Source organism: Vipera berus (assembly GCF_964194415.1).
Source record: "Vipera berus genome assembly, chromosome: 1".
Taxonomy (NCBI): domain Eukaryota; kingdom Metazoa; phylum Chordata; class Lepidosauria; order Squamata; family Viperidae; genus Vipera; species Vipera berus.
Genome location: NC_138202.1, coordinates 97,823,933 through 97,896,021, shown reverse-complemented (window position 1 = coordinate 97,896,021; position 72,089 = coordinate 97,823,933). Strand labels below are relative to the sequence as shown.

Sequence of the window (72,089 nt, the reverse complement as noted above, 5' to 3'; positions counted from 1 at the left end):
GAGTGGAAAATGGCATTTAACTGCCCATTGGGCAGCTACCAATTTCGTGTGATGCCATTTGGACTCCAGGGGGCCCCCGCCGTGTTCATGCAACTAATAAATCAAGTGCTGCATGAACACTTGTATAGGGGGGTGCTCGTGTATCTTGACGACATCCTTATATATACGGAGACAATGGACCAGCACGTTGCCCTCGTACGGCAGGTTCTGCACGGCTGTATGTGAAACTGTCAAAATGTGAGTTTCACGCTTCTCGTCTGGACTACTTGGGCTATCGGGTCTCGGAGGCTGGGATTGCAATGGACCCAAAGAAAGTGGAGGCTATATTGCAGTGGCAAGCCCCGGGGACCAGATGACAGCTACAGAGCTTCCTGGGGTTTGCCAACTTTTACCGCCAATTTATACCATCTTTTGCTGCAGTAGCTCTTCCACTAACAGACTTACTTAAAACCAAGAAGTTAGCGGTGAAACCACGACCGGGGTTGCGTGTAGCGTGGACCATAGAATGTCAGCGGGTCTTCGAGACCCTGAAAGGTTTGTTCACCCGAGAACCCATACTTTTGCATCCCGACCCAGCAGCGCCATATGTCGTGCAAGCAGATGCTAGCGACGTGGCAGTCGGAGCTGTTCTATTGCAACACAACAGTAAAGGCGCATTGCAACCTTGTGCTTACGCGTCCAAAAAGCTATCGGCCACTGAACGCGCCTGGGCTATCTGGGAAAAGGAGGCCTACGCCGTTCGGTGGGCGTTGGAGACGTGGCGGCATCTCCTGGAGGGGGCAGAGACGCCCTTCGAAGTATGGACGGACCACAGGAACTTAGAAGCCCTACAATCCCCACGTAAGTTGGCCCCTAAGCATGTGCGGTGGGCCCTGTATTTCAGGCGGTTCAGGTTTACCCTGAATTACGTCCCAGGGGGGAAGAATTTCCTGGCGGATGCCCTCTCGCGGCTTCCGCAGTATGACAACCAGCGGGAGGAGGTGGTGCAAGCTCTTATCCCTCCTCTCGGCCCAGAGGTGGTACGGGCTGTACAAAACAAGGTTGTGGATGACCTTGTACAGCGGCTGAAAAAGGCTCTGGTGGGAGATAGCTGGTTACAGCAGCACCTGCGGCTCCTAACTCGACGGGATGACCTGGCATGGTATGGGAGTAAGATGTACGTGCCGCAAACCCTGCGAGAGACTGTGCTTTATAGGTGTCATGATGCCAAGCAGGCCGGACACCTCGGGTTCCTAAAAACCCTGCACCTTGCCAGACGTCAGTTCTGGTGGCCCGGAATGAGGCGGCAAGTCAAGGATTATGTCCAGCGTTGCCACACGTGTGCTATGGCCAAACCCCAGCCCGGGAAACCAGCAGGGCTTTTACAGACAGTGGCGGACCCTAGCCGGACATGGCAGGACACTGGGATGGATTTCATCGTGGACCTACCAGAGAGCCGGGGGTACACTGTTATCTGGACCGTGGTTGACCTGTTTTCCAAACAGGCCCATTTTGTCCCGTTGAGGGGCTTGCCTTCGGCCCGGCGTCTGGCCTGGCTGTTTATAACCCACGTGTACCGCTTACACGGGGTGCCTAGACGCATTATCTCGGACCGGGGAGTGCAGTTTACCGCCAGGTTTTGGCGTGAGTTCCTCCGGTTCATCGGGTCGTCCCAGGGATTAAGCTCGGGGTACCATCCCTGCACGAACGGTGCTGCTGAACGGGCCAACGCAGCAGTGGAGCAATATCTACGCAGTTACGTCTCGTACCAGCAGGCAGATTGGGCCGACCTACTGGCGTTTGCGGAAATTGCCCACAACAATGCTGTGCACAGTAGCACTGGTCTCCCACCGTACACAGTGGTGTCTGGCTACGATTTCCCTCCCGTTCCCGAGTGCGACCAGGGATCGCCCTCCCCCTGTCAACCCCAGGAGTGGATGCTGCAAATCAGGAAGGCATGGGCAGCAACCAAGGAGGCCCTGAACAAGCAAGCCAGTATCGTAAAGGCCCAAGCAGACAAGAAGCGTCAACCGTTCTACACCCCAGGGGTTGGGGATTGGGTGTACTTGTCCACAAAATACTTGCGGTTGCAAATACCTAGCAAGAAGCTGGGCCCTAAGTACATAGGCCCCTTCCAGGTCACCCACATCATCAACCCGGTCACGGTGCGCCTCCGGCTGCCTAAGTTCCTGGGCAAGGTGCATCCCGTGTTCCACGGGAGCTTGCTAAAACCAGCCCCCGTTCCTGTCCGGGGGGAGTCAGTAGGGCCGGGGCCTGTGGGTGATGGACAATATGAGATACAGGAGGTTCTAGACTCCAGGATGCGGAGAGGGCGGCTGCAATACCTAGTGCTTTGGAAGGGATACCCGGTTACTGAGGCATCCTGGGTGGCGGAATCGAATGTTGAGGCCCCTAGGTTAGTTAAGGCGTTCCACCAGAAGCACCCTGGTAAGCCCTCGGGAGGGAGTCGAAGGGAAACTGCTGCTCTCCTTGGTGCATGTATAACTTCTATGTCTTACCTTCCAGGAGGAGCCTTGGTAGGAGGGGCCGACTGTCGAGCCCCTCGGGCTCGACATACTCACCGGGAGAGGGATCCAGCCGCAGCCGCGCCCAACAGCTGCTCAGCGGCCGACAAAGACCCCGGGCGTCCACGCCGAGGCCGCGTCTGTCCGAACAGCTGCTCGGCGGCCAGAAGCGAGACGTGGAGGAGCCGCGCCTGCCCGAACGGCTGTTTGGCGGCCGGAAACAAGCCTCGCCGAATACGGGGAAGCCGCGCCAGCCCTAGCAGCTGTGCGGCAGCCAGAAGCGAGTCGTGGAGGAGCCGCGCCTGCCCGAACGGCTGTTTGGCAGCCGGAATCAAGCCTCGCCGAACACGGGGAAGCCGCGCCAGCCCTAGCAGCTGTGCGGCGGCCTGAAACGGGTCCCGGCAGGCAAGGGGAAGCCGCGCAAGCTCGATCAGCTGTGCGGCGGCCTGCAGCGGGTCCCGTCTGTCACGCAAGAGTCGCGCCGGCCCGGACAGTGGGGCAGCAACAGCGAGGGGCGGACCCCGGCCATCGCGCAAGAGTTACGCGGTCGGAGACAAGACCTACGGACGTTTCAGCCGGTTGCATACCGGCAGAGCTGCAGGGCGCCCTACAGCTGCGATCGGACGATGGGGCTTGCCAAGGGGCTGCGGGTGTGGCACAGAATACCGAGTTGGTGGAGGGGAGCACAATAGGGACTTTAGGGTACGGGAGAGGGGGATACTGGACTTACACCTTCCTTCACACTGTATGGACTTCGGCGTCAGGGGAAGAAGCAGGGCGTGGGGCGACAGGATAGGGGGGTGGGGTTTTACGCAGTTCAGGCGGATGCTGGTCTGCGTGGGGGAGGGTGGGGCTAACGGGTGGGGCTGTTAATCAATTATTAGCAACGTTTAAAAGAAGCGTTGGGACGAGTGGTTCCCAACGCTGACTTTACAATTGCTTGGAGATCCTGCTAGTAAAGGTACTCTCGCAGTCATCCGTACTACGTCGTGTTTTTTCTGCTTGCTTGCGTTTTCCCGGCGTAGACGAGGATTTGACATATTTTATACAATTGGATAGTTGATTATTCAATTATCACAAAAAAGTATACATCATTGAGATATTCCTATGTGCATTAAGTAGTTGGATAGTATGCACTTTTTATGGTTCCCAAAGTTCATTTGAGCTTAAAAAAATACTTAGAGGGAAGATAAATAAGTAACCACTGTGATTCATGGATGAAGCCTCTAATGAAAGAATCTAGATGACATCAGTGTTGAGAGGTCAGAGTAGTAAAGCTGGAAAAATCAGTGGGATGTCATCAAACAGTAGAAACTAAAATGTCAATTCATAAGGTCAAAGTGGACTAAAAGATCTGAAGATGGGTGGAGTACAGCCAGGAGAACTAGAAATGAACTTAGACAACAATCATCACTGGAGTGAAACCAAAAGGCATCTTGGTTCAAGAATAAAGGAACTGTAAGTAGATGTCAGAACTCAGAAGAAATTGACATTACAATGTTGGGTTTAGTTACCAATGTAACTATAAGAATATTCTCACTTCTATTTCCAAACCAAAACATCTTCAAATGCGATTTGGTGAGGGTATTGCAAATCTTCTATCCAAGATTCCCAGCTGTGCTTATGAGCACAAGAAAGCGTAATATATATGGCTGGCTGGAGCAACCTAGATCCTATTAACATTGGTATAATCAAAGTTCTCTAAACAACATGAAGAAATTGTTTGGAAATGTATAACTGGTCAAAATACAGTGCATTTTCCATATGTCCAGGAGTAGTGATGAAAAGCTTCTTGCCCCATTCTTCACAGAAGATCATCCAGACAGCCAGTGTTTCTTCAGTCTAAAACATTATAGTACAACAATATAATTAGTTTTACCCTGACAACCAAGCTCTAATTTGCTTTAGTAACAGGGTCAATATGGTATTGTTCTTCCAGCTTGATGTGGGACACATTAAAGAAAGCAATAGTTAGATTTTGTGTGGTTGGGGATGATATGTGATGGGTCTAGAACTAAGGAAAAAGATTATTTTTGACAGATAGGTTGACCTATGGGCTTATTGTAAGGGTCTTCAAACTTGGCCCTTTTATGACTTGTGGACTTCAACTCCCAGAATTCCTCAGCCAGAGTGCCTGGGTGAGGAATTCTGGGAGTTGAAGTCCACAAGTCATAAAAGGACCAAGTTTGAAGACCCCTGGCTTATTGGGTAGGCTATATAACTTGACCATGGTACAGGTAGAGCAGATATTGAATATTTTAACATTTCTCAAGGACTGGTAGCAGGTTGCAAAACACTCTTTAGAAAACGTTGCCTCAAGCTTTTTCCTTCTACCATTCTAAGGTAGTGAAGAATTGGTGGTTCACTTGAATACCTTGGACAATTTAGTAGTACTTTTGTAAGTCCTCTCTTATCTGGGAGCTGCAGGTTGTCACCTTGCCAAAGTCAACCTTACACAAAGATCTTCTGCCGCTCTTTATCCTTTCCTCCCAAATGGATTTTCTGTGCTAAGAAAAAGAATAAGAACATCGTGTGATGACAGGGGAGAGGAAAGAAAAGCATCTGAGCTTCATTTCCTTCCTTAAAATTCCTTGAATGAAGCAGGTTCAGAAAAACAATACTGTAAAAGCTTATTTGGAATTCAACAAAATGCTTTGTTATGTTACCAACCCAGTATCGTTGATGGAAGTTTTAATAATCTTAATGACTATGGGAGTTACTTTGACTAGTCAGGGTGAGTTGTTTCATACACATACTGTACACACTATACTGTGAATGATTCATTTAACATTTAACGGGTTGTGTTTTTCCCATGACAAAGGCTGATAGAAATTACAGATAAAAAGGGTTTGGCCCTTGCTCCTGTGTTTATGACAGAGAAATCTGATAATTTAAACATTCAGCTCCATTTGCATCGACTTCTTCATATGAACACTGTAGTCTTCTCTGTCTAGAGAAGACGGAGCTGTTGGCATCTGATAATATAAGCTTCCTAGCTGCCTATTTACACAATAGTTTATCAGACCGCTTAGCATCACAACCATCCTACCATTTACAGCTGCTTTGTATAAACATAATCCATACTGAAAAAAAGAAGAAAGGCAAACTGAGACCCAACTGAGCTAAATGGCAGATATTGGCAGATAGCAACAGGATTGGTTATTGTAGACATGTGTTCCATTTAGCCTACCAGCAAACCCACTCTCTTTGGATGGGATGGGAGATACTGGTTTATCACTGGTGCTGAATGAAGCCTGTTTCCTGTCTGAATGGTGTGGGTTGGACACGGTGGGAAGAAATGCCATCTTCTCCTTTGTCCAGGCAAGAAAATGCATTGGGCTAGTCTTGCAACAGGTTCAGCACAAATCTCTCTGTGGGCAATATACAATATTTATTTATTTATATTTAAAACATTTTTATTGCTGCCCATCTTGACTCAAACTGTGGGAAGCTCACAACCCAAAAATAAACAATAGAACCAACTGGCCCCACATTTGATTAGTGCAGAACCAATACTTTTTCCAAAAAGTGAAAGAACTTTAAAATGTGTCTTTCTTTCTTTCTTTCTTTCTTTTCTTTCTTTCTTTCTTTCTTTCTTTCTTTCTTTCTTTCTTTCTTTCTTTCTTTCTTTCTTTCTTTCTTTCTTTCTTTCTTTCTTTCTTTCTTTCTTTTTCTTTTTTTCTTCTTTCCTTTCTTTCCTTATATACAGTACATACACAGACCATATTTACAAATAACAGAATTATTTGTAATAGAGTGTTTTGAAAACAATTGCAACTGAAAAATCCAATTGATAACATAATTAAAAGATCTGATTTATTTGAACACATGCAGGAAACTACACACCAATCAGTCTAACATCAATACCTGGGAAGATCCTGGAAAAGATAATCGAAAAACAGATCTGCGAACAACTAGAAGCAAACAAAGTTATAACTGGTAGCCACCATGGGTTTGTTAAAAACAGATGCCAAACTAATCTTATTTCATTCTTTGATAAAGTGACCAAATTAGTAGACCAGCGAAACTCTGTGGACATAGTATACTTGGATTTCAGTAAGGCATTCGACAAAGTAGACCACACTCTACTGCTTGGTAAGCTAGAAAAAGGTGGAATAGACAACATCACCACCAGATGGATCTGTAGCTGGCTGACAAACTCAATGAGTAGTTCTCAATGGCACTACATCCACATGGAGAGAAGGAAGCAGTGGGGTACCACAAGGTTTCGTCTTAGGCCCAGTACTCTTCAATATCTTCATCAATGACTTAGATGAGGGAATAGAAGGGGAACTCATCAAATTTGCAGATGACACTAAACTGGCAGGAATAGCCAACTCCCCAGAAGACAAGCTCAGGATTCAAAAACATCTTGACAAACCTGAACAATGGGCCCTATCCAGCAAAATGAGTTTTAATGTGTTGAAAAGTTTTACATTTAGGCAGGAAAAATCAAAGATATAAGTACAGATTAGGTGAAACCTGGCCAAAAACAGCAACTGTGAGAGGGACCTTGGAGTCCTAGTGAACGATCACTTGACTATGAGCCAGCAATGTGCAGCAACAGCCAAAAAAGCTAATACAATCCTGGGTTGTATAAACAGAGACATAGAATCAAGATCACACAAAGTATTAGTACCACTTTATAAAAACCTAGTGAGATCACACCTGGAATACTGCAACCAATTTTGGTCACCATACCGCAAAAAAGATGTTGAGAGTTCGGAAAAAATTCAGAGAAGAGCAACGAAGATGATCAAAGGCCTGGAGACTAAAACATATGAAGAACAGCTGCAGGACTTGGGTTTGGCTAGTTTAAAGAAAAGAAGAAATAGGGGAGACATGATAGCAGTATTCCAGTATTTGAGGGGCTGCCACAAAGAAGAGGGGGTCACATTATTCACCAAAGCACCAGAGGGCAGGACAAGAAACAATGGTTGGAAACCAATCAAAGAGAGAAGCAACCTGGAATTAAAGAGAAAGTTCCTAACAGTGAGGACAATTAACCAGTAGAACAGCTTGTCTCCAGAAATCGTGGGCGCTCCATCACTGGAGGTTTTTAAGAAGAGACTGGACAGTCACTTGTCTGAGATGATATAGGTTCTCCTGCTTGAGCAGGGGGCTGGACTAGAAGACCTCCAAGGTCCCTTCCAGCTCTATTCTATTCTATTCTATTCTATTCTATTCTATTCTATTCTATTCTATTCTATTCTATTCTATTCTATTCTATTCTATTCTGATTTGATTTAAATCATGATTTAAATCACTAGTAAAAAGGCTTGATTTAAATCAACTTGATTTAAATTTTCAAAGAGCAGCTGTCATCTCTGTCCTGCAGTGGCTCCTCCTCTGACCTGCTGTTGACTCACCGACAGTCCCTCTCACTTTAATGGGTTGGCTGGTGATGTGGCAGTGACACAAAAAGGTGAGGAATGTGGTGGGAAGCAGGTGAGTGGATGCCCGCTAACAGGCGCTGCCATGATGGATCTGAAATGACAGTTGCTCTTTAAATGTAAAGACTCATTCTTGTTGGTAGCTAGAATCTTTTAATATTATTTTATTTAATTAAAACACTTAGAGCCTGGTATGGATGCATTTCTCTTCAAACAATCATACAGTTTGTAGTGTACATAGATTTGCAAAACAATGGCATAAAGGAATATTCCTAAACTTTATTTTATGATTTATCTCATGGTTACAGTGAAATTGTGTGAATGCCTCAATGCCGTGCATGTTATCTCAGCTTGCAGAGCTTGGATTCATTGAATGAGTTTACCAAAAATGTAAATATTGCAAAATATACAGCCTCATGCTACATAACTAAGTTACATTTCATGCTAAAAAACTAAATTATTAATGTACCTTAAACAGAAAGGTTATATTTAGATAGACTTTTACTTCAAAAGCATTTTATTAAAATAAATTTGATAAAAATAAAAAAAATCCAATCTGAACCAAAAAATCTGATTTAAATAAAATATTTATTTTTTTAAAAAAATGATTATTATCGTTCTATTCTATTCTATTCTATTCATATTAAATATAAAATGAACATTGTGTCACTCTAATAGGAAATGCTTGTTTTAATCAAGACATATTTATTATGTACAAATCTTCAGATGAAGCATTATTTCTACATGAAATCACATTGCAGAACTTGGAATTGTTATTTAAAATTTTACCAAAGCACTTGACTCACGAGAGGGTCAAGGACAGGTTTTTAGGTTAACAATCTCTCTTTTACCACATTAAAACAATATGATTATTTATTTTACTACTACTTATGGTCCTATTCAGGAAATTACACCCACAGGAAGAAATCAGCAGGAATCTGAAAAGTCAAACAGCAAATTCCTAAGATTCTGCTTACAGTGATAGCTTATTGTTCTTCCTATATCAAGTATGAAATTGTAAATGCTAGGTTGTAAATGCTAGGTTTTATAATGATATTTAGAAAGTTGGGTATTTGGAGCTGGTTGTGTTCTCCTTTCTTCAACCATAAACTGTTGCCATCTGTAGTACAGTAGTAAAAAATGTTGAAAAGTCACCATAAAGCTGTAGCTCTTGTCATTCACATAATGTTATGAAATAATAATGAAATAATGTTTTCTCACCCATGTCAATGGTGATTTCAACTCTTTTAAGTCTTAGTTCTTATAAAGTTAAAATAGTACCACCTACTAGCAAGAATATAATAGCAGCTGTGAGGAAAAATATAGAGAGCATCTGTGTGTACGTGCGTGTGCGCGCGCACACGTACACACACACACACACACACACACACAAATTAGGAGAAGTAACCTTGAGGGCAATAGGTACAGCACAGAATGCATATGAACAGCCAAAATGTATGGCTCAAGAAATATTTAAAAAAACATAAAGAAACAGCTAGAATCCTGAACAGAGAACATTTCACACATTTTCTTCCAGCCCCTTTTCTAAAACTTAAACTTTAAATGAAATTTAATTTTAAAAAGTGTAAAATAAACCGTAAAAGAAGCTTGAAATAATTCATTTCCTGAGCGTGCCATATGATACCTAAGGAGGCTGTCCAAGTTTTCCAGGATGAATGACTCTGCTGCTCACATGGGTGGAATCAAGTTGCAAAGGATTGTTCAACACTTTTTGGAAACTCCCTTCTTAACTACAGTCTGATTCACCAATAAGGATGGAATGCTTTTCCAAGTTCTTCCTGTACATCTTCACATAAGGCAGATAAATACAGGGTGCTTCTTTGTTTTGCACTGGCCAGTAATTAAACATGCACCCTTGGTTGGAATGGGATTAGATTCCCTGGTATGCTACTTAGAACAATCAGGATACAATCCAGACATTTTGAATCCCATTGCCTTCAATAATAGCATTACCACTGCTTTCTTTAACTTATACTGCATCCATATACCTAGAGCAGCGGCTCCCAACCTTTTCTATACCCCACACCCCTAGAACACTTCTGATATTTTCTCACACCCCTTACAAAGGTTCGAAATAATGACAACGAATTATGCATGTATACCAGGGGTGTCAAACTCAATTTCACTGAGGGCCGCATCAGCATTGCAGTTGCCCTCAGGGGGCCGGGCGGGTATGGTCAGGGTGGGTGTGGCCTACTGGGTAGGCGTGGCTAGAGTGCGTATGGCCTACTGGGTGGGCGTGGCCAGCTCTACATCGTTCGCATCAAGGGTGCCTATAGGGGCCTGGGCAGGAGTGGGACAGATCTGAGGGTCTCTGGCAGGAGGAGGGTCTCTGGGCCAGGGCCAAGGCAGCAGGGGCCGTTCCCTCACTGTTTCCAGGATGGCTTTGCGGGCCACATGAAACCACTTCGCGGGCCGGATCTGGCCCCCGGGCCTTGTGTTTGACATGTCTGATGTATACTATAAATGTGAAAACCCAAGTTTTCGCACCCCCTGGAATATCGTCTCGCACCCCCCAGTTGGGAACCCCTGACCTAGAGGTTTAATTCTGTTTTGAATGGGTTGTCTCCCAGAATAATATCAAGAAAAAGAAGAAGAAAAGTAAAGAAACACCACCCATAGTCAAGATAGCACTATTTGTATGGCGACAAACACTTTAAATTTTGTCTAAAAAAGAAAACCTCTGTCTATAATTAATCTGGGGATTTATTTATTTTATAGTATTCCGATAACACAGGTCAAAACAGCTTTCACTTCTGATTCACAGCATTCAATTTCCACAATTTTGTAGCAATCATCTCTATTTTCTAAAACTTTAACCCTAACAATTGAGAGACAACTATCTTCTGAAATGAAAAGAGAGAGTTACATTATCTTACATTTTGTGTTTGTTTTAGCCACAGGGTGATGTTTATTCCACTTGTTCCTGAACTGTGTTCACATTTCTCCCTCAAGCTATTTCATGATTGCAGTATAGGATTTCTGGAGGAGTCTGTTGACAGAGTATGTATGTATGCCATTTCCTAGCTGTAATTTAGACAACTGGGAATGCAGGGACTGGATCCCCTCAATAATATTCTAGTGATTTGTTTCCTCTAAGTTTCTTTGTATTTCCAAAACACAAAGCAGAGAATGTTCTGAATACGGTGTTCCCTGGCAATGAAGAATATGGGGCAATTTCCTGTGTGTCAAATAGACCAATACACTGAATATCAAGTTATTTCTGGCTATAGCATATAGATCATAGATGGCTTGATCACCTACCCCAGTGGTCCCTAATCTTTGTGGCTTGGTAGTCCGAAGTGGGGGGAGAGGGGAATTAGGCAGCACGCACACACGGAGCTTAATTTGCACAAGTGGTGGGCCTGCAAGCACATGCATGCGCACACAGCTCGACTTGTACAAGTGGAGATGTACGTGCATGTGCACACACGCTGGCTTGTCACTCGTGCAAGTCGAGCTGCGTGTGTGTGCACCAGCCCACTGCTCATGCAACCCATCGCCCAGTACGCTCACACAGAGAAGGCCTCCTCAGAGTACCGTCGGCTAGACCAGTGTTTTTCAACCTTTTTTGGGCAAAGGCACACTTGTTTCATGAAAAAAATCACGAGGCACTCCACCGTTTTCCGCACCGTTGGACCTCCCCACGGTCGCTACACGAACGGTCGTAAGTCGAGGATGGCCTGTGTTCTCAAGGGGTTGGACTAGAATAGATGACCTCCAAGGTCCCTTCCAAATTATTATTATTATTATTATTATTATTATTATTATTATTATTATTATTATTATTATTATTATTATTAGCCTCTTTATTTTATTTTATTTTGGGTCTTTTGTTTGTTTTTGCTGTGAAGGAAAAGGAAAGCTTGCATTTCTTTTTAATTTATCTTTCTGTATTTTTTTTTCTCTTCTTTTCTTTCTTCCTTCCTTCCTTCCCTCTCTTCCCTCCCTCTTTTCTTTCTTTATCTTCCTTCCTTCCTTTCTCTCTCCCACTTTCTTTCCCTCCCTCTCTCAATTTCTTGCTTTCTACTTGTTGTGGAAATTGGAAGCTACTTGCATTTCTTTTTAATTTTTCTTCCTGTTTTTTTTCTTCCTTCCTTTCTCCCTTCCTCTCTCTCTCTCTTTCTTTTCTATTCTCCTTTTTTTTCTCCCTCTTTTCCCCTTCCCCCTTTCTCCTTTTTTCCCTTCCTTTTTTCTTTCTTTCTCACCTTTACCATCAAAAGCACTTCACTCCAGAGGGGGGGGGAAACCCCAAAGGTTTTTAATTGCTTTGGTCCAAAGGACATTTTATTATGCAACGTATCAAAAGGACAGGTTAAAAAAAAATCAGCCGTGTAATTTTTCAGACGCAAGCGAAGCCTCCAAGAGCGAAGCGGTCAGATCCCTCTATTTTGGGCTGGGGCGAGGGGTCGCGGCGAGCAACCAGGCAGCCGACCAGGCGGGAGTCTCGCATCCTCAGCCGCGCAGGGAGTAAGGAGTAAGCGGCGCGTGCTGGGGAAGAAGAGCTTTTTCGAACGTTGCAGGCAACCAACCACGCGACAGCTCAGGCGAGCCGGGCTAGCCGCCCGTCCGTCCTCTTCCGATAAGCGAGCCGGTCGCCTCTCCCTAGCTTCTCTCTCTTCAGCAAGAGACCTTCCGAAGCCAGAGAAGGGGGCGGAGCTACGCTGCCGTGGAGCCCTGGTGCCTAGAGAGGTCGAGTCCACTTCTTTTCCCAGGCTTTTGCTTCCAGCGAAGTAGGGCCGTCAGCTTAGCCAAGGCTCCGGTGCCCAGCGCTCCCCGCCAGAGAGTCTTGCAGCGCCGCTCCGCCCGCGGCTGTTCCTCCTCCTCCTCCTCCTCTCACCGCTGTCTCCTAGGTCAGTGTTTTTTCAATTTTTCCCACGGCACACCAGGCAACATCTCGCGGCACACTAGTGGTTGAAAAACACTGGGCTAGACAATGTCGGCTAGCGACCCCCAGGGGGAGAGCCTTCTCTTTGGGAGCGCCAGCCCTATGGAACCAGCTCCCCCGAGCTTCGGATGGCCCCAGATCTCCAGTCCTTTCGCCGTGGCCTCAAAACACTCCTTTTCCACCTGGCTGACCTAGACTGACAGGGATTTTAATTATGTTTTTAAATTTTAACTCTAATTTTTAATTTATTTTAATTTTAATTTTTATTTATTCTACAGGGGCCTTTAATTTTAATTTTTATTTTAACTTCTGTATTTATTGTACGTTATTGTTGTTAGCCGCCCTGAGTCCTTCAGGAGATAGGGCGGCATATAAGTCCCAATAATAAATAAATAAATAAATAAACCCAGTGCAAATAGGCCATGGACCAGAAGCAGGCCATGGAGCAGTGGTTGGGGACTCCTGACCTACCCTATATGTCCATTTTCCCCCATTACAAAGCATATGTGAACAGATGTGAACAGAACTGTCAACTTGGTCTTGGGACAATTGAATGAAAATCCTTATTACATTATATAGATCACTAGATGACCTAATTCACACATTACATTAAGCCATGGTTTAATTAGCAAACTGTCTGTTGACTAAGCATTATTTGGCTGGGTTTGTGCATCACATGACTTCTCCCAATGTTTTTTCCTCACTCTAACCTATTGCCCTGGATCTCTTCCCTCTGAGCCCTAAACAGCCAGGTCCTCTTTAGTCTTTTGAGATCAGCCAAGGTCATCCAGGTGATGTCACCTACTAACACTGATAGGCCCTTAATTAAAGTTGTTTAACATCATTATGCATGGAAATACAGAACCAGAACATTTTGTACAAGTAATAATGCTAAGTAATGATGCTGATATCTAACAAGTGAACCATTAGTTTTCTCAGATACTGCTGGTAGAGAGAGCAATCCTGGAATTGTAGAAATGTCAATATCAGGGGGGGGGGGAATAGGGCAGCCATTAGCAATAATGATTTCAAAGAAAAAAGAATTAGACATCACGCATGCATTCTTTTGTGGATATATCATCCACACCTGTTTCATAGTTAATGTGTTGCTTTGTCAGCCATGTCTTTTGGTGCCTTCACTACTTGATGGTATGGTTGGACAGCATGATGTCATTTTTAGGCATTGCAGTACTTATTCTAAGGCATTTTGTGCGGGTTGACGTTGCCATGGCAACTCAAGTTGCGACTCTGGAAGTGTGAGGGGGTGGATACAGTTACTACTGTAGCAGTGACACTGACTTTAGGAAAATCTTACAGCGTTTTGTTATGATGAAGAAACAGATACGCTACCACAGAACCCTTGAAGATGAAGAGCTTCTAGAATTACCAATTCATAGGCATCATGCAGCTATGCTATCTCCCTAGCCTTTTTTGCTTTAACAAGAAAAGGCTCGCCTCTTCTATCATACAATCCTATGAAATCACAATGATTGCAGAAGAAAACTCTTGCCTTAAAAGCCACACACACACACACACACACACACACACACACAAAATCATAGGACACTATTAGACTCATAGACTTGTGATGTAAAAAATCATGAAGACGGCAGAAGAGAAGCATGGAACAGATTCACGTATGCTAAAATGTTCTCATTCTCCAAGAACAAATTTGCTGCCAGACAAGCTTATATAGTTATAATGGCACAATCTGCAATAAAAAAGATGGGTAGACTGGTTGAATGATAAGACTATCAAAATTAAAGGATTGGAGAGAAGAACATATGGGGAGAACCCCTTCTGTTAACTTTTAAAGGGAGAAGCAAACCCAAAACATCTGAATTAGGACTGAATATGCTCAGTGGAGAGGAAAAAGAAAGGCTATAGCTGACTGCATCATTGAACAGGAACACTGCATTATGTATTTTATTGCAAGTCCCAATTGTGTAAATGTAATACCTCCTGTTATTTTGCTATTCTTTAGAAAAGTTCTTTTGACATTCAGTATAGTAATCATTGCTGAAAGGTAAAGGTAAAGGTTCCCCCGCACATGCGTGCTAGTCGTTTCCAACTCTAGGGGCTGGTGCTCATCTCCGTTTCAAAGCCGAAGAGCCAGCGCTTGTCCGAGGACGTCTCCATGGTCATGTGGCCGGCTAGATGCCAAAGGCGCACGGAACGCTGTTACCTTCCCACCGTAGTGGTCCCTATTTTTCTACTTGCATTTTTACGTGCTTTCGAACTGCTAGGTTGGCAGAAGCTGGGACGAGTAACAGGCGCTCACTCTGTTATGCAGCACTCGGGATTTGACCCGCCAAACTGCCGACCATCTGATCGACAAGCTCAGCGTCCTAACCCACTGAGCTAAAATAGCAAAGAAGAATAGAAATATAGAGTAGCAGAGAGTGTTTTGAGATAAAGAAGCTTTAGGGCAAAAATAAATAAAATAAAATAGAAATTATACAACATATTTTCATCAATTTCAAAGTGATAAAGTAACAACAGTGGAACTTACAGGTTTACAGTTACATTCTTCACAATAGCATCTTCCTGTTTTATTTCTTGTTTCCTTAAAATCCTAAATGATTTTAAAACATTCTTTTACTTTGACAAAATCACATAATTTTGCAGAAAGTTCATTAACTAACAAAGAAGCACTGAATTAGGGAATCTACTTCACATCTCTGCAAAGGGCAAATAGTAACATGGAATGGGCAGATTACTTCATATGGACTTTTCCTATTAGCTCCTCTCTTTTGTATGGAACAATAATAAGTTTTTTTCCCCTCTACAGTCTTCAGGTCTCAGTGTTATTAGAAATCCCATGGCCAACATTCTTTTGAAATTCAAAGGGGACTGCAAAACTTTAAAATTCTGTGTAAAATAAAATTAAGAGAATATTGTATGAATATCCATTTTAGTAAGATTATTTACTATAATTTTAAGACACTTCGTTTTTTGTTTAAACTTAAGAGAGATGATTGTATTGTTATCTCTATACTATAAGACAGCCAAAGGTCATCTTATAAATCTTATAAATTCATTTGATATAGTTTTTGTCATTTTCAATTTGTTTTGTTATTCCTTTTCCCTTTTGTTAGTTTGTATTTTAATCTTTGATATTGAAATTTAATAAATGTATTATAAAAAAAATAAAAATTCTAGGCATGAACACAACTTAGAGGTCACGGATTATTTCAGGTTCAGCTTTTATCTGATGGCTTCTGGTTATTATCTGAAAGATTAATTCCTTTAGCCTCTCTCTTATATTAAATCTTAACAGGGACATTCAAATTACATGACAATGCATATGACTTGTCATGTACTTTTAATGTTCCCTATAAGGTATTAGATTATCAAATGCATCATCTCACTCCAGGTGACTCTTCTCATTGACATATGGCAACCAGGAAACAGCAGTCCATTTGAATATACACTGTTGTCTACTTAGTATTTCTGCATGGAGGTAACTAGGCAGAGTGGCTTTGACTGGTTATAAATTTATGGGGTTGTCATCTGAACACATATGGCAAAATTTTAATATTGAAGAGGAATTGGGGGCGTATATTGTTGGGAAAAAATAATTTATAAAGTTCATTATAAGTGTCACTTGGTAAATTGTAGTTAAACAGCAAAATGAGGATAATTCCATACAAGAAATGAGGCAACTAAGCATAATTTTATCAAAAATGGAATATGCAAGACTTCACAGTTCACTTCCCCCCCCCCACATTAAAGCATTCTTTTGTTTCTGTGTTATTACAAAGCTGGGCTAGGCACTGTCTCTCCCCCCCCCCTTTTTTTTTTCTTTTTTTTTTGGAGACTGGTGGGGCATGTTATTTGCCAGGAACAGTTGAACTGCAATCAGGCTGATTGCAAATTGAAATTTCTTTACATTGGAGATCAGCAATGAAGAAAGCCACTTTTATTAAGTGTCAGTTTTCCCATATACAATTTTTACTTTATATATTTCTTATAGTAGGCCTAGTATTTATCAACACAGAAATGGGGTATGCTGGAAACATTGTTACAGAGCACATACTTGGAGAAGGCTTCACATAAAAGACTATAAAACTTGGGTTTTGTAAGGATCCCTTAAATCAGAGATAGAAAGACTTTTGGTCTGTAGGAGTATTTTTTTTTAACCAGGGCACTGAGATTTACCAGAGATTGATGCAAAATATATTAAAGAACACGTAGTATTCCAAGATGTTTTTGTTTCAGCAATATGATTTGGGAGGGTAACTTTCTGTTGGTTTTATAATTACAAAAACAGTTGAGTCAGAAACCATTCGCTGGTCTACTGGTATTCAGAAAAACTCTAAAGACCACTGATTTGCCCCTACCCCAAAGCTTTGAAAAAGCTAATCTCTTTCCATTTACAGTCTATTCCTGGAGTCTAAAATGTGCAATTTTTAGTAGCAATGCCACATTGTTTCCTTACTTTCCTGCGTTCTTCTGGAACATGTTTCACTACCCAGTCTAGCCTAGGATCTCCTGATAGCTTCCCATCCAGATTACTAACCAGATCCGGCACTGCTTGCTTTTCGAGATCAGCCGAGCAATTAGGCGCTGCTAGCCGCATTTAACAACAGAGGTGTTAGGATCTGTCACAGGTAAACGCTGCTTGGGAACAGAAGCAGCGGCTGCCCTGCGAGGCAATGCCCCAAAAGCGGGGGGGGAACCGAGGGCTGGCTGGAGAGGGAAGCATAGGATTATCGATCCGAATTCCGCAAGGAACAAATACACGCAGAAGCAGACGTGGGTGACCCAACACCGGTCGGCACAGCCGGAGGGGGAATCACCGGGCGAAGGGGGACCCCGGTCGGCTCTCAGAACCCTTACATCCGGGTCCCGCCCGTTCCAAGCAGCCACTTATACACACAACTGCTGGCAGGGCGCGAGCGCGTACGCACGCGCACCCGCGCGGCAGTCCCCTCTCTCTCTCTCTCTCTCTCTCTCTCTCTCGCTTGCTCTTCCCCTTCCCTCGCAAGTTACAATCGTTCAAGCGGGCGGGCCCAACAAGAGCGTTATCCTCGTTCTTGACTCGTTTACTCTTCAGCCGCACGGTTCGGATTGGTTGGCTGGATCGAAGGCGGAACACCAAGCCTCGTCTTTGGAGGCGTATTGGGCAGCAGGCGCAAGCTCTCTCCGACGATTGGCCCAGAGGCGGGCAGGGGCTTGATGCGGGGGGGAGAAGCCATTGGCTGGAAAGTAGGTTAGTGGTGCGACGTTCAGCGGCCAGCCAGGCGGAAAGTAGGTCAGGTATAGGGGTTGCTTGTGCCGGCCGTCGTTTTTTTTCCTTCGGCTACGCTGGCGAGCCGCTTTGAGAGGAGGCCAGGCACCGAGATTTCCCCCACCCACCCACACTCCCGTCCTTCTAAGCACGGTGAGGACTCGGAGGTACCTGCAGTCGGGCTGGCAGGGAAAGAGGGTCGGGGCGGCGGCGTTGAAGGAGAGGCGAGGTGGTGGGTGCTGGTGGTGGAGGAGGAGATTTCCCCTTGGATGCCCGTGCGCGACGGAGGGGATTCGGAACGTCCGCCCGGCAGGTTGGGGAGGCAGGGAGGGAGACTTCTGCCGAGGTGGTTCCCGCGCCGGCTGCATTCCGCTTCGGTCTTCTGCTTGGACAGGTGGGCGGAGGAAGCGAGCGAGCGAGCGCTGGTTTGTAATGGGCACATTGTTGATGGTTTTAGCGGGTGGGTGCCAGCCTACGGACCGGAGAACCGAGGAGGGCGTGCGAAAGGGCTTCAAGTTTCAGGGTAAGCTTTCATGTGCGGCGAGCCTTTTTTGGGGGGGTGGGGGTGGGGGGGGACCTCCCAATGCCTCCGCTTCCCCTTCTTGGGAATGACCCGGGGTGGGGAGGAGAAGAGAGAGAGAGAGACGTTTCCTCCTTGGGGGTCTCCGGCGGCATTAACGGAAAGGTTTGGGGAGAGTGGAAGGAAGATCGATACTTGGGGTTTGAACGAATTGTCGTCCCCCCTTTTTCTCCTTCTGGGTTATATCGCGGGGCATTTGCTCAGGAGGGAGATGGAAGTGAAATTAGATGCTCTTCCTCTCGATTGGAGAGCAGGAAACGAAGCGTTTATTTCGATAGGGTTGTCCTTAAAAAACCCGGAGCCTCGGAGTGGCAAGTTCCGTGCCGTGGGTTTTGTTTTTGTTTTTGATGGGATTTCTTTCAAACAAACAAACACAAACAAATCCGGTCCCCGATGTACCTGAGATGGAAATTGACAGCGGGACTTGTCACTCTCCTCCGCCTCCCCCCTCCCCTCCTTCCCCAGTTTACTTACTTGCCCCCTTTCCCTCTTTTCTTTATTTTTGGAAACGGACTTGTTGAAAACTTTTCGGTTTTTTTTTTTAGGAAAGCTGTAACGACCTTTTCGCGTTAATGCTTCGGTGTGGAAATTACTGCAAATGTTATGAGTTTAATCATTCTTGGGCATGTTAGAGGCAAAACACGCGGAGAGTCGAGGAGAGAGAGAAAAGATTGAAGGGGCCCTGGGTTTCCCTAGGAAGGAAACCTGTTTACAACATTGAGAGTGAAGTCCTGCTGATTTTCATCTGGACATAACTTTCTTGTAATTGGACATATGAGTCACTTTTTTGGATTCTGGTGTTTTGTTTTTTCCTGTGAAAAGAAATCTCAGCTACGTGTTAACGGAGTCTTTTCTGGTTTAGATTTATGAGTAAATCTCATAATGTTATAATTTATAAAACGTTGTTCTGAAGTAGATATTTTAACAGTTTAATGAAGAATGCGTGTATGTTTTACATGTGGCTCTTGCTTTTAGCATGTGCCTATCACAATCACATGTTTAAAAACTTGACACAACTTATCACGCAATATTCCGTCCCTTCTTTAATGCAGATGTTGATGCAAATTATATATATTTCATGGTGTCACTGAGCATAAAGTTACCTCATTTTAGCCTCATGCTGAAATAAGGACTGAATGAACTTGGTTTAAAAAGTAAAGCCCCAAACATGCTGTTAAAATATTTTTTAAAAAACTTGAGGGCATTAAAATGCCTAGAATGGAAAAAAAATATTGCATTACTATTTAAGAAATTTCTATCATAACATTAGCCTAACAAATGTATTTTTATGTATTTGGAGGAATTCCATGAGGCTTACTTCCTTATTTAAGCATTGCGCTTGAAATTTATTGACATGAGCTTTTAAAGGTTAAGATAACATAATTTGAAGTCTGATCTTGGTGTCTAAATAGTTTGAACTTTGGAGTATTTGGTGCTCTCTTGAGTGTAGTTGCTTTGCAGGTGTTTCATACTCAACTAAGTAACATCATTAGTAGTTTGGACTTGTTTTTCCCCAGTGTTCTTAAGGACCAGTATCTCTTTTTAAAGTGAATACACAGAAACATCCATTTCCTCTTTGTTTGCCACGTGTGAGCCAGTAGTCTTCAATAGATACATAAAGATAAATCACTTTTACACACCATTCAATAATAAGCTAAGAAGGAAACGAAAAGACTAAAACACATCCTCTCCAGCAATCAGCCCCTACCTTAGATAAGCGGAGATTAACACTGGACAAACATCGACCAGCAAACAGTACACTAATCAAGAAATGCCAGGAAGAAAACCTTACCCCCTTGAATACTGGCAGGGCAAGCTATTGTATATAAATAGGGAGCAAACCCCACACTCACTAGCATTGTGGGACTAGAATATAATTCCAGCCCAAGAGGTTCTTTTGATTATTAATATACCATACCCAATAGCTTCACTTCTGGGGGCAAAATGTATAATATAAGAGCCTTGGTGGAGCAGTGGGCTAATGCCTCCTTAAGTAACACCAGCTGCCTGCAATTAGTGCAGGTTCGCATCCCACCAGGCTCAAGGTTGACTCAGCCTTCCATCCTTCCGAGGTAGGTAAAATGAGGACCCAGATTGTTGGGGGCAATTAAGCTGACTTTGTAATAATGCCGCTTGGGGGGTGTATGGAAGCCCTAATAAGCAGGCATATACATAGAATGAAGGCTACTGCTAAGCTTGTAAGCCGCCCTGAGTCTTCGGAGAAGGGCGGGATATAAATGGAATTAAAATAAAAGAAAAATAATAATGTGAGTTTTGGAAACAGACATCACAAAATATGTCCTTGTCTATCTTGCTCCCCAAGTTGCTCAAACAGAATTTTAGGAGGAGCCTCAAATGCAATTACACCTCAACATGTGGTTAGGAATTCAATTTTATTTATAAGCAAGGTCTTTTCTAAGCAGAAAAATCATATTATTGACAGATATGATATCCTGGGTCCACATAATGCAAGGAGCTTGGTGAGATTTCTTTTTAATGGAACTAATCATGCTGCAATTCAATTGTTATTAGTAAGTTGGTTGTTTTAGCTTTTGATGTATACCATACTAGGAAATCTTTGACCCATTGGGCCATTGTTTCAGAAATATTTCCTTGGCAGATTTCTCAATTATTTCAACAGTGGCAGAGGTTTTAATATATTGCCTTCACTAGAGAAGTTCTTTAAAAACCAGGGAAATGTTTAGAGATATATCTGCCTTAAAAATAGATCATATTGAACTGCATAGCACAGGCAACATCAGGAGTTGACCAGAGGAAATGTTCTGTAAAATTTGGCCAATTTCATTTCCGTAAGAGTCATGGGTTCCCGATTTTGGATGCATTCTATAAGTTGTCCCATGATGTACCATTTTGCTCAGTTAAAAGATAAACACAGCTTTAATATATAGTATAGTACTATATGCTAGCTATGAGACAAGAATGCTATTATTGTAGCTCTACACAATTAATTTCCCAGTGAATTTAACTGAAATTTAGTTTTGAATAAAAATGTACACAACTCTGTTGCAGACAATGACCCACAAAATATAGTTTTTAACATGCCAGGCACATGACAATTAGTGGGTGGCTATTTTTTAAAGAGAAACACCCACTCCCCCCCACATACATTTCAAAAGTATTGCAGTTGTAGGGCCAAGTGATTGGTCTCATTACTGTTCTCACTGACAATATCCAGTAAGCACTCAAGCTATCCACTTCCCACATAATAGGATCCTGAATATGCTTGTTCAGATTAAGAACATTTTCATAGCAACAAAATATTTTAATCTGAACGCTAAGAAAATATAATATTTCTGCAATTAAAACTCTGCTTTAAGACATTTCATCTAGATACTGAATCTCATATGATAATTTTTTATGCATAGGCTCCTGATAAAAACTCATCATTAGAAATGTACCTGTACTAAAATTAGTGTTAATTACTTGCAAGGAAGTGTGTTTAAGACTTATGTTCAAATAAAAGAAGATAACCTTGACATTATGACTAACATATTATTTGTTGTAGTTGTATTACTTCCAAAGAACAAATTTAATTATTCTGAGTACCTGCTCAAATTCTGGGTTTATAAGTTAGAATGAAATACAGCAAATAAATATAATTACTTAAATTATCAAACTTTTACCATAGCTAAAGTTTTACATTGCTTCATAAAATATTCATGATTTGGAATAAGGGTGATTGTTGAAATTATGCACTGAAGTAATCTAGGTTTAAGATTGTTTTGGTCAACTTTTTGTCAATTGTGTGAGAAAGATGGAAGTATGTTGAGCCCAAACTATGACAGCTAAGGATTTTTTAATGAAATACAAAGGTAGTTAGAATACAACTACTGTAATATGTTTCACTAGACATTCTCAGAACTGTTTTTGAGCAGTAACTGCAAGTCCAGAAGGATTCCCAAGGTGCCCACTAGTCACGAAAGGGGAAGTACAGCCCCATCCAAGACTACCAGTAGTAACATTCCAAACCCTGGGGGTCCAACAATAACAGTAACTTAATCATGTTAGGATAGAGCTGAGGTCTGCTCTGCTCCATCCAGATCCAAATATCCTTCAGACACTCGGTCAGTACATTGACAGGTTCATCTGTGCAGCTCAGGGTTGTAGTGTAGATCTAGGTCTCATCAGTATATTGATAATACAGAACTCCGCACTAGTGCAGGGGTCTCCAACCCCTGGTGCGTGGACCAGTACCGGGCCGCACAAACAAGCAAAGCCCCATCCGTGGGATGTAGGCAGCACACAAAACCACGCGCCCTCTGGCCCGCAGAAAAATCTCTCTCCACGGAACCGGTCCCTGGTGCCCAAAAGGTTGGGGACCTCTGCACTAGTGGATGATCTAGTGGATGATGAACAGGAGAGGGAAGAGACTTGAAGTGTTCCACATAACAGGCCACAGGTGGGATCTCTTCTCTACCCCCCACCAACTACTGAGGAACAATGTGATCCAGTGCCTGCCATTTCTAAGCTGTACAGCCAGGACAGAAGGATACTATGGTCAACAGTATTGAAAGCCTCTGCAAGATCAAGAAGTACTAAGAAGGATGCATCATCCTCATGCTGCTCTGCCAAAAGTCATCAAGTGTGAACAGAGCTGTCTCTGTACTGGATCCTGCCCTAAAATCAGACTAAAATGGTCCAGATAATCTGTTTCCTGCAAGAACCTCTGTAGCTGTCATCCAGCCAGCTTTTCTACTACCTTCCTCAAGAATGGAAGGTTGGAAACTAGCCAATAATTTTCCAACAGGGAAGGATCCAGTGATGACCTCTTGAAGAGGGGGTGTACCACTGTTTCCTTCAGGTGTGAGAGGAACATCCCCTCTCTCAAAGAGGTTGAAGCCACCATTGTTAGTCACCTCCCAGACTGCTTTAATAACCCAGGAGAGCCAGTGTCTAACAAACAGGTGGCTGAACAAACAGGGGGGAAAAACTTATCCGCTTTCTCAAATTCAGTCCAAATAACATCACAAGATTGTCCCTTGAACTTGCCTAGTCAGAATCTAACTCTGAGAGATTTTGTCTGCCAAGTTGCAGGAATATTCATTCATCAGCGTGGCTTTGCAGATGATTCTATGCATTCCCCACCCCCTGAACAGCTTACCCTAAACAAGGCCATTGGACACCTATCGGGAGATGCTACAGGGTGGAAGAATAGCAACTTTTCACTACCCTTATCACCGTGATGTAGGCTCCCACTTCTGTTTGGTTGGATATACACTTTGACTTTCTCAAACAGCACTTCAGGCATCACTTCTAGCATTTCATCTCCTGGAACTCCTCAGAAGACTCTTGGATTGATGGACAGAAAGAGGCTGCCTAGGAGCAGTCTGATCCAGGGTGTCAATCACATGCTTATGCTAGGCTGAACCCAAAGTCTCAGCCAAACTGCCTGATAAAACCCTAAGCTCCCTCTGGGACCCAAAATGGCCCATCAGTTGCCTGGGGTGGACCAATCTGTTAGGTCCTTTCAGATAACAGAAATGGCAGATTATATATAGTAGCGACTAAGGCTACAATTTTTTTGTGCCTACTTAGGTAAAAATCAGTTCTATTTCTGAATACAAGTATATCAGATTGCTGAGTGTGATGGGAAGTTTGTCTGAAAATAAATCTCTTTACTTGAATGTAGTTACATATTTTGAAAGTATTTCGTCTATTCTGCTAACAACCAGTAGGTTATGGGCTATTATATGAAGAGAATAGCAAAAATGTACTGCATTAGTGACCTTACCCTATTACACAATACTCTTTAGAAAACAGTATAAAGTAGCCCCTGGCATACTTCAGAGTTCTGCTTGGAACTAAAGAGAATACAATATATAAATGGACATATTTGAAAAGATTAAAAAAAACCTCTTCCACATTTACAAATGAGGAAAAGCTAATAACCTACTGAAGTAAATGGGGAAAAATCAGTAATTTCTCACACCCCCTGAGTCTGAATATCTGTAGTTACATACTTAGTATGATTAAACTGTCACTGACAGACATCTTTTTTTAAATTTATTTTTATTTATTTATTTATTTATTTATTTATTTATTTATTTATTTATTTATTTATTTATTTTTATTACATTTATATCCCGCCCTTCTCTGAAGACTCAGGGCGGCTTACAAGCTTAGCAGTAGCCTTCATTCTATGTATATGCCTGCTTGTTAGGGCTTTCACACACACCCCAAGCGGCATTATTACAAAGTCAGCTTAATTGCCCCCAACAATCTGGGTCCTCATGTATGTACAGAATTCCAAAAACTAGTTATTTCTCATTGTCAGGAATTCCAGCTGTGCTTCCTTCTTCAGTACTCATTTCTTAAAATATAATTGGATAGTGGCTGCCTACAGTGACTGCCTTTATATCTTGATTCATTGTAACAGAGAACCTTTAACTGTAGGAGCATTCATGTTGATCATGTATTAATTTGTTCGGGCCCTGAACAAGGAGTATATATCGGAGGTGGTGACCCTTTGAGAGCTGTATGCAACGAAATTTCATTTTGATGTATGCCGATTGGTGTACATTCAAAGTGACAATAAAGTTATCATCATCATCATCATCATAAATGTGTCAATAAAGCTTTTGCCATTACTTTTTCCTGTTTTTTTCTTCAGTTTAATGTTATGACACTCCATGCCATTTCAAAAAGGTGAGATAATATTCAAAGGATAATTTCTGGTTTATTTATATTACACACCTAGAGAAAAATATTTGCTGAATGAGCAGTTGTGTTTTATTGTTTTTATGACTCGACCATAGCCAAGGGGTTGGATTTTTGTTTTTTGTTTGTATTACAACAACAAGCCACTTCTCACAGTTCATCTTTTTTCACATACAAACTTAATACGTTTTAGGTGCTGTACGTAAACATTATAACCTTTTCAACCTCATGCTATTTGAGAAGCTTGGTATTAAGAATTTCAACAGCTGTAAGATGTTTCCAAGTCAGCTGTACAAGCTGGAACAACTTGTGATATTGGTTTGATGCCATGCTGTAGTGTTCTAGTTGATTTCTAGTAGGAACCATGCCATTACGCTTATCCTGAAGCAAGCAGTATTATCAATGAATGGCATTAACAATTATAAAGTTCTTGTAACTTCAGTCACAATTCAGTGAAGCTTATTCATAGACAAAACTTAAATACAATATACATCATACAATTCAGACTATCTACTTGGAAGAAAATCTTCAGATTTCAACTGGAGCTGACCTCAAGTGGATCTTAACGACTTTTTTTGAAGATTACTACAAGTCATATTATTCCCACTGAGGGTAATAGGAACAATGTTTATCTTGGCTTGCAATAATAGTAATAAGAAATTTAGTTTGAATTACTTAAAAGACATCACGTGACAAAGCTGCAGTGGAAGGCTTGCAAAATTCTGGCACAGGAAAATGATAATTATGTAGCTTAAAATGCAGCTTTGAGCTCTTTGAAGGAAAGATCAAACAAAGCACCGTATCTAATGTGGCAGAAAAATAAAGTACTTGCATAACTTTCTCTTCCATGTGCTTTTGGTTCAGAGACTATATTTTTCACAAATCCTCCAGGAATTACTTATTTAACATAAATAAAAACTTCTTTAAAGACAAACATTCGGTGATATCCATTTGATTTATTTTGCTGCAACGCTTAAATCCTGCCTTAGAGAAAGTAGATGTATGGAGTTTGCCCAATTATATTTTCACCACAATATCATGCACTAGTAAGGACTGAAAAAGGGAGACTGCTCCAAGGTTTTATTTATGCTCCAAAGTAAAATTAGGAATGTGTTTCGGTATAATAGTAATGGATAAAACAGATTTGTATGTATGTATGAATCCTACTGGGTTTAGAAAGATGATTTGGGAAGCTTTATTAAGTGGGCCTAATACGACTAGCACGCATGTGCGGGGGAACCTTTACCTTTAATATATTCTAAATTAAATTCTTTATTATTTATTAAAACATTTAAAACTGACAGCATTTTTTCATATATTGAAGTTAGTTTGTGTGTGCTGGAATGCTAAAATAGGGTTGAAATAGTAGAAATAATGATTCCTTATTTATATTTTTTGGAAGGACAAGCATTTGCTATGAGGCATGTATGAATTATTGTTGCCATTTGTTACAGATTATTTGCTATTTTATTGACTACTTGATAAGCATAATCTGTATGCAATTAATGTTGCTTTGCCTCTTAAAAATACCATTCTTGTTTTGCTTAAGCCAATAAAAATAAAGATGGTAAGGCCGTTGTTAATTGTAATGTTTGATCTAGTATATAACAGCTCCATAGCTACACATAGTACGCACTTTGGAAGTGTACATATATTACAGTTTGTTGTAGTATAGCTTTGGTTTTATCTCTCTTTTTCTTTTGTGAAGATTCCTGATAATCTGCGTTTATAAGAAATTCAACCCATAGAATGTGGATTATGTGTGAAATATGGAATGTTTGTGACGACTTGCTGAAGTAGAAAATGCACAGAACTCTTTCCCTGTGGGATTTATTTTGTTCTGGCAATGTAGTGACTTCTCTGCTGTAGTGTTATCTATTTGGTATTCTCATTGTGCTCTTTTCTTCAGCAAGGTATTTAGAAAGCAGCACGGGGAAGATATGAACTCTAAGGAAGAAATACGGTAGCTGTAGAAATTGTTGGATATTGAGGAAGCCTGCTGATTAGAGGTCAAGTCAGAGTTGATTGAGGATTATTAGAAAGGAGCAACAAATAAGGCAAATAAAAGAGCAGTTTAAACTGAGCTGAATTCATAAGCTTTGGAACATTTGGGGCAAAATAGTAGATCTATTTTAAAAATGAATCTGGCTAAGAGCCAAGTGGAGATTTTGCTGTTTTTATAAAGAAGCATGTAAATAGGGCAGTTAAAAACAAACAGAAAAAAGGCTAAGGAAGAAATTGCAGCAAACATGGCAGTGATACTTTCCCCCCCCCCTCAAAAAACTGTCTCAGGAATCTTAGTAGTGCTTGCAAAGTTTCTGACCAGTGGGGAAAAAAATATAAAAAATTGTGCTTGCTGTTAAGCCCTTAACATTATATATATTTATATGCATATAATTTTGTGTAGAGTGCCGGATCTGTGAATCCACTGTACAAATAATTCCTTTCTACTGTTTAAATTATCGCTATTCTAAGCTGTTTTTATGATTTTATGCCATAATTATTATGCATAGCTTACTAACTTGATAATGTGTGTACAGCAGAATAATGCCTTACACGGCTTTTGAAGATAGTAGCAATAATGATTTAACTGGCCATGCAAGTAACCTTATCTCTTGTTTGTTTCTATGTCATTAGATTGTATATTACAATATATAGCAGCTAACAGGTAGTCTTACTAGAGGTATAGGTTTGGGTAAATATCACAGTTTTAGATGGCTGTGTGGATGTCAATCATCCCATTTAGTCATCTAGCAAAGAAAGATTCCTGGCCATTTGTTTTTGCCAAGAGTATACTTTACTGAAGCTTAGGTGGTTACAGAAGTAGTGTAACCTGAATCTGAGGTTTTCCTGTGCAAACAATACAAAGTAAATTTTCCTATTTCCCCTTCCCCTAGTTATCTGTAAGTGTCCAATTAGGTGCTTGTATATTGTTTAGGAAACAGGTTCTCGGTTCCCAATTCTGCATATCGATAATTGACCTTGCCTGGCTGAAGTTTCTCACAAGGCACAGCTGGGCTTCCGTCCTCCCCTTCTTCCTTACATTTCAATCTTTCTCTCAACTCCCTCCTCCCCCCCCCTGCGCTAATGTCAGGCTGTCAGCTCATGAAGCTTGGTTAGGAGAGATGCAGCCATGACAGTGGAAGTTAGTTTTAGAGGAAGAAACTTCCCAAATCACTGTTTTATAGAGAGCTATGATGTGGGGCACCCTAACTTTTTTCTGTGTTTGGTCCCTTTAAATGTACAAGTTTCTTTGTCTGAAACAACTCTCAGCGGTGCCTCACATTGACCAACATTTTTAAAATTCTTCCCTAGATAATAAATACTCTCCATTATAATTAGTCATAATAGGAGATGGACAAAATTCTCTTAAATGTACAGAACAGGAAGTATTAGACTAGTATGCATACATGTAATGCATAATAACCAGGCAAAAGTATATTAAAGACATAGCTGAAGATTTTTTTAAAAAAATTGAATTTAGAAGGTTAATTATCTACAGTATAGAAATGGGCCACTCTGAACATGCATTTTCATTTGTACTGTTTATGTTTAAGGATTGTTTTTATTTAACATTGCAATGGAATGAATAAGAGGTAGTAATTTTTTTAAGAATAACTTGTAATAGGTTTATAAATACTTGGACAAAGGATTTCCCCAAAAAAATCCTATATAAAGAAAAGAATGTTTTCATGTATCTGCTTTTGTTAAAAACTTTCAAGAAAGAGAAATTAAAACAGGCTGACAGGTTGCTGGCTTTAATACAAGCCCAGATAAAAATATTGTCACATAAGGCTGCAATTCTGTGCCTGTCCACTCAAAAGCAAATTTCAATAAGTGGGTCTTTCTTCAAAATAAATGAGCAAAGTTTTGCAATCTTGTTTTCTCCCACACTTTTGACTCCTTTGGTAATTGTAACTTCCTACTATGCATGTCTCAAAATATGCTGTGGAAACTCTTTCAGGACAGAATTGAAAGCAGCATGAAGGACTGTTTCTTTGGATCAACAGATTTGGTACTGTAGAAGTCATGTACAGTAACAAAATGTTGAGCAATAGAACATTTGCAATTATATTATCACTATCAAATCTTGCATTAATTTTTAAACAGCCATATTTCAAATTAGGAGTACACAAAACTTTAAACCATTTGGAGGTCAAACGTCTGGCTCATACCACTTCCAAATGGGTGGAACTATTCAATGGCTTTGTGCTCAAACAGGTTTTTTGCAAACTTTTGTGCTTGAAAGAAATTTTTTTTACATGTCCTTTATTTCAGGAAGCTTTCTAGCAAATAAAATAGGCTACTGTTTTGATATTTACAAAGAGTCGTGATTGATAACTATAATACAGCATTTTTAAACATAATAAATGTTGGAATGTAGATAAACGGGGAAAGCCAAAGCAACTGGTACTCTCTAGAGATTTTGGATTATGTCTGGACAATTGGCCATCTTGTTTCTATACATATGTAAATTTTGAACATTTAGATCACACAGTCTCAAGTTAGACATTACTCATTGTATCTTGTCTGGTTTATTGTTAATATTCCAGAATTTGTTAGAGCTGCCCTTTAGGAAATGATTGGCCAATTGGACAGAGTTACTAGACTTCTAGATTTCTTTTTAACTTTGGTTATTAAAACCCAGCTCTTTAAAGAGAACTATGTACTGCTTCTTTCTACTTTCCTAAAAAATGCTGTGGAAAGTGTTCCAACTTTTGGAACCATTTTAGAGGACTACTATGGGATTGACCCTTTCCTGTCTAATTGGTGGTCATTTCTACTACTAGATTGTCCTAAAAGAGCTTTTTAATATGGCTATTGAGGCATTATCAAGCACAGGTAGATCTATAGAAGAATATCAAAATTATTGCCAGTAAATGATCTAGAAATATGTTTCTGATGCCTTGGAAATAAAAAATATTTTTCATCACAGGGTATGCAACAGTTTACTTACTGCAAGTCCATATTCCAATTATAATAATAGTGTATAAATGATCTGGAATGAAGGAAAAATCTTCATCCTTTTTAATCTTTAGTTTTGTTAAGTGTTTAAAAAAGAAACAGAGAATTTGCATGCTGTTTGGATTTTTATTTTTATTTTTTGCATTTGCTCATCCATCAAGTCAGATTGAGTGTAACATTTTGTTGATGAAATATTACCTAAAGAAAAAAATCTTGGTTGTTATGTATATGGTGCATATTCATTCATTATGGATACTCACCTTGATATTTTTGAATTTTAGGAACAAATGTTCAGAAGAGAAATTACAAAATAGATAAAGTATTTTCTACACTTTAGAAAATGCATTTATTAAATGGGGACAGTTGTTGCAGTATCTTTTCACAAATATGTAAATAAGAGCATTTTCATTGATATTCTTTAAACATTTTGTTGACTTTTCAGTCTTAGACCTTGTTCCACACTAATTTTTATGTGACAAAAGCTGACACAAGAGTATTTATCTTATCAATCACATGACATATATTTCACAGGACTGCATCCCATGAGATAGTCCTACTGTAACTATATTAACTATCTCAAAAGAAAGCTTATGAACAACCATGGAAGTTTCTTCATCAGGGCATGTCCATTAAAATAACTGCAAGGACCAGTAAAAAGAGGCTTTTCTCTGTTTATATGAAGAAATTAATTCAGCACTGATCAATTTCTATATGTGTGAAAAAGCAATCAAGTGGCATGTTTGCCATGCATTTAATCTATATCGGTAGCAATGCTACAAATCTGTAAATAACTGCTGTCTTAATTGAGCAGCAGAATTTCTTACCATGGGCAATCAACCAAAGATTTACTGATTGAAACAGAATAATCTGATTTTTTTTTAAAATAGAAAGTTCCAATGTGCCTTGCTTACTTAATGCTTACAGTCAAGCAGAAAAATAGCTTAATGTACTCATTAAAGTACATTGTGCATGTAAGAAATGTTTCTGATTTCACAAGTCCACCTTTTCTACACATTTTCTGAGTTCAGTTCTGACCCGCTCAAGTTTGACTCAGCCATCCATCCTTCTGACTTCTGAAGTTAGTAAAATGAGGACCCCCATATTGTTGGGGCAGTATGCTAACTCTGTAAACAGCTTAGAGAAGGCTGTAAAGCACTAGGAAGTGATACATAAGTCCAAGTGCTATTGCTAAATGTGCTAGCCTAAGGAAGAGGCAACAGCAATTATCCTACCAACTTCAGTATTGAGTTTGTATAGGTAAGGTAGAATGAAAACAAATCATCCAAATCATTGTGCAGTTCTGCACTATAACTATGAAAGTACATGTAGAACTGAACATTAAATAATAATGGCTTGGCATTTTGATATAAGCATGGGCTAGGATCATAATTTGGTTATTCTGAAATGAAGATGAGTATAGACTTCCTGCCTTGCATAAATTTCATGATTGTGTCCTTTGACCACACCGACATGCATTTAGACTTGTTGATATCTTTCCCAAAGTATGGTATATCGTTTTAACATACCAGCATTTAATGTGCCAGTATTTTGTTTCCAATTAAATGTGACAAGGAGTCAGAATATTCTGAAGGGTTTCAGTTACAGTTAAGTCTATTAGTTGAAGAGTATTGGCCATTGGAGGAATGCCCTTCATGAAAATATATTTGAATATAGAGGACTTAATCTGTCATTCCCAGTTTATTCACAGAACAATTCTTTCCTAGCGAACACAACTACTATAATTCAACAGTATTTGAAAATCTAACATTGGGATAATGCTGAACCATTGTATTTCCCCACAAGGAAGATGGAGATTTCCCCAGTTTTGTAAATTGGGAGAAGGGCTGTTTTCCTACTTCTGCTGGAAAATGTGGTTAAAAACCGGAGAATGGGTGGAAGATGCAAATAAAGAGCTGAAATCCAGATAGAAGAAGAGAGAAAAGCTGCTGTGGTTCTTTCTCTCAAAAGGAAAAGGAGAAAAAAAATAAGCTTAACACATTGTCTGAACTGAATTAGAAGTGTTAAACATATTTACCTTAGAATAAGAGTCCCTAAAATTAGAGTAAGACTTACTAAATCAAACTTACTACAGATTAAGCATACAAAAGTTTCTTGTGTTGCAGTCTAGCACAGAAGTCTGCAAAAACTTGTTTCCTTGTTGAAAACAGAAACAGCTCAGTGCTACAAAATTTCTCCCTCAGTTCTTACCAGTTATCTGGAGAAAACTGGGCTGAACAGCTATTCCCATTGCATTGCATATTTACCAGAATATATACTGTGGTCCAGTCCATGGACTTGTTACTGAGCATGTCTGTCTATCAATCAGTCACCTATCCATCATATGTCTATCCATTATTTGGGGGTTGGGGGATTCCAGAATTGGTTTCGGTGGAGATTGGTAGTTTTAGATGACAAACAAGTAAAACTAGACAGTACACAGGATTTTTGTATGTATTTTTAACCTTTAATTTTCCTTTGGAGAGAGGATTGTCTTAAATTCAAAACTTGTCTTCTTTTGGGATTAATAGAGCATGTAATCATACTTGGCCACTAAATAAGCACTATTGTCTGCTTCAGATATTTTTATTCTTCCAAATTTGGACTGAATGTAGGAGTTTGTGTTCTTCCCTTCTCGACTGAGTTTCTGAGCATGGGCTCAACTGAGTCCATAATTCTGTACTGCTGCACAAAGAAATAAAGATAATAATAATAATAATATTAATAATAATATTAATAATAATAATAATAATAATAATAATAATAATAATAATAATAATAATAATAATAACAATAATAATAGGACCCAGATTGTTGGGGGCAATTAAGCTGACTTTGTGACTTTGTAATAATGCCGCTTGGGGTGTGTGTGAAAGCCCTAATAAGCAGGCATATACATAGAATGAAGGTTACTGCTAAGCTTGTAAGCCGCCCTGAGTCTTCGGAGAAGGGCGGGATATAAATGGAATTAAAATAAATAAATTAAAATAACCAGAATGAAGCACAACATGAAGAGTCAGGAATATCAGTAAAATATTTTAAGTAAAAAAAAACTAATGACAATTCTTACGTGTTGAAATATAATTAATAAAATTCAAAATATTCTAAATAATGTATGCCAAAAGATAGAAAAGTAATGAAATGTCTACAGTGGAGGATTATAAAGTTAACTAAACCTGCAGAAATGGAGAAGCTGACCAGTTTGGTCAGGATGGAAAAAGATAAAGGCTTTTTTTGAATATCTGGAAACCCTATATGGGGATTTTGTTTAAAGAAAAAAAAAAGACTAAATTGATGGGTTTTGGATTTGGGGATTAAAAAGGGCCAAAGGGGATGAGGAAAAGAATAAGATGATAATTATCCAATAGAAAGGTGGCTGCCATAACTACCGTATATACTTGAGTATAAGCCGAATTTTTCAGCCCACTTTTTGGGCTGAAAAATTCCACTTCGGCTTATACTCCAGTCAACAAAAAAACTTACCGAGGACTTGTGCGCGGCCGAGGCTTTGGTGCTTCTGGGATCGCGCGCACCTCTCCCAAGCCACCGCCGTCCGGAGACCTGCCGAAGTTTGGGGAGGTTTGGGGAGGTGCGCGCGCACCTCCCCAAACCTCCCCAAACGTCGGCAGGTCTCCGGACCTCCGCGCCCTGCCTGCCTGCTTCTTTCCGCTGTGGAAAGAAGCAGACCTCCGCGCCCTGCCTGCCTGCTTCTTTCCGCTGCGGAAAGAAGCAGACCTCCACGCCCTGCCTGCCTGCTTCTTTCCGCTGCGGAAAGAAGCAGACCACCGCGCCCTGCCTGCCTGCTTCTTTCCGCAGCGGAAAGAAGCAGACCTCCGCGCCCTGCCTGCCTGCTTCTTTCCGCTGCGGAAAGAAGCAGACCTCCGCGCCCTGCCTGCCTGCTTCTTTCCGCAGCGGAAAGAAGCAGACCTCCGCGCCCTGCCTGCCCAAAAGAAGCGGAAAGAAGCAGGCAGGCAGGGCGCGGAGGTCTGCTTCTTTCCGCTGCGGAAAGAAGCAGGCAGGCAGGGCACGGAGGTCTGCTTCTTTCCGCAGCGGAAAGAAGCAGGCAGGCAGGGCTCGGAGGTCTGCTTCTTTCCGCAGCGGAAAGAAGCAGGCAGGCAGGGCGCGGAGGTCTGCTTCTTTCCGCAGCGGAAAGAAGCAGGCAGGCAGGGCGCGGAAGTCTGCTTCTTTCCGCAGCGGAAAGAAGCAGGCAGGCAGGGCGCGGAGGTCTGCTTCTTTCCGCAGCGGAAAGAAGCAGGCAGGCAGGGCGCGGAGGTCCGGAGACCTGCCGACGTTTGGGGAGGTTTGGGGAGGTGCGCCGTCTCCGGACGGCGGTGGCTTGGGAGAGGTGCGCGCGATCCCGGAAGCACCAAAGCCTCGGCCGCGCACAAGTCCTCGGTAAGTTTTTTTGTTGACTGGAGTATAAGCCGAAGCAGGCAGGCAGGGCGCGGAGGTCTGCTTCTTTCCGCTGCGGAAAGAAGCAGGCAGGCAGGGCGCGGAGGTCTGCTTCTTTCCGCTGCGGAAAGAAGCAGGCAGGCAGGGCGCGGAGGTCTGCTTCTTTCCGCAGCGGAAAGAAGCAGGCAGGCAGGGCGCGGAGGTCTGCTTCTTTCCGCAGCGGAAAGAAGCAGGCAGGCAGGGCGCGGAGGTCTGCTTCTTTCCGCTGCGGAAAGAAGCAGGCAGGCAGGGCGCGGAGGTCTGCTTCTTTCCGCTGCGGAAAGAAGCAGGCAGGCAGGGCGCGGAGGTCTGCTTCTTTCCGCAGCGGAAAGAAGCAGGCAGGCAGGGCGCGGAGGTCTGCTTCTTTCCGCTGCGGAAAGAAGCAGGCAGGCAGGGCGCGGAGGTCTGCTTCTTTCTGCAGCGGAAAGAAGCAGGCAGGCAGGGCGCAGAGTTCCGGAGACCTGCCGACGTTTGGAGAGGTTTGGGGAGGTGCGCGCGCACCTCCCCAAACCTCCCCAAACTTCGGCAGGTCTCCGGACGGCGGCGGCTTGGGAGAGGTGCGCGCGATCCTGGAAGCACCGAAGCCTCGGCCGCGTGCAAGTCCTCGGTAAGCTCCGGGCGGTCACTTGCTTCGCGTCTCCTGAGGGAAGGGGGGGCGACTGGAGCGGGCGTGTTTCCTCGCCTGCTGGGTGCCGCGATTTGCCCGGGGAACGCGCGGGCCCCGAATGGCAGCGTGGAGCGAGGAAGTGGACAGCCAGGGCTTCCCCGAGAGCCGCGGCCACACAGGGTATTCCTGTGTACAGTATTCAGGCTTGCAAAATGGCGGATCGAGCCTCTGCTGGCGGCAGAGGCTTGCAGAGCGCGGATCCAGCCTCCGCCGGCGGCGGAGGCTTGCAGAGCGCGGATCCAGCCTCCGCCGGCGGTGGAGGCTTGCAGAACGGCAGATCGGCTTATACTCGAGTCAACAACTTTTTCCAGTTTTTGGGGGTGAAATTGGGGGTCTCGGCTTATACTCGAGTCGGCTTATACTCAAGTATATACGGTATATGTTTTTATTTCTCTTTTCATTCTTTTTATCTTTCTTACTTTGGATACTTCAATAATTTTACCTTCTCGAAAATTTTTAAATAGATATGTGTTGGATTTAATGTAGGAAAAATGTTAAAATAAAGTTGACATTTACTAATTTTCTTCCAAATGTTTTTCTTGCATCCATCAATCTACCATCTATGGCTCGGTTTGTATATGTAAATCATAATATAATTTTTCTTCAAAGTTTCTATATGATATGGGTATTTTTTCAAAGAATGTGGAAATTACATAATGGTTTCTCGCCGTATACATGCTTGCTCAGGGTTTTACTCTCACTGTGGAAGAACGTATTTCTTTTCATTCTGCTTCGTGTCTTTCCTTTGGATTGAATTGTTTTAAAAACATCTATATTGTGGGTGGGGGGAATCAAGTTTCAAAAACAGGTTTGAAGTGAAAATAATAGCAGTCTGTTTATATAGTATTTCCCTAAACAATAGTAGTGGGATAGCTGTTATTCATGGTGGCCATATGCTATATACAGAAGCTAGGAGGGGGCCTAAGTAACAAAAATGGCATCTTGTTATCACAATGCAAATATTCTGCCTTTTTTGTATCTGATTCATAATGTTGTACACATATCCAGGAGGGATGAAGCTTACATTGCAAGGGTTGCTGCTGCTCTCATTTTAACAAAAGCCTTTGATTCTGTGAAGATTTCTGGCTACCCATTTCAATAGTAAATTGGAAATTAGTAGGAGAGACTTATTATCTTTCAGTCCTACTTGCTCTTTCCTATTCAGGTAGTCCTCAAGTAATAACCATTGCGATGGTGCTGAATGAGTGGTACCTATGATGAGTCCTTGAATTCTATCTGTCATACCTCCCTCACAGTCATGTGATTGCAGTCCGGGTGCTTGGCAACTGGCACCCACACAATTTATTTATTTATTTATTTATTTTTGGGACTTATATGCCGCCCTATCTCCCAAGGGACTCAGGGCGGCTTACAACAATAAAAACAACAATACAAAAATTAAAAAACAAATTAAATAACAGCCCCAAAATAAATTAACTACAATTAAAAATTAAAACATATTTAAAAACCCATCATCAATCCAGGTCAGCCTGATGGAAGAGAAAAGTTTTGAGGTCGCGGCGAAAGGACCGGAGGTCCGGGGCCATCCGAAGCTCAAGGGGAAGCTGGTTCCAAAGGGCTGGTGCTCCCACAGAGAAGGCCCTTCCCCTGGGGGTCGCCAGCCGACATTGTCTGGCCGACGGCACCCTGAGGAGGCCCTCTCTGTGTGAGCGCACTGGGCGATGGGAAGTCGTCCCCTGTAGCAGACAGTCCTGCAAATATCCCGGGCCTAAGCCATGTAGGGCTTTAAAGGTAAGTACCAGCACCTTAAATCCTGGAATCATGTGATCATCATTTGCAACGTTCCCAGCCAGCTTCCCACAAGCAAAGTCAATGAGAAAGCCAGAAGAAAAGTTGCAAATTGTTCCTGCTGCTTTTTTCTCCCCAAGGAGATTACAAGGATCTAGTAGTGATCTTCGTAATGACCTTCGCTCATTCCGCCGGGACCTGAAGACCTGGCTCTTTGAGCTTTCTGGCCTGGACTGAGAGTATTAACTGGGGTTTTAATTGTATTTTAATTGGGGTTTTTATTTCAAGGTTAATGTAATCATTTTAATTGTTTTTAATTTTTGTAATTTGCTGTATTGTTTTTAAAAAACCTTGTGAACCGCCCTGAGTCCTATGGGAGAAGGGCGGTATATAAGTCTAATAAAATAAATAAAAATAAAATAAATCCTTGCACAGTAGCATCCCCTCCCTAGCCTCTATACACTTGCATTGTGCTGCAACACACTCAGGTGCTGCCCAGGGCTTAATCTTCCAGCTGTTTCCCCATTGATTTTGCTTTTGGGAAGATAGCAGGAAGTTGCAAGTCACAGTGAAGTCTTTGGTTAACAGTCCACAATTTTCACTTAAAGTTGATGGCAAAAGGGACTGCCAGGATTGCTGTCACTAAGCGAAATGGTAATGTGACTTCATGCTTGATGACCATATCACTTAGCGACAGAAATTTTAGTCCCAATTACTGTGGTTATGCAAGAACTACCTTTACGATATGATATATGATAGTCCATCATGTATCTGGTCTCTGAACCTTTGCTCTGACCCAGAAATTTTTTTTCTTAACAATTTTCAACTTAGGCAATACTTTCAAGCGCATTGAAAACAAAAACCCATATTGTATACAGTATGTGCAGCTTTTCATCTTCGTGTCAGTGCGTACAGTGAAACCCTGCATATATTTTTCATTGCTGCTGAATTCCTTGTCCTGCAGACTATTGCTGGTACAGTATTTAACAAATACTGTTTTCGTGGTTAGTGGGCTTGAGAATTTGGTCTTGTTGGATGCCGATAATGAATGTTCTCGTAGGCAGGAGGAGAGGTCATTTCAACGTTGCCTGCTAGAAGGGGTCTTGGCAGGCTTTTCATGGTTGTGGTTCTGACCTTGATTTGCTCAGTGGGATGTTTATTTTATTTATTTAAAACGCTTATATAGCTGCCCGTTTTGAATTGAACCCTGGGCGGCTCCGGTTTTGATGCTTCTGGTGCTTATGATCTGATTTGCTGCATGATTCTGTGAAAAGAGGCAGTCTCTAAAGAGAAGCCCCAAATCAAGCCACTGGCTGCCTTCTATGTGAGGAAGGGAGGAGGAGGAAGACAGCATATATGTGTCTTGGCCCTTTATTTATCTATTTCTCTCTCAAAAACCGTAACATTTAAGATGAAGCAGTGAGGAGAGAATAGCAGTGTTCTTGTGTGAGAATGTCCTTGGAAGTATCTTGGCAACAAGGTTTGGTCACAACATGAAGAAAGTTAATGGTGTTTTTGCAGTCTGTTACAGCAGGCAAATGCTGCCTCATTTTCAGAGTATTTTTATAGTGCTTCAATAAACAAGAGGAGTAAATCTATTCACAGCATCTCAACTCATTACAGTACAATAAAACGGACAGCTGTTGCCTCCTCATTTAAAATAAATCACAGCAGAGATTATGAACAATTTATTGAGTTACAAATTACAGAAAGAATACCTGAAACTGGATTTTGAAAAATATATGGTTTTCACTTTGAGTGACAATAAAATAATTAAATATTGGTATAGTTTTTCCCTGCAGTGATGACTAGGAATTCTGGGAGTTGTAGGGAAAAAGATTCACATCTCTGATCATTTACGGTGTAGCTTTGGCCAAAGCTCAATACATTCAATGTATGTATGTCATTCAATGTATGTATGTCATCGCTTTAGCACAACGGTGGAAAGAAGGAACTTTGTAACTGTGAGAATGTGGTGTGTGGGAGAATTTATATGAAATCTTGGAATTGTAGCTAAGATCCATGATAAATACTTGAGTTTTGTAGGGAATTTTTAAGGGAAAATTAGATTATGTGAGTTGATATTCGAGTTAAATCTGTTGAATAATAAATATGATCCGTAGTTGAATAAGCTCTGCTGGACATTCTTACACAGTGGGGATGAAGGAGAGTAATTTTCATTGATGCAGTCTTTTTTCTGCAGCCAGCCCTACCCATGAACTCTATTTGAGAGTATATAGGTAATCCTTTTTTAGCATCAGTAATTGGGACCAGAATTTCTTTCGCTAAGTAATGTCTTTGTAAACATCAAGTGATCACATTGCTTAATGACTGCAATCCCAGCAGTCCTAGTTTGTGTCATTAACTGAATGCCACTCAATGATTAGGCAAGGACCTATCCCAATCCAAGCCATTTCTGGCTTGATCCCACCCAACCTCAAGACTCCTCCTCTTCAGCTCCTCCCACCTGCCTATCTCCCCCCATCTGTGCCCCTTTGGCTGCCATGCAGCTTGTTTGCTCTGCTACAGGTCTGGCCGTGTGTTCCACTCTCTGCTGCCCTACACTCCAGTGATTCTGCCAGCTGTGCCAGTCCTAGCTATTCTTGGCTTCTTCCTCCCATTGCTAACCTTCTTCCCATGAAGCCTTATCCTGATTGCGTGGAGCCTTCTTGCTAGGCTAGAAGCAGCAGGGCCAGTGGAGTGCAGGGTAGTTGGGCCAGCAAAGATGGCAGAGTGGCAGGACGGCCAAAAGAACAGAGATGGGAGGGAGAGATAAGTAGGTGGGGAGAATCGAAGTGCCTCTGTGGTCCTATGTGTGGGCAGGTTGCCAAGAATATGAATTTGGATCATAACCACCGGGATGCTGCAATTGCTGTAACTACCATTCGTTCAGTACTGTCATAATTTTTAACTGGTGCCGAATGAGGGGTCATTAACTCATGACTGCCTGTACTGAGCAACCTGATAGGACAATATGTTTAAGGGTCCTACAGGGAAAAAGGAAATAGGAATAAATTGTTCTTCCTGTTCATTCTTTGTAAATAATTAATTAAAAGATCTTCTCTGTTAGGCTTACTTAAGTAGATTGGAGCCCTTTTTTTCTTTCTTGGAACAAAAGATTTGGATCCAGTTTAGTATATATAATTAGTGTATTGGTGTATCAAGTAAACAAGTGGTAAAGCTTAAGTAAGAATGTCAGGCTTACAGGCTCAATTTGTATTTCTTGACAGCAATCATACTTATTTTAAAATCCAATATGATAAAATCTAATGAAGGGTTAGAATTAACTGCTGTTAAAATGTAGTATAAGTAGTGGAGAACAGTGTTGGCAGCAAGGCTAGATCATATTTTAATGGAATGTGGTTTAGATTTTGTATCAGTATGTAAATATGGAATGCAGTTAGTTAGCATTGCAGGGTTTTTTACAATATTCATATGAAGTTATTGAGCTGCCAGGGTGTGTATGCCTGTAAAATATGCATTATGCAAGGCATGGAATGTTAATCTCTTTAAAACTGATGCCCAAGGTTATCTCTAAAAATCATTCATGTAAGTGTTTTTGGCATTTAGAAGACCTCCCAGGTAGTAATGGGAAACATTTCATTTGGAAATTTTAGTAATCCCGCCTTTATCTTTTTAAAACCATTCTCAGCAAAACTGGAGGAAGAAAAACAGGGATTTCCTAGCAAAGATTTTGTATCTTCTGTTTATCGTTTATTTTTGTTGTGGAGTCACATTTCATTTGGGTGGCCTTATAAATCCACTAAATATACAAGTATATAGATATCTCATGTTTGTACAGATCTAAGATAACAAAAATAAATTGATCTGACGCTCTGTGCAATTTTGTTTCGCATTAAAATGAATTGCAGGCAGCATTTCATTTGTATATATATCAAACATATCGATTGATTATGAGGTATTAAGATACACCATACATATCATATCCACTAAACACACTAGAGCACAGGTCTGCAACCCGCGGCTCCGGAGCCGCATGCGGCTCTTTCAGCCGTCTCCTGCGGCTCCCAGTCCTCTGCCATGTGCAGTCCCCCCCCCAAAAAAAAAGTGGGACTAAAAAAGTTCAACCAATCAATTCAAATATGCAGGGTAGGTGCATATCTTGCCTTGTGTCCACTCTTCAGTCAAACCCTGTTCTGCACATGCGTGCATGTACGCGCATGCACACACATTTTTTGCGGCTCCCAGTTTTTCCTTTTGTGATGGAAACAGTTCCGAGTGGCTCTTTCACTGTTTCAGGTTGCTGACCCCTGCACTAGAGTGTGAGAAAAAAAACAAGCTCTTGAAACCATTCTTTAGGAAAAAAGTCATGGACCTGTTGCTTTCTCAGTAAGAGTATGAGCATATCTCTAATTGAATATATGCATCTACTTTACGAAACACTTGGGTATCTTGGATTATTTTGGATGGTCAGGAAGAAGGGAATTCCTTTGGCAGCCTGCCCAGAAGAGCAGTCTTTTCCTTGGTGCAGATTAAGGGTGGGAAGCAATAGAGAAGAAAACCTCTTTGTATTAATGGAAGACCTCAGCTCTGTTTATTACACCTTTAATTCCATGCAGGGAGTTATTTGATCTAACTCCAATACCAGCAGAAAGATCCTACAAATACCAGCCTAAAGTTGAGAAAGGTTCTCTTATGCCCAGGCTCTCCTCTGTAATGCAGAACAAAATCTCCTCCGTGAATAGGTTTTGTAAGCATGATCGTTCTCTTTCTTTTCTTTCTTTTTCTGGCTGTGGAAAGTGCCCAGCTAGAGATTAGTAGTGAGTTAGTAGATTTTATTAGCATAGTGTCAAGTCAGCAAAAGCAAGCAATATGTAAGCAACTCTAATTTAACATGGTTCTGTGAAACTCATATAAAGTGAGAGTCTTAATTGAGGTCTTGTTGTACTTTTGACCATACGGCTTGCTTTAATTTATGGAGAGAAATTCTGGTTGGTTTGTTTGTTTGTTTAAAGGTCAAAGACTATATCCAGTGATTTGGTGGTAGTAAATTGACAGCATGATATTTGTTTTCTTAGCACAGAGGCACCTTGAAAGTGTTGACGAGCAAGACTGGAGGAAATGAAAGGACAGTTAAGGTAACTGGGTTGTTTTGCCGTTGGCAACGGTAAAACAGCACAGTGATTGCAGAGTGATTCTAGGATTAAAGAGATCAAGCTTACAGGTAAGCAAAACCACAAACTTAACCACTGCTCTATCTTTTCTTCCACAGAAAGAGAATGTCTCTTTTTCAGACATTAGCTGAAACTTGATTAAAATTAATTGTATTGCCCCACTTTTTCTCCCTTTAAATTTATTTAGAAGTTTAAAAGTTATTTTTTCCCCTGTGTTGCTTTCTCTTACGAATCCAGTGTTGTTGTTTTGTCTTCTTTTATTTCTTAATTAGAGACATCAAATAATTACTCAGTGCATTCCAAGAGCTTCAGGCACACTTGTTAGGAATATGAGCTTGTTACGCTACTTCAACTGTGGTAAATTCATACCATAATCCTGTTACCCTAGCTTCAGTTTATCAACTAATACTTTTCTTTATATTTATATTTCAGTCAGATTTGACTCTTGGCAACTCCATAGACAAATCCACACCGTTTTCTTGGCAATATTTTTCATAAATCTTTTCTAGGATTCTTCCTAGGGTTAGAGAAAGGGATGGCCCAATGTCATCCAGCTGGCTTCCATGACTAAAGCAGGATTAGAACACACAATCACCGGGTTTCTAGTCTGGCACCTTTAACCTTAGTAATGGTAATGGTCTTAGTACATGGCATGGGTCCAGAGTACCTCGGGGATCACCTGCTGCCGGCGTCAACTTCCCTCCACCCCGTGCGTTCCCACAGAGAGGGCCTCCTCAGGGTGCCTCCGGTCAGAGAATGTCGGCTGGCGGCCCCCAGGGGGAGGGCCTTCTCTGTGGGCGCCCCGGCTTTATAGAATCAGTTGCCAGTCGAGCTCCGGATGGCACCTGACCTTCGCTCCTTCCGACGCGGTCTGAAGACCCATCTATTTGAACAAGCCGGCCTGGCCTGATGGGGGATGTGTTGGGGTTTTAATTCTTTTTAATTTTTGTATTCTGTATTTTTATATATGCCCTGTTCACCGCCCTGAGTCCTTCAGGAGAAGGGCGGTATACAAATATAATAAAATGAAATGAAACCTTAACACCACCCTGGATCGCATAATATGATAGAAATAACATCAACAAAAAATATATATCTTGTGACAGCTAAAATATTGCATAGAAAGAATAACACCAGCTCTTACCAGGTTCACCTGTTTGTTTGTTTTTTACAAAGTACATCAGTGTTCAGCATTTGTCCCAAGGGCATGAGAGTTTGACTTAAATGATATATATGTGTTTCTCAAGGTCAGTTATGAACTATGAATGGCCCCTGGGTCAGCCAACTATCTGTTGGCATTACAGTGTTAAAAATGACAGATCTATCATTAGCAGCTATAATCAAATGTCCGTAGTTAGAGCCTTTGGGACATAAATAATCTCTTGTTCGTGAGCTCCCCAAGAGCATATAGGGGAGCGTGATATAGCATGGGACTTCTTCTTAACTGTTCATTCTAGCACAGAATTTCCCCATTTTTTTCCTATGCTACCCCAAACCGCTTGTCAAAAAGTCCTTTTTAACCAGTGTAATTAAAACACTTTAAATCAATTTAAATGTTCCCGTGATTATTGGGTAATGGGTGTGTGTGTCATAACCCAAAGAAAAACCGCTTTTACCCAATTTTGGGTAATTTACCCAGGTTTGGGAAGCTTTGTTCTAGCAGGTGAAGAACGTTGCTTTCCTGTTTGATGCACAGTAATGCAAAGGGATGAAATAATAAATCAACTGAGCATTAGAGTACAAAAGACTATGTAACTATACAAACAACTGTCTTTTTTGTGATGTAATCCTTCAGTGTTTCCTTCTTAATAATTCTAGGCAATCCAATGGCTGACCAAAGGATGGACATTACCTCCACAATCAGTGATTTTATGTCACCTGGTCCCACTGATTTGATCTCTAGTTCTCTTAACTCTTCAGGAATGGATTGTAACAGGAAAAGGAAAGGAAGTTCTACCGATTACCAGTAAGTGTTTCCAACCCATATCACGCTTCAGGTGTGCCTTGGCTTCGTAATGCATTCTGTTTTGGCATTTGCACCTTACTTTCCGCAAAAATTAGTAGGTCTTCTTCAACTTGTATAAAGTGCCAGCATGGATCTATTAATCCAAAGTACACCAAAGTAAATATGCGGTCGTGTATAAGTAGTTTGCTTTGCAGACCTTGTATAAGAAGTCCCAATCTCAAATGTATTGAAGAACAAAAAAAATGATCTGAGACTTTATTTATAAAGTCTGATTCTTGGAGATTGTCTGGACAAGTCCCTGCGCTTTTCTGGGCAAGAAGTGGCATGGAACTCAAGATCATCTAGCTGGCTTTGTGCCTAATATGGGATTAGAAGTCTCCTGGTTTCTAGTCTGATGCCTCAACCACTAAACCAAACTTCAATGTTGAAAATAGTTAAAAATAAAATTAAAGGTATTGTCACTGTTCCAGTTGTACAGTTTTCACAGTTGGAACAAATGCAGCAAAAATAAAGTATTTTACATACATACATATAATACATAATATAACGTATATATATTTCATAATGTGTGTTTGTGTGTGTGCATATGAATACAGCTAGGATTTCTTAATAAATGTCTTTCTTCAGAGTGCAGTTTTTCAGCTAACAGTGGAAATTAAACTAAATGGACAGTATGCAGATAGACATTTTTATTAATAGTATAATGTACAATTTATCTCTTTTCAGACTCGATGGGTTTTCTTTTGAGTAAGTATAAAATTGTGTGGTGGGGGAATCTTATTATAGAATTGACTATTTAAAAGTACCTCAAATAAGAACAATGTGAAATAGATTCAGTGGCACTAAATTTTAAAATCCTGATACAATGCTTTTAAAAAGCAAATACTTGGGATCATGTACAACAGATAGGAAAAGTTTCAGTTTAAACAAATGTTGGTTGCAGTTGAATTGTTAGCTTTGTGCTCCTAATAGTTTCTAAATCATTACCTAGTTTAGAAAATGCTGGACCTGCAATTTGGGGATCACACACATCCCTGTAAGTTGTAATGTAACCTCCAGTGTTTCATTCACATTTGTTTTATAAATCTCTAAGAAATCTCTAGAAAATAAGTTTTTCTCTTTTTCTTATGTTCTGAATAGTTTTCTAAAGATTTAGGATTAAAAAAAGAGGTTAATAAATTATTTTGGATAGACACTGTTGATGGCAGAACATTTATGTATGTATTTCATTTCTGTTCTAGACTTCCTTTCAACAATTTAATCCCCATTCTGTTTTCCACAGACATGAATTTTTTAAAAAATATTGGTTTCTTTCCCCCCCTCCCCAATTTTCTAACACTTGGGCTAGACCGGGGGGTATGCAGACTTTACCAGATTGAATACTGTAGTTAGTCTTTAAATCCATATTCCAAATCGTACTTTGAACTGTTTGGAGGGAATATAATTTAATAAGGGATTTTAAAGAAACAGGTTTATAAAAACCATTTTTATGTTGTTGGAATCTTGGGGGTTGGTTAGTATTAATGAACTGAAAGGAATAAATAATTCAGCATTTCAAAACATTTTTTTATATTTCAGTAATATATTAACATGGCTATTATAATAAATGATAAAATATAAATCAACACCCATCAACACCCCACTCAACTAATAAAAAGACACACCCACCCAAGAACTACATAAATAATATCCATAGAATAGCCCAAAGCACACATTCTAGTGAGAGAGAAGTTCTCTGAGGATGGGTACCAGTGCAAGTCCAAAAGCTCAGAAGACTTAAGTCTCTAGTCCTGGTGACTGACCCATATTGGATCCTGCAAAAAGCTAACTTTACCTACAGTTGTTATTTGTGCTGCTTAACATTCCAGTGTCTGAATATTGACAAGAGAGAAAAATAAACACATATAGAACCTATTATTCAAACAAAAAAAAATCATATTGTATATTTCCCCTGGGACTAGAAAATTTAATAGGTAATCTTACATGAATTATGAAAATTATTTGCTTCCTGCAATATACAGTACAATATGCACCACATAATAGGTTTCCTGTTCTGATAATAATATAAAATCACACTAGGCATGCCAAAGCTATAGATAAGAGGGAAAATTTCCATTTCTTGGTCTTCCCTTCTTACTGAGGGAGTAGGGACAGGAAAACCTACCCGAATCTTTCTCATTTTCTTTCTGAGTTTTCCCATTTTTAGCCATGCCTTTGATATAAAGATGAGGGACGCGGTGGCTCAATGGGTTAGGACGCTGAGCTTGTCAATCAGAAGGTTGGCAGTTTGGTGGGTCGAATCCCGAGTGCCGCGTAACAGAGTGAGCGCCTGTTACTCGTCCCAGCTTCTGCCAAGCTAGCAGTTCGAAAGCACATAAAAATGCAAGTAGAAAAATAGGGACCACTACGGTGGGAAGGTAACAGCGTTCCGTGCGCCTTTGGTGTCTAGTCATGCCAGCCACATGACCACGGAGACGTCCTCGGACAAGCGCTGGCTCTTAGGCTTTGAAACAGAGATGAGCACCGGCCCCTAGAGTTGGAAACGACTGGCACGCATGTGCGGGGGAACCTTTACCTTTACCTTTACCTTGATATAAAGGCTTACTGAGTTTTGGACTGTCTGTTTCATCATTTGGACTGGACCAAGATGGTTACTTTGATTTTTTTGTTTCTTAAAGATGAACTATCAATGGAAAACTTAAATGTTGAAACACAGTTTTACAAATTAGAGAGTAGAAAGTACTACACATATAGAACATATAGTATTCATTCTTAATTGAATGAATGCTATATGTTTGTTTAGGCATTAATTCTGTTGAGCTAAATGAATGTGCTGCTGCAAATAGTAATGGAGTGTATGCCTCATTGTTTTATTTTTTGAGGGGAAATATAAACCCCTTTGCTTTGATTCATATATATACCATCCTTAACAACAATCCAGCACTGATTATTGTTGATGGCAGCAGAAGCAAGAAGTATTGCATTGCGTTGCATTGCTACAAAACAAAAGATGCTATCCAAATGGAGCCAAAACTAGAGATAACCCTGCTGTTTTTTGGTGGCAACCATCAATATTAATATTTATTTGATTTTCATTGATCTCTTCTGCTAAACGTGGTTTTCCATTCTTTTAGTTAATAAAAAGAATGCATCAGAGAATTAAACAGTATGGGCAGGTTTAGCTACTTTGGGAATAAAAAGCTATCCGTGGCATCGGTGTTGACAGGAGGGCAGAGGTCGACCTCGAGGTCTCTCGTTTGTGGAGTTCCTCAGGGGTCGGTCCTCTCGCCTCTCCTGTTCAACATCTATATGAAACCGCTGGGTGAGATCATTCGTGGTTTTGGAGTTGGGTATCATCAGTACGCTGATGATACCCAGCTTTTTCTTTCGACCCCAAACCACCCCAGTGATGCCCTCAACGTGATGTCCCGTTGCCTGGAGGCGGTTCGGGTCTGGATGGGGAGGAACAGACTTCAACTCAACCCCGACAAGACTGAGTGGCTTTGCATACCTTCATCCCGGGTCAATTCGGATATTCCATCTCTCTCTATGGGGGGTGAACTATTACCCCCCGTAGATAGGGCTCGCAACTTGGGAGTCCTCCTAGATTCACGGCTCACCTTGGAAGATCACATAGTGGCTGTGACTAGAGGGGCTTTCGCCCAGGTTCGCCTGGTGCGCCAGTTGCGGCCCTATCTAGGCCGGGATGACTTATGCACGGTCACTCATGCGCTCGTGACCTCTCGTCTGGACTACTGCAACGCTCTCTACATGGGGCTGCCCTTGAGGACCACCCGGAGGCTCCAACTGGTACAGAATGCAGCCGCGAGAGTTGTGTTGGGAGTCTCCCAATACTCCCATGTTACACCTCTGCTCCGTGAGCTGCATTGGTTACCAGTTGTCTTCCGGGTGAGATTCAAGGTACTAGTAATGGTGTTTAAAGCCCTACATGGCAGGGGTCCGGAGTACCTTAGGGAACACCTGCTGCCGGCATCAACCTCCCTTTGCCCTGTGCGTTCCCACAGAGAGGGCCTCCTCAGGGTGCCACCGATCAGAGAATGTCTATTGGTGGCCCCCAGGGGGAGATCCTTCTCTGTGGGCGCCCCGGAGCTATAGAATCAGTTACCGGTTGAGCTCCGGATGGCGCCCGATCTTCGCTCCTTTCGCCGCGATCTAAAAACATTCTTATTCGAACAAGCCGGCCTGGCCTGATGGGGGATTGGTGGGGTTTTTTATTGTTGTTTTTATTGGGGCTTTAATATTGTATTGACTGTTTTTAGTGGACATGTATTTAATCTTTTTGTAACTTTTGTAATTCTGTATTTTTATTCTTGCCCTGTTCACCGCCCTGAGTCCTTCGGGAGAAGGGCGGTATAGAAATATTATTAAATAAATAAATAAATAAATCTCAACAGTTTATTTCCCAATGCAATTTATATATTCACTGTATCATAACATTTGATTCCAATGATATGAATGTTTGTGTTTTACCAACATGGTATAAAAAGTTACAATTTTTACCTCATTTAGTGTCATGTTGATTTTTCTTTTCTTTTGATTTTATAGCGAAGGCATGGATACAGATAAGGATGATCAACATGGAAGGTATTTATTGGTTCATCGTTGACAAATTGATTGGATTTTGGAAAAGCTTTTTTTTTCCAATTTTTTTTCCAAAAATATAATGTTTTGATTATTCTGGAGATAAAAGGATGGTTTTGCTCCATATGGATTATAGTTAGGATCTCTGGGAATCTAGGAATGTTCAAAGGACCAGATTAATAGTACCGGAGTGTCAAATCCTAATAGAATACCCAATGAGAAAGAAATGGTAATGTTGGTGAGAGAATATACATAGTGATCCTTTTGAAATTGAAATAACCTCAGTGACATTGCATCTAGTGCCACGTATTCAGTGAGGCTTTGAGTAGTACTTTATTTGATGCTGTCTTTCTCCTGCTGCATTATAAATAGCGAGCTGCTATCAAATCTAACTTCTGTCACTTTGCTTTCCACTAGGTTGGAATATACAGACCAACAAGGCAGAATAAAAAATGCAAGGTATGGTAATAACAATCTTTATAGTTGTCAGTTGCGATAAATGCAGATTTTTTAGATGTATTCCTAAATGGAGTTTCATGCTTGTTTTTTTAATTACAAAGATTTTACATTTATCAGTACTAATTTATATTTTTAGGCAATATAAGAATATATTACTATATTTGAAAAAATACTTGTATTTACTTACTGGGCACAACAGTCTTCAGTCATCAGCTCTTAAAATAGCTTGCATTGGCAATCTGTTTTGTAGATAGCCCCCTTAATTGTGTCCAATAATTAGATAGCAGTTTTAAAAGAATGTTTGTAATCTGAAAAAAAAGAATTGAATTAACCATGGAAAATAAGTCATAGTTTAAAGTGCGATTTATAAAAATAATGGTGATTACAATTTGCCATGAATTCATTAATGTTCATCTTGCAGTATATAATATCTGCTCCTGATTAGTTGAGAATGCTGTGGAAATCTAGAGTTATTCAAGGCTTATTTTTCACTATGGGCAGCCCATAAATTAAATATTTATGTATAAAAAAACCTCCAAACATTCATAATCGTGTCCCGGAAATACTACAGATAAGAACTGAATTATAACATTGGGTACTGAGTATGTCATGATTTTTATTTCATGATTGCTTAGAGAGGCTCACAGTCAGATTGAAAAACGGCGTCGTGATAAGATGAACAGCTTTATTGATGAATTGGCTTCTTTAGTGCCAACGTGCAATGCTATGTCCAGAAAGCTAGATAAACTTACTGTTCTGAGAATGGCGGTTCAGCACATGAAGACTTTACGAGGTAAGTTTGAAATAAATGTGTAGATAGAATGATTCCATATATGAGTTTTAGGTACCGAGAATTTTTTTTTTTTGAGTCTTTTTGAATAATCAAACAACCTTGGATGAGGATTTCAGGAACACTTGGAAGCCTACAGTCAGGAGGGCCAGCATTAGCTTCCCCTCTTGTAAAAATCTACTGGGAGAATGGTGGCTTTCCCGAAGACAGCTAAAGAGTGTGTGACTGAGAAAATATTCTTAGCTGCCGTTTTCTTTGAGTTTCAGATTAGCTAGTAGTAGTTTCCTGTTGCTGAAAGGTACGGTACTAAATAAATATGACAGTTGATCATGGTGTTATTGAACACACCGATTTCAAACTAAAAATATTACAATGTAGCTTGGTGATTTATGAAAAATGTCAAATTTATTTTAGAGTTTCAAGCAGAGGGTACTGAAAATTGCTTTAAGTTACTGAGCATAGCTGCATACATGGGAGTTTAACACATGTTCCACATAATGTGATAAGATTGTTTACTTAAAATATTTTTCTTTTTCCTTAAGGTGCTACAAATCCATACACTGAAGCAAACTACAAGCCTACTTTTCTCTCAGATGATGAATTAAAGCATCTAATTCTTAGGGTATGTATAAGCTTCAGCTACATGAATGTGTCATAAAGGGTGATGAAAGAGAAGAGTTTTTTTGTTTTTTTTACCAGACACACTGACTGCAGTTTCTTTCAAAGTAACAAGTGGATGCTCTAAACAAAAACCTTGGTCCCCTTTTTATTGGTTGCCTTGTCAGGCCAAATTACTTAGAGTTGGTTTTCAAAGAACGTGGGGCGAGCAAATAATGGATGCAAAAAGCACCCTGTAATAGCACTGATGATGTTACCTAGTTTGGGTAATGAAATGTCTGCAAGAAAACAAGCAAGCTCAGAGAGCACCAAGGACCCCTCATTTTAACCTGATCTACAAATATTCTCCTTAACTGGATGCTAATACATCTTCTCTCTTCTATTCAATAATAAGCCATCTAACTACTTTGACGAGTAGTAGAATAGACACTGCACTTGCCCCAGTTCCAAAACACCTCTCTGGAACCTTTTTCAAAATGTTTGTCAACATTCTCCCTCTAAGCTGGTTTATTGGCTTCGAAGTTAGAATCCCACTTTACTGGAAAATCTACAGTGCTCTTGTTTTAGCATGTCAATATTAATACAGTTCGCTTTTTTTTTCATCATAAAAGGAGGTTTTTATTACAGCTGTGCAGAGCATCTGAAGAGGTTTTTGTAGAGTGCACATTAGCCATCCTCAAAGGTTAAGGCAGACAAACACACACAGATCATTTTTGAATCCTTGAATTGGCCTAACACTAATAATACATTGATTGTATTTTATAGATAGTCCTTGACCAGTTGCTTAGTGACTGTTCAAAGTTATAATAGACTTCTCCAGGACTACTATAAGCTTGATTCGAAGTTCTGATAGCCAGGCTCCCAACCAAGAGTCAAGTGATCGCATTTTGGCCATTTGGCAACCATCCCACATTTTTGGCTATTTGTAGCATCTGATAGTCATGTGACCGTGATTTACATTTTTTTTTACTGGAAACGGCATTCACCTCCAATTTCCAGCAAAAAACAGCCATTGTGGATAATAGATTTGCATAATGACTATGGTGATTAATTCAACAATTTCAGCAAAAAAGGTCATAAAATCAGGCTGTCACTGTGTTGATTCACTTAACGACCAGCATAATTTACAATCATAATTCCAGGCTCAATTACAGTCATAAATCCAGGATTACTTGCATTTTTGTTTTCATATGACCGTCATTGCTGTCTTTGCTTTCTAAAGCAGTAAGCACCTTTCAGTTTGTAATGGAAGCTTGGTCAGATCTTCCTAATAAGATATTCTTGAGATGATCTGTTGAACTATCATAATCTTCAGCCAGTCATCCCAACGACTTCGTTGACTGGTGTTGGTGGACCATGAAATACAACAAATATGGAAAAGGCTAGATTGGAAAAAGTTCAATAAATACATCAGCAGGTCCACAGTGCAGACTTTGGAAGTTTATTTGAAGTCACAGTTGCATTGTTGTGCTTTTGTTTTGTGATCCTGGCATATAAGGTCTTCCAGAACATGCAGAATGACAGTTTACAAAAGTAACATGAATTTAAATGACCTATTTCTAAAAAAAATACTTTTTTTCCTTTCTGTAAGCAGATCCTGTCAGCAGTCATAAAATTAAAATCAGGCATTTTGCCTTCTGTGCTTCTGTGGCTTTTCCAAACACACTACTCCTGGCAGCTTTTAATAATCTGCAAAGATTTACAACAGAAAGAGGAGGAAGAATGAATTGCCTAGTCTTTCTCTTATAAAGACAATAACAAAAATATTTCCCCATAGGAACCTTTAAAAAGACAGAAAAACTGTTTTTGCTGTTTTATTTTTAAATCAATATAGTTTAAGGTCACTGGATTATATATTTTTAATTAGATATTTAGCTGGGACATGGGATACTGATTTTTTTGTTTATAGCACTGCTGAGACAGTAAAAACGTACGCAAATCTGCTTTAGCATTTTATTATGTGTTAATCTTATTATCTTCGGAGAAAACAGTGTAATTCAGTTGCACTTAAAGTTATAATTAATTTCAAAAATATGTAAATAAGATATAACAATTGTTTTATATACTATTAGGCAGCAGATGGCTTTCTCTTCGTTGTGGGATGTGACAGAGGGAAGATACTATTTGTTTCAGAATCGGTCTTCAAAATCCTCAATTATAGTCAGGTATTTTTTTGCCTATTGCATGATTTGAAAGAAAAAAAATAGAAGATGAAAGAGAAATACAATATTTATAAATTGGGAGAAATGTTGAAAGTTATAGTTTAGCAACATCTGGAATATTACTCTAAATGTAATGGTGCATACAATCAAATATGTGCTTAAAGAATCATGACTATCTCCATTTTATGGTTGAAAAGACTTTTAACAAACTTAAGATTGGTCCTGAACTAGGATGTGAGATTCCTTTTGGTTGGTTATTAGTTGGTTGGCTTTTGGGGTTTGTTTTGTTTTGTCTTTGGTCAGCTGTCTTTTTCTTAATATATTTTCTTTTCTTTTCATCATTCTGGCCCTCAAAATTAAAAGAATAAAAATCAGATGAATAAATTAGCCTATTCTTGGTACAAATTATATTAAGCAATCATATTTTATTTTCCCACTACTTTGAATATCAAGAAACTTAGTGAAACCAATGCTTTTCTTTGCTGAAAGCATCGTAGCAGATTATAATGACTTTGCTAGTTGTATGTATTTTCTCTTCATAGAACGATCTGATTGGCCAGAGCCTGTTTGATTACCTGCATCCTAAAGATATTGCCAAAGTTAAGGAACAACTCTCTTCTTCAGATACTGCCCCACGGGAAAGGCTCATAGATGCAAAAAGTGAGTACTTGGGCAGTTTATCCAACTTTTATTTTTATTTTATTTTGGGATAGTACACAGTAAAAATACTTTATAACAGTAAATAGTTTTTTAAAAAAGTTGAGATTTTTTTCTAATTACAAAAGACTGTACATGGTCATTTAATATATCAGTATTATGTTATACTAGCTATAGCTTTGGAGAAAGCTAGGGAGTTCCAGAAAAAACATCTACTTCAGCTTCATTGACTATGCTAAAGCATTTGATTGTGTGGATCACAACAAACTGTGGCAAGTTCTTAAAGAGATGGGAGTACCAGACCATCATATTTGTTTCCTGAGAAACCTATATGCGGGTCAAGAAGCAACAGTGAGAACTGGACATGGAACCACTGATTGGTTCAAAATTGGGAAACGAGTCCGGCAAGGCTGTATACTGTCACCCTGCCTGTTTAACTTATATGCAGAGCACATCATGAGAAAGGCAGAGCTAGATGAATCAAAAGTTGGAATTAAGATTGCCGGGAGAAATATCAACAACCTAAGATATGAAGATGATACCACTCTAATGGCAGAAAGTGAAGAGGAATTAAAGAGCCTCTTGTTGCGGGTGAAGAAGGAGAGTACAAAAGTTGGGTTGAAACTTAACATTAAGAAAACCAAGATCATGGCATCCGTCCCTCTCAATTCCTGGCAAATAGATGGGGAAGAAATGGAGGTAGTGACAGATTTTATTTTCCTGGGCTCCAAGATCACTGCGGATGGGAACTGTAGCCAAGAAATTAAAAGACGCTTGCTCCTCGGGAGGAAAGCCATGGCAAATCTAGACAGCACACTAAAAAGCAGAGACATCACCCTGTCAACAAAAGTGTGTATAGTCAAGGCTATGGTCTTCCCAGTTGCAATGTATGGCAGTGAAAGTTGGACCATAAGAAAGGCTGAGCGCCAAAGAATTGAGGCCTTTGAACTATGGTGCTGGAGAAGACTCCTGCGAGTCCCTTGGACTGCAAGGTGATCAAACCGGTCAGTCCTAGAGGAGATCAACCCTGACTGCTCTTTAGAAGGCCAGATCCTGAAGTTGAAACTCAAATACTTTGGCCACCTAATGAGAAGGAAGGACTCACTGGAGAAGAGCCTAATGATGGGAAAGGTTGAGGGCAAGAGAAGAAGGAGATGACAGAGAATGAGGTGGCTGGATGGAGTCACTGAAGCAGTAGGCGTGAACCTAAATGGATTCCAGAAGATGGTGGAGGACAGGAAGGCCTAGAGGAACGTTGTCCATGGGGTCGCGATGGGTCGGACACGACTTCGCGACTAACAACAACAACAAGCTATAGCCTTAGAATGAATATTAGTTATCGGATGTGCAGTTGATCTGGCTGCAACCTCTATCACCCCACTGATCACCAGGATTGACTTGGCTGATCTGGCTGTCCCCTTCCTCTCTCACTGCTCCATGTGTGTCCCTCCCACTGTGCCCTTTGGTGAAAGATCCCAGCAATCTCAAATAAGAGGACTTATCCCACTTTTTCAGTCCAGGCTATTTGAGAGCTGTGCTGTCCTGCTAGAACCTTCAGACAAATTTAAGTCCATGTGTAGCAGAACCTAGAATAATAATTAGTTACGATTCTTCTTGGAACTTTTGTAAACTATAGTCCTATACTAATTCTGAAGTTTTCTGTTATTAATATTTATAACTAATTAATTGTTAATGAATTACATAAATTAATAAAGGTGGGATAAACAGTGGGGCTAGGACAAGGTTGTTGGGATTTGTTTTTGTTTCCCATTAAAATATAACACATAACTCAGACTAAACATAACCAGAGTTTGTAGACTTGAAAATGAAAGCTTGGATCAGACATACTCAACAGTTTGGAATTAATACTTTTTCTCTTCATGCAGCTGGACTTCCAGTCAAAACAGATATAACACCTGGGCCATCACGACTGTGTTCTGGAGCAAGACGATCATTTTTTTGTAGAATGAAATGCAACAGACCCTCAGTGAAAGTAGAAGACAAAGACTTTCCTTCCACCTGTTCTAAAAAGAAAGGTATTATGAAGCTCTAAGTGGCATTAGGTGATACAACATTTGTATACAAAGTAGGATAAAAAAGTTATTTTTTACAGACCCAGGCAACAAATCCAGCAAAATCTAAATTATTTGGTGTTATATAGATAAAGGCAATTAACTGTTGTGATTTATGCAAGCCTGTATATTGAATGAAGAAAAGCTATTGGGGAAAGCAGTTTTCCTTAGTGTCCTAGAAAAACATCTTTCAAATGGTATTTATTAAGACTAAAATACCAACTCAATCAAAATTTAAAAGCAGAATATAACTATAACTATAATGTTTATTTGAATGCAGGATAGGTTTTCCATGCTGATATGATTTAAAAACACCTTAGGTTTATGAATAGAACTTAAAATTATCTCAGTTTAAATGAATTCACATACTGAATTCAGTTATAACTTATAGCTTGTTTTCTTAAGTAAAATGTCAATTAAAACACAAAATGCAAAGCAGGTGAAATAAAAATAGGATTCCATTTAAAATATATAACTACAAAACCCATAACTACATCTTCATTATAGAGAATGATGAAGAGATTGGTCTTCAACAGTCATCTAAAAATATTGGTGTTGGTAGCTCACAAATCATGTAGGGAACACATTCCAAAGTGGAGGCAATATGCCGAGAATGCCTGTTAACAAATAATCATAATATGACACTCTGTGGTTCTGGACATGGTCAAGAAGTCCTCCCCATTCAATTTTAGCAATTGATTTGCTAGGGCAATCTGTCAACTATGATGGTTTATTCCTGGCTTCAGAACAATGTAGCATGTCTGTGGCCGCCGAATCAAGTGTAAGGGCAGTGCTGATTAAAGTTTATTTTGTTTGTATTTTTCTTTCTGGTGCCTTTGAGTTAGTGTTGGCTTTTGGGAACTGCCTGAACTAATTCTTGCGATTTCCTTAGCAAGAATTTTTGGAAGTGTTTTACCATTGCTCTCTTCCTAGAGACCCCATCTCTGTCTCCATTTACTGGTTTATAACACGCAGTTTCTCTTGATTCCAAGCTGTGAATGTATTTGTTTGCGTATTTATTTAACCTTATTTTGTTTTGTAGCAGATCGCAAAAGCTTTTGTACTATCCACAGCACAGGATATTTAAAAAGCTGGCCACCAACAAAAATGGGTCTAGATGAAGACAATGAGCCTGACAATGAAGGCTGTAACTTAAGTTGTCTTGTTGCAATCGGACGTTTACATCCTCATGTAGTTCCGCAACCGTTAAATGGAGAAATCAGGGTTAAACCCACAGAATATGTTTCGCGACATGCAATTGATGGCAAATTTGTATTTGTAGATCAGAGGTAAGAACAGCATTTAATTCTTCCTTTGAGGACAATAATTCTTATTCTTTTGAGATGACCATAGGTGGCTTGTTTGAAGCAACAATAATGTTTGTATGATGATGAACAAATTGCAAGATACTTCAGCACTTTGATATAATTGAACCGAGTATCCTAATTTGTTTACTCTTTGTAACATAAAATGCAAACTTGGAAAAAAAGATCCTTAAAAATATTGACAATTGGCTGAATGATGACCGTGGTAATGTCTGAATGGAAATACTGGCACAATGCACAATCTATCTTTGCTGTGCTGAAGTGAACTTTGAGCTACTTTCCCCTGCCCAACTCCCAATATAGTACAAGAAGCCAAAGTGAGGCTATCCTTTCACAGTGCAGCATCAGCTGACGCAGGCCTTATCACCAGAGTCATGAGAGGTCTCTGTCTAAGACAGGGGTCTTCAAACTCGGCCCTTTTATGACTTGTGGACTTCAACTCCCAGAATTCCTCAGCCAGCATGCCTGGCTGAGGAATTCTGGGAGTTGAAGTCCACGAGTCATAAAAGGGCCGAGTTTGAGGACCCTTGGTCTAAGAGATACAAGTATACAGTCCTCAATTAGATTGTAAAAATGCACTTAGTAGATTTTAAAAACAGTTCCTTTGATATCTGTTGCTCTATAATTTTCCTGCCTGAGCAGCAGGTTGGACAAGAAGACCTCCAAGGTCCCTTCAAACTCTTGTTATTCTATATGCTATTCTAATTATGTAGGAGGGAGTAAAAGGTTCTATTAATGAGTTTATTTACTTTTCCAAAGGGGAAAGTATAGGAAATTAATTAGAATGCAAGGGGCTGCTGAATTTATTGCATCAGCTATAATTAATTTTCAGCAGTTGTGTTAAGCCGAACAATAGCTGTATTAAGCCAATGCCAGATGTATTGCTGAGAGCACTGGAACTGGTATTTTGTAAAAAAAACAAACCAAATCAAAATAAAACAAAAAGCAAAATAAAAAATACTGTATGCCAGTATATGCAACCTAACTCTAGATTGGTAGGAGCTGAGATTATTTTGAAGAAAGGTATGTGTACAGTATATGTACTGGGAGGGAAGATAATTTAAAACCTCACCCTTATTTCAAAGGTCCCCAATAATTAATTACAACAGATTGTTACCAGACAGGCTGAAATTCTGAGTTCTTTCTCTGAGAACTTCACTTTCCAGTGCAGCCATAGGGAAAAAAGTAGAGAGGAAGATGCTTTGGATTGTCCCAACCAAAATCCAGAAATACAAAACACAGCTAATTTGTATTTATAACTGTTGCATTTCTCATGAGGAAGCTTTTAATGAGAATTTTTTTAATTAAACCAACGAAATTCCAGTGTTAAACCAATCCACAATAAATAAAAGTTTTATTGCGGTAAAGGGAGTAGAGAACAAAATAAACATTCTCATACCCAAGGAATTCCAGTTAAAATCAATGTAGTCAGTCTAGCTAAACCAGTTACTTGGACGTTGGCGTATATCCAGCATTCCCTGCTCAGAGAAAGCTTAAAAGATTATTGGTATTTTCTGCTTAGCTATTGCTACACAGACCTTTCTGCCATAATATCTTTTGAACTTTATTCAGCTTCATGGAATGTGGAGGGTAAATGGAAGCCACCCTTAGCTTGCTCTAATCAAGTAAAATGCTCTTAGGTCAAATCAGCAAATTAGAAAATCTCCCTAATGATTCCTTGTTGAATGATAAAGTTGCAGATTAGTTCTACCAGATTATAATAACATGGTTATGTGTGGGGAAATGAAAAAAACTATTTTGCATAGTCAGGTTCTTCAAGATGGGTAAAGGTAAAGGTTCCCCCGCACATGCGTGCTAGTCGTTTCCAACTCTAGGGGCCGGTGCTCATCTCTGTTTCAAAGCCTAAGAGCCAGCGCTTGTCCGAGGACGTCTCCGTGGTCATGTGGCCGGCATGACTAGATGCCAAAGGCGCATGGAACACTGTTACCTTCCCACCGTTAGTGGTCCCTATTTTTCTACTTGCATTTTTACATGCTTTCGAACTGCTAGGTTGGCAGAAGCTGGGATGAGTAACAGGCGCTCACTCTGTTACGCGGCACTTGTGATTCGACCCACCAAACTGCCGACCTTCTGATCGACAAGCTCAGCGTCCTAACCCACTGAGCCACCGCGTCCCCATTACAAAGTGCTCTGGGCAATGCTTTTTATCACGCTAGCATTATCACAGCTACAGTTGTATAAATGGGATATAGCTGTTTTATGTATTTGCTATGAATGACTTTTGGTTTATTGTCATAACATAATAAAGATACACCTTAGGATACATTTCTGAGTATAAAATACTAGTTAATGTTTAAAACTCTTTTAAATGTTGTCACAAAATTCTATTTAAAAATAGAATGTATGCTGCTTTCACTCTGAAATGACATAAGCATTGAATATATTCATTTTGGAGCCCTTCTCATAACTCATGTATTCTTGTATAAGAATTCCTTGTACTACATTGCATTCTTAAATTTATGTACACTGCAGAATTGGTGGGTGCACTCTAGGTTATTAATATTTTGAACTATATAAATCTTATGTGGTAAGAATTTCTCAAAAAAACTTAATATATCTACATTTACCATAGTGTTCATATGTTTCTATTTGGTGGTGGTATCCTATATTACCAAATAAGAATCTAATATTATGCAAGTTTAATGGAAGACAAATGTTTATTTAAAATGTATATAATTGTATAAGTAATCTCTTTTTTTTAGGATGACAGCAAGGTTTAAAATACTTGGTAACATTGATTGGAATTATATGAAATACAATTGCTAAAAATTGGTATCTAAAGTTTTAGTCATAAAATATTCTTGCCAAAAGAATATTTGCTTATAAAAATGTCCAATATAATGGTAACAAAGAAGACAGTATTACTAATAGCAAAATATAGCAGGCAAATTAAAGATGGGGAAACATATTTCAGGCATATGTACAAGACTGAAGACTATTAAGTATAGGAATATGCACATAAACGTATTTTATACACACACAAACACACTTTCACATTATGTTGCAGGGATTGTCTTGAGAATTTTAAATAATTTTTGTCAATAATCAAACCCCAATCTACAGTTATATATTTTAAGTTGTGTACATATTCCATCACATCTGTGTTAGGGCACATTATCTGTTTGTGTATGTGTTTATGTAGCTCAGTTTTTAACTGTTTTTTGTGTTCTCTAAAATGGTTCTCATTTTGAGCTATAAGCACCATCATTTATATTTGTTGCATGTGCTATTAATTATAGAGAAGAATTTGAGTTCTTTATAACTGAACTCCCAATTTGAGTTTTCCTTTCAAAAACAGTGTATTTGAATTTTTATATTCTAGTTGCAGTCTGATTTTCTTCAGGCGTAACTGTCATAATAATTTATGACTTTATGACAGGGTATTACATAACAAATTGAGTATATTAAAGAATTGTTGATTTCCTTATGGACTGTAGCATAACAATAATAGCCTAATTTATGAACATTGTCCAACAGATATTAATTTTTGAAGAAGTCACATCCCAATTTCTGTAGTTTAGTGTCTCTTAAAGATACAAGAAAACAGCAAATTGATTTTCTTTCTACTTTTATACTAATTTCTGCATAATTAATTAGAAACAGTGAAGCATTTCTCTATTTTAGGGCGACTGCAATTTTGGCATATTTACCACAGGAGCTTCTAGGTACATCATGTTATGAATATTTTCATCAAGATGATATAGGACATCTTGCAGAATGTCATCGGCAAGGTAAAATGTTATCTGTAAAGTAGCCAAATGGTTCAGATTTTTCCCCCCTGACTAGAAAAATGAGCTAAGAACCTTGGAAAAAATTAATATGACCATTGTACTTGTACCACACACAAGACAGTTGTACAAACCTGATCCTTTTTGTCTTTTTTTCAGTTTTACAGTCGAGAGAGAAAATTAGTACTAACTGTTACAAGTTTAAAGTCAAAGATGGATCTTTTATTACACTGAGGAGTTGTTGGTTCAGTTTCATGAACCCTTGGACCAAAGAAGTAGAATATATTGTCTCAACGAACACAGTGGTTTCGTACGTATTTTTCTTTTCTTGGTGAAAAAAAAATATAGTTCACTCTGCCTTCTATGTATCAAGTTTGCTAAATTTGATAAGAATCCACAACAATTTATATGTTGCACAGTAACGAAGCTGACAATAAAAATGAAGTATTTTGCTATGCTAAATAATTAGTCACATAAAATGATGCATTTATGTTTCTTCTGAATCCCCAGTGCTAATACGCTTGATAGTGGAGATACGTCTTTTCCACAACTAGCAGCTTCACCTCACAGCATGGATAGTGTACTCCAAGCAGGGGAAGGTAATTAGAAGACTGTAACAAACTTCTTTCGATTTGTTTTATTGAACTTAGTGCAATTTGAAATGCTTAATATGTATTTCAAGCCTGTAACTATGTCTTCCTTCCATATCACACTCAAGAACCTGAAGAAGTATCAAGGAGGGGAAAATTTAAAAAGCTAGGAAATGTCAAGAAAGTTGAGCAATGGGGGTGACAGCCCAAAGTGATCCCTAATCCAAAAATAAATATAACAAATTATGTGGAATATAAAGCGAAATATCAGGGTGGTGGATGTTTTCCACCAAAAGCCCCATGCTGTCCTTTTTCTTTAGCACATGATGAAATTAAATGCATGGTGGATAGAACCATTATTTTGGATCTATATTATGGATTTATATTCTAGTTATTTATTTATTTTATTTTATTTATTTTAATTCCATTTATATCCCGCCCTTCTCCGAAGACTCAGGGCGGCTTACAAGCTTAGCAGTAGCCTTCATTCTATGTATATGCCTGCTTATTAGGCCTTTATTACAAAGTCAGCTTAATTGCCCCCAACAATCTGGGTCCTCATTTTACCTATCTCGGAAGGATGGAAGGCTGAATCAACCTTGAGCCTGGTGGGATGCGAACCTGCACTAATTGCAGGCAGCTGGTGTTACTTAAGGCAGTGTTTTTCAACCACTGTTCCGCGGCACACTAGTGTGCCGCGAGATGTTGCCTGGTGTGCCGTGGGAAAAATTGAAAAGTAATTATAAAATACTTTCTTTGTGTTTATTTGATTCCTATTCAAGAGAATTACTTTATATATAGTCAATATAGGCACAGAGTTAAATTTTTTAACATTTTCTAATGGTGGAGTGCCTCGTGATTTTTTTCATGAAACAAGTGTGCCTTTGCCCAAAAAAGGTTGAAAAACACTGACTTAAGGAGGCATTAGCCCACTGCTCCACCAAGGCTATCTATCTTAACAATAGAGATACTGAAAGTTCTTCAACTTCAGTGATTTCCTCCTGTAAGAGGCTTGCAGTGCCCTATAAACCCATTGTGAAATGCAGTAAGCTTGGCTAGAAAAGCCCATTAAATGACTTTGTATCCCAGGGCAATCTTTTAAATCCCGTGCTGTAAGGTTACTTTATTTACAGGCACTTAACTTTGCATAAGTACACCAGGGGCTACCCACAAAAAGTGGTCGGTAGGATCACCTTTAAAAAAAAATAAAGATATCATTTTTTTGCCATTTAATGAAAATTGAATATCATTAACATAAGAATTGTAGCAGGAAATAGAAATTAGTTCTGTTCAACAGGTAGAAGGACTTTTATCCCTGGAAAAACATCATCTGAGTTTTAAAAGAGATTTCTCTTACAATGAAAGAGAAAATGCATAAAAATGCATTGAACAGCTCTCAAGAATCAGGATTAATAGGATCAGGCTTTCCGTAGGAATGCATGCCAGTGACCATGAAATATATTAAAATCACATTTTAGGCATAAAGCACACAGTACCTTACTCTTCATGTAATCTTAGAACAACTTTACTGCATTGAAATTAATGTTTAGTGAAATAAGATGAGATTGAAAGCAAAGGGAAAAAATATAATAGAATTAAAACAATTGCAAAGGGTATTTGAAGTATGGAGGTGCAAGTACAGGTAATCCTCATCTTACAATTTGTTTAGTGACCATTTGAAGTTACAATAGCATTGAAAAGAGTGATTTATGATTGTTTTTCACGTTTGCGACCATTGCTGCTTCCCTGTGGTCATGTGATTAAAATTCAAATGCTTTGCAACTGGCATTTATTTATGATGGTTGCAGTGTCCTGGGGTCATGTGATCATCTTTTGCAACCTGACAAACAAAGTCAATGTGGAAGCCAGATGCACTTAACAACTGTAGCAAGAAAGTTCATAAAATGGGGGAAAATTCACTTGACGTCTTGCTTAGCAATTGAAATTTTGAACTCAGTTGTGGCCATAAGTCGAAAACTACCTATATTCAGAATAAATGTGTACATTGCAGGCATACTGTATATTAGCTTGTGTGTCCTTTTTCTTTCCCTTTTTATTTAATTGCATTTTCCTTTTTTTTTGGAAAATCTTTTTAAGGTGGTCCAAAAAGGGCCCTTCCCACAGTTCCTGGTATTCCAGGTGGAACAAGAGCTGGTGCTGGTAAAATTGGAAGGATGATTGCTGAAGAAATAATGGAGATTCATAGGTAAGGAAAAGCTCATAGTTTAAAATTATTAAAATTATTAAATATTTTAGGATGGTTTATCTACAATAAATAAGCAGTAATTGAGGAAAAAGTTTAATAAATCCAATTTCTCAGTTTCCAAGATTATGATGAACAATAGTCAACATATTGCCTTCTAAATCAGAGGTCACCAAACTTTCGTCAGTTGGCCGACCGAAGGAAAAGGGAGGAAGAAGCATTTTACATACGTGCATGCACGTGTGCGCACAAGGGGCCGCAAGCATGCACTGAGTGGTTTTAGCACCCGCATGATACTCACTACCCCTGCCCCATTCCTGCATGGCGCAGCGCCTTGTTTCTGCACCCCATGGCATGGTGGTGTCTATTTTTGCACCTTGCAGTGCTGTGGTGGTCTGTTTTTGCAGTGCGGCAGTGCCCATTTTCATGCCCCAAGGCACGGAAGCAGTGTTCCATTTTCACACCCCAAGGCGCTGCCATGGCATCCTGTTTTTGTGCCCTGAGGCACAGCAGTGGCCCATTTTCATGCCCCGAGGCACAGTGACAGCCTCCTTTTGCACCCCGCAGCCGTGGCACTAGAGCAAGTGAGGAGGTGGCCAGCAGGCCACGGCCCACAACCAGGCTGCAGCCCACAGGTTGGGAATCCCTGTTCTAAATCATAGTAATCACAGAAAGGCAAAATAGACTGAACTTCTGGAAATGTAGCTTGTTTGCCAATTTTATTTTCCTTTTGCCATATCCAGGCATGTACAGTACATAGCAAATTAGAGCCATGTTTCTTAGGAGATAAAAATCAAAAACTTAATCCTAAAACCTGATAAGAATGCTATGACTGTCCCACCATGAACACAATGTGAGTCTAGAAACTGCAGTCTAGAAACTGAGTTTATGATTTACTGGAATATTTTCTAAATATAACGTACTAAAGAGAATTCTTTAATTGTGTGTAAACTCCAAAACTCTAAGCACATATATAGGGTTTCAGATTATAATTTGGGGGTTGTGATAATGTCATCCTAAAAAAATGACTTAATTTTTTGTGCCTTTTTTAATTTGGCTGACGTTGGTGTAACAGGATACGAGGATCTTCCCCTTCAAGCTGTGGCTCCAGCCCCTTGAACATGACCAGCACACCTCCCCCTGACACTTCATCACCAGGAGGCAAAAAGGTGAGATGGGAGAATTTAAAAGAGGTTTTTTTTAAAAAAAAAAGCTATATTGTCAGACTTTACCAGATAAATTAACCAAACCATTATAACAAATCTGTAAAATGAATGTATTGCAGCGTTTGCAATCTGTTGAAATAGATGATAGACTGGCATAGTAATATAATAATTCTAAGTGGGTTTTTAAAAAGTTGTTTAAAGAACTTTTAAATACAAACACGAATATGAACGTATTTTGCCCTACAAATGTATAAATCCATCTATTAAGTTTAAACATTGAAAGCTTCAGAATTCAAGCTTTAGCAGAAATTTGATCTTCATCATTCAAAGGAAACAAAACTGCTTTCATAATACAAAGAATACCTGTACTAATAAATACGTATCATAGAAATAATTTCCCTTATTGACCAAGACTTCAATAATAGGTAACAAATTTGAGAACCATTAAACTGATTTAATAATGACAAGTACCCATTTATAAATTTGAAGAGCTTATTAAATGTACTTGAGGTAGGGTTCTAAGTACATTGTGGTTAATGGTATCCTGCCTCTAAGTAGAAATAGTATGTAACTATTGATCATGTTACAGTATTTTCTTTGTGGGTATCATTAAAGAAAGCCTCAAGTATGCGTGGCATATTTCCAGAAAACTGGAGCTGTGGATCTATCAGTTCCTTATTAAATGTTCAGTGGAACGAGATACAGATATTTATAGTATACACAGGATGCCTATGAACCAGGGTGCCTAACATAGTAATGTGATTATCAATATAAAGCTACTTATATCTTATCAGAAATTTACCAATATATCTCAATATATCCCTGGGGATCTAAAGTAAAAAAAAAAGGAAGGACAAAATATAGCAAAGTTTATCGCTTTCCATCACCTAACTGCATTTTATTTTTTTTATTTATATGGTCACCCATTTCACCAAATGTGACTCTGGGCAGTGTACAATTGAATTGGTGCTGTTTGGTGTCAATGTGGGTAGCGATTAGGCATTTGGGATTGTGGCAATTGACTGCCAGCTGGTGTTTATGGATTCTGGTTTTCAGTTGAGCTGATGTTTGTCCCAGTAGAATTGGTTGCAGTTGTTACAATTGGTTTTGTAAATTACATTGTTTCTTTCATTCCTCCTGTATCATGTCTTTGGTTCTGGATAATTCCTGGCAGAGTGTGGCTGTGGGTTTGTGGGCTATTGTTATTCCTGAGGTTGGAGAATTCTGGCTGGGGAAGTAGTCTTCTCATTAAACATTAGAGGGGTTTTATAAAAAATTGATATGTGACGTTGGAATTCTCTCATAATTAAAAAATGGGTGACCAGGGGTACATTGAAATACGGCTTCCTGGGGTTTTCAAGATGCACTTTTTGTGACTTCCCCCCCTGTTTTCTCTTACCATAACAAGCAGAAAATAATTTCATTTTTAAGTTGCATTCCTTTACAGTACTCGTTTTTGGCCTCCCACCTCCCTGTAATTGGTAACAGCAGCCACAAAATAATATTACTATAAGTTAGAAATGACTAAACAGAATTTTTTAAAAGAATTTTTTCTCTGCAGTACTTTCAAAATAAAGCTTTCTCCCTCTGGTAAAATCTACATTGCTATGTATGCAATCCTATATGTTGGCTAAATATGACTAGTAGTAATCTTATATGCTATCCCTACCTCCTACTTTACTATTACTTTACAATTAAGGTAACTGGCATTCTGTTTCTCAGATTGTCATTCTCTTTCTTTGGCTGGTTGAATGTGATATCTCTCCTCTCCATAGTGATCTTCTGAGTAGATTTTGTCCCACAGAGCTTCTCTTTGGCAGTCTTCTCCAGGCCCTGCCCCTCTCTGCTTCAAGTGTGTTTAGGGTCCACTTGAACTAACAAATCTTCAACAGTTCCAAAATTACTTGTTTTGATTTGCCATTGCTTTTTCTTAAATCGACCTGTTTCAACTGTCAAAGCAATGTTGGGTCCATCATGGTTTGCCAGCCTTTATACCTCCAATTCATTCTCCAAGTCCATTTTTATTATTTTTAAGACTCCACCTCTTTGCCAACTCAGCACCAGCTTCTCCCTTGAGAAAACGGACTCCTCATGAGAAAATGTTACCTACTTTGTTCACCAGGTTCTACTATCAGGTAAAAGAACAGCATAACAAGGTGTTAAAAAGATATGGGCATTGGGCAACAGCCGGCTGTCAGAAATATAAATGATCTACTCCTTTCCTAATGATGCAGCTTTATCCAGTTTTCACAAGCTGAAATAGATTCAAATTTAGGTCTGCAAGGACAGAACAACAGACGTTGGCTATAAGAGGGGCTCACCAAGAGCTTATGGAACTCTATGAGATCATTATCTTTGAAAGAAAGTAGATGAGGGTGAGAATGATGAGGACTACAATAATAATGGTCTCTAATTCCTTGTGGTGTTTTTAGTATTCTTTAATGGTTTTGTCTTTTTTCCAGCTTGATCCAACCTGATTCTATTATTGTAATAGTTTGTTTTCTTCTACCTTTTCTGTTTGCTTTATCTGTCTATATATGTTGGCCTTCCTGGGTAAACCAAACAGAAAACCCAATTAGATACGGAAAATCTACTATAGTAGAATCTTACCAGTCTGAAAATAACAAACTTTCCCCCACTACACTGGCGGCTCCTGCCTCTCTTATCTGATTGTTCGCTAGGCAGCATCTCTCTCCCCCTTTCCCGAGATCATTCCCATATTTCATTACACAATATGCTACTAAACTCTCATGCCTATAACTTTTAACTGGGTGAAACAGTACGTCATAAGGCAAGTATTTTTGAATCAAAGTACTTCAAATGATGACACTATGGAATGTGTCCAAAATCTGGGTCCCATAACTCTCCTTGAATTGAAATTTGGCAAATTTGTAGTCACCTCAGTGTTGCTGTGCTACTAGTTGGAGGTTCACTACACTGGCCTGCCCTAGCCGTCTGGCCATCTGGAGGGCAGGTAGACTGCCCCTTCTTCAGCCACTGGGAATCGGGTAGACCAGTCCCATCCTAGTCCTCCAGAGATAGAAGAGACCACTCCCACCATCAGCTGCCAAAGGACGGTCAGCCACAGTCAAGTGGGCAGGAAGTCAGAAGTTGCTCCCACTTGTACTGCTTTTTTGTTCTTGGTCATCCTTCCTTGGTTATGTAAGGCAATATCTCTGAAATGACCCAACAGGTCATGGGTTATCTAATAGTATATAAGAATGTGGTGTAGCCATTACATCTGAAGAATAAATCCATTCTTCCATTTAAAATAATGTAGTCCTGAAACAATTCCTACTTCCCAGAAATTAAAAAGATAGGGCACACTATCTTATGCAGTCACATTTGATTTTGATAAGTGATGTAATTATCTAATTTCATTTTGTCTACATAGAGCATCGTGTGGAATGTAGTGTCATCACTTCGGATATGTGTAAGGGTAATATTGGTGACAGCATTGTTTTTGAAGTATGATATTACAGTAAGCATGTGCGTGTGAATTTTGTAACATAATGAATCAATTTTATTTCTGAAGACAAGGTTTGATAAGTGAAATAATCACATGGGATTTTTCACATGGTGAATAGGATCTTACTAACTATGAAGCATAGGGTGTAGGCAAGATTCACCAAAATTTGGTTCCCTGTTAGAAATCTCTAGAATGATTATGTCAAGAATGAAACTTTGGCAGTTACGTGCGTCTTCATTTCAGCTTGCCATTAGAGTAAGGAGGGGAAGAGTTGCTTTAGAATGGGTTAGATGGAGAAACGAAGCCTCTACGATTCCACTGAAGACCGTGAGAGCCTGAAACCTTTCCAAGGACATCGCAGCAGGTGTGGAAAGGAAGCGGACAATTCCCATAAGAAAATGAAATTGTCTACATGGACTACGTGAGAAGTTGGGGGTTTGGCTGGGGAAAATATTGTTTAATTCTATGAACTTGGTGTCTGGGAACCTCAGAGTTAGTTTGCTTCGACATTACCATGCAATGTATTCAATAAATAATAAGATTTTTGGGAACGGAATGAACCTGGAGTTTTATTTGGATTCTCAAGCTGGATGTTGACAGATTCTAATTATAGCAGTAATAAACTGGTATTCTGCCTGAATAGGACTTCTTTGACACTAAGTTGATGGGTAAACCTACAAAGCAAATTACTGAGGAAGTTGCATGGCTATGTAATGTAGACAAAAAAATGTATAGAAATATACTGTCATTGCCAGTTATAGATTTCGTTGAAGTGTTAACTTTATGCTAGACTTTTATGTATAAAATAGACTGAATATAAAGCCTTTTATTTTGTTTTCATTTTCTTTTAGATTTTGAATGGTGGAACACCAGACATTCCTCCTGCCAGTATATTGTCTGGCCAGATACAAGACAATCCAGTCTATCCATATTCTGACAACAACTCTATTCTTGGTAGGCCAATTCATGAAAGATACAAGATTAAAATGAGGAACAGAAGAGTAGAGCCCTTTCATTGTATAGCTAGGTCAGGGGTAGGCAACCTCGGTTGAAGTCCATGAGTCATAAAAGAGCCGAGGTTGCCTACCCCTGAGCTAGGTGAAATCCTTAAGGGTGAATCCTGCCATGGAATGAATAGAATTTCTAAGGAAAGATAGATAAAATTAAAATATGAGCATATTGTAGAATGTAATATTGTATTAATAAAGCCTTTGAGTTTTGGAGGATCATTTTGTTGGTAGATGTTTTTAGTTAGGTCCAACATTGTTTCCTAAAAGAAATTCTACAATTTTTGGTAGTATACTAATAATTTTCCAAGTTACTAAAATGTAAGATTAATATCTTAAATATTCCAATTTAGAATATTTTATATTGATATTTTTAATAAAAATAGGTTATTTTTTCAATTTCAATCTACCTTATCCCTCAGAAAAACTCTTAAGACACTCTAAACATCAACTAGCAGTATTTTATCCCACGTTTAATTATTTATACTATAATGTGGTCAAGTATATAATGCCATATGGATGTTTCATTTCATTGTACATTTGACAGGTCAAGTCAGCTGTTAAATAAGAGAGCTCATAATATGCAATTGCTCTGAATAGTGCTCTCAATTATACTGTATATTTTACAAAGTGTGAAAATTAGCTTAGAAATAGAATTATTGTAACATTGAATTTTTCTATTCTCTTTCCAGGGGAAAACTCGCATATAGGCATTGATATGATAGACAATGACCAAGGATCCAGCAGCCCCAGCAATGATGAGGCAGCCATGGCAGTTATTATGAGCCTTTTGGAAGCAGATGCAGGGCTTGGTGGTCCAGTTGATTTTAGTGACTTACCATGGCCCTTATAGATGCTGCCCATAAGCTTTGACAACAGGATATATCAAAGTGCATTATTGGTGGAGTTCTCCAATCTGTGAAGCTTGCTGAATTGCTTTGGTGTTTTAATTTGATAAGCCATATCAGAGAACAGTCATACTTCTCCTGTGTGTACTTTCTGACCAAGTGGAGATGAATTTGCGATGGTGTTCCTATAATTTTTGTTAGCTGTGTATAACTTGCATTAGCTGTATATTTTGGGTACTGTTTTTGTGTTCTTTTTTAAAAAAAAATCACTGTGCAAATTAAGCAGTAGCATCACTGGTAGGTTTTATATGCAAATGTCATTTCAGCTAAAATGGTGTTTTTACACTACAGAGAAGGTCCCCATGTGGATAAAGAATATTTCTTATACTAATATATCAAAACTGTTTCTTGTAAGATCCTTTACTATAAATATTGTTGAAGTGTAATGTATTAGACAGTTAAATATTTTTAAAATAAAATGTTTTCTTTGTTCTAAATTGGAGCTACTTTATAAAATAAGGTCCTCGATGAAATTCGTGATGTTAAAAATAGCAAGCTTCAGGCTGTTTTATGCAACTTGGTTGACTTACCTAATAAGCCAAATCCAGGATGAATATAGTTTTACTATTTGCAATGTAATTTTATCAACTGCAATTTGAATGGGTGTATTTATTGGATCCATAGATTTGTAACCCCATAGGAATACTTGAAATACTTGAATTGGGTAAACTTTTAAAAAAGGAAAATTTTCTTTCTTCCTTCCCTCCTTCAACTCAATATATGCAAGACTTTGTGCCTTGTCTTGCTTGCTTTGCTCCTCTTTCTTCCGACATCGGGCAAAATAAGAGTGTGCCACAGAACAAAGGCGCTTAAGTAGTTATTTATGGTGGCATTTGGAAAATGTAGATTGCTCCATGAACCAATTACTGTCTCATTCTTGAAGATAAAACTATCCTACCAAAAACAGAATCCCTGAGGCATACATCAAACACGATTTGTTTTGGAGTGGGCCCATACTGAAGCACAGCATAGTTAATACTCATAGTTATTATATTTTTTTATATTCATATAGTTCAGTAGCTTCCTTATTGAAATGAGAGGAAAGTAAAGGATTGAAAGAGACGGGAGAGGGAGACCGGACTGTTTCCTGCTGCAGATGGTTTCCCGAATATTGGCTGAGTGATTGCTGATTATTTCCAGAGTGAATGACCACTATGTTTTATTAGAGTCTTGTTCTCGCTAACCTAGCTGGGGCAGCTCCAGGGGATACGTAAACAACCCAGTTTCCAAAAACCTAGATCAACAAGCAAGGAAAAAGTTTGAGCAACCTTTCTGGGTGTGGTGGTGGAGGCGTATTTATGCGTGCGAGCACAATGCATGCATGAACAGGGCCACGCATGCACAGGGCCATGTGTGTACGTGATGCAAATGGGGCCATGACTGCCTGCACGATGCTTGGGCAATCTTAGTGCCCGTGCAATGCCACGATGCTAGCGCGAGTGGGGATATTGTGCTTGCAGCAACAATTGCGCCAGTATGCCACAATGATAGCGCAAGTGGGGGCGTGCACTTGTGCACACATGCATGCACTATCCAGCCACTCACACGACCCAGTGGCCAACAGCCCACAGCCCGGTAGTGGGCCAGAGACCACAGGTTGATGACCCCTGCTCTAAGCAACAAGTGAGGTAAGCACCATTGTGACTTGTAAAGAATATGTAGCATTTCTCTTCCAGCCTGCCTACAAACACTAGACTGCATTCCTGCAAATGTACTCATTAAAAAAAAGGACTGAAGAAGTTGTAATTAGTGCAGGTTCGCATCCCACCAGGCTCAAGGTTGACTCAGCCTTCCATCCTTCCGAGGTAGGTAAAATGAGGACCCAGATTGTTGGGGGCAATTAAGCTGACTTTGTAATAATGCCGCTTGGGGTGTGTGTGAAAGCCCTAATAAGCAGGCATATACATAGAATGAAGGCTATTGCTAAGCACATTGATTTGTGCTTAAATTGTAAGCCGCCCTGAGTCTTCGGAAAAGGGCGGGATATAAATGGGATTAAAATAAATAAAAATAAATAAAGTAATAGTGGAATGGATTAGAAATAATAGAAGTTTCTTGACTAAATAGTCAGAACTCTCCAAGAGGAATTGGAATAAATACCAATA

The 72,089-nt window shown here is 39.8% G+C and overlaps 1 protein-coding gene and 1 long non-coding RNA gene across 7 annotated transcripts; one reads left to right on the top strand and one right to left on the bottom strand.

The window, feature by feature from the left end:
• Positions 1–18,099: 18,099 nt before the first annotated feature.
• Positions 18,100–70,421, top strand: BMAL1 (basic helix-loop-helix ARNT like 1). 4 transcript variants are annotated; one of them, XM_081314668.1, is made up of 19 exons: positions 18,100–18,192; positions 42,146–42,291; positions 44,060–44,207; positions 44,934–44,954; positions 48,774–48,812; positions 49,227–49,268; positions 49,904–50,061; positions 50,601–50,680; positions 52,749–52,841; positions 53,381–53,498; positions 55,382–55,531; positions 56,610–56,856; positions 60,538–60,644; positions 60,801–60,951; positions 61,152–61,240; positions 63,329–63,437; positions 64,510–64,603; positions 68,921–69,023; positions 69,769–70,421. In XM_081314668.1, the coding sequence occupies exons 3-19, from the start codon at positions 44,068–44,070 to the stop codon at positions 69,927–69,929; spliced, it is 1,902 nt and encodes a 633-aa protein (XP_081170794.1). In that variant the 5' UTR covers positions 18,100–18,192; positions 42,146–42,291; positions 44,060–44,067; the 3' UTR covers positions 69,930–70,421. The 4 variants fall into 4 exon arrangements, 3 of the variants coding, with proteins under 3 accessions (XP_081170794.1, XP_081170795.1, XP_081170793.1); XR_014024723.1 differs by having other exon boundaries at positions 18,142–18,206; positions 42,151–42,291; positions 66,636–69,023; positions 69,769–69,904; XM_081314669.1 differs by having other exon boundaries at positions 18,142–18,206; positions 42,151–42,291; positions 56,613–56,856.
• On the bottom strand, positions 32,766–52,853 carry LOC308660344. Of its 3 annotated transcripts, XR_014024724.1 has the most exons (4): positions 52,743–52,853; positions 51,909–52,365; positions 49,456–49,576; positions 32,766–32,944 (listed from the first exon to the last, which is right to left on the bottom strand). It is a non-coding gene; the product is annotated as an uncharacterized lncRNA (long non-coding RNA). The 3 variants fall into 3 exon arrangements; XR_014024725.1 differs by lacking the exon at positions 52,743–52,853 and having other exon boundaries at positions 51,909–52,714; XR_014024726.1 differs by lacking the exon at positions 52,743–52,853 and having other exon boundaries at positions 51,853–51,919.
• Positions 70,422–72,089: the final 1,668 nt, after the last annotated feature.

What these genes read in the sequence shown, in the direction of transcription:
- BMAL1 (XM_081314668.1), top strand. Translation starts at nt 44,068, where the DNA reads ATGGCTGACCAAAGGATGGACATTACCTCCACAATCAGTGATTTTATG. An exon ending in CTCGATGGGTTTTCTTTTGA is followed by an intron (nt 44,955 to 48,773) that starts GTAAGTATAAAA and finishes TTGATTTTATAG; the next exon opens with CGAAGGCATGGATACAGATA. An exon ending in CACCTGTTCTAAAAAGAAAG is followed by an intron (nt 55,532 to 56,609) that starts GTATTATGAAGC and finishes TTTGTTTTGTAG; the next exon opens with CAGATCGCAAAAGCTTTTGT.